Genomic DNA, 72,089 nt, shown 5'->3' on the forward strand with positions numbered 1-72,089 from the left:
ACCGCTTTTAAAGCCGGAGCAGCAAGAACAAGTTTTGGCTTTCCTTGCTGACTCAGCCTCTAGCTCTTTTGCCTCCTCTTCTGAAAGTGCTAAATGTAAAAGCAGCGTGTCGTTAGTGGATGTTCACGGTCAGGGACAAGTCGCTTCCTTGTCTTCTTCACCCAGAACAAGAGAGAAGGATGCGTCAGGCAACACAACGGGTTACTCCATGGAGCTCTTTACACATACCGTTCCTGGGTTAGACAGTGAAACAGTTAACAGGCCATGCCCATTAGAAGTTGAATCGGACATGGAGTGCACAGATGCACAGCCACAGCCAGATTACTATGCTGTTCCTTTGACTCAGACCAGAACATTGCCCTCGCAGTGTAGTGAGCCAGAATCAAACCCAGCGGAGACTATGGTGCCCCGTCACGAACGCTATACCACCAGCTTACACGGTGACACAGACGAAGTTGCACACGACATAGAAGAGGAGGTCATAGATGACCCAGTTGCTTACCCTGATTAGCAGCCAGGGGGAACAGGGTGCAGGCGGCAGTAGTTCTGAAGCGGAGGAGGAGGAGCCGCAGCAGGCATCAACATCACAACAGGTTCCATCTGCCGGGCCCGTATCTGGCCAAAAACGCTTGGCAAAACCAAAACCAGTTGGAGGACAGCGTGGCCATCCGGTTAAAGAAGCTCGGTCTGCAATGCCTGAAAAGGTATCCGATAGTAGAAAGAGTGCAGTCTGGCATTTTTTTAAACAACATCCAAATGATCAGCGCAAAGTCATCTGTCAAAAATGTTCAACTACCTTAAGCAGAGGTCAGAATCTTAAAAGTCTAAATACAAGTTGCATGCGTAGACATTTAACCACCATGCATTTGCAAGCCTGGACTAACTACCAAACGTCCCTAAAGGTTGCAGCACCCTCGGCCAATGAGTGTAGTCAGCAACGCTACATCCCTTCCCTCCCTGTAAGCCCACCATTTCCCGCACCATCTGCAGTATCTGTGCAGCTTTCGTCGCCAGGCCAAAGCAGTCAGGGAATCACCAGGTTAGTAGTAGGAAACACTGCATGTAGGGCACCGGCAAGAATACCATCTCCAACCCTCTCTCAGTCACCCATGTCCACCGGCACCCCCGCTAGTTCCACCGTATGCAGCTCTCCAGTCCAGCTCACCCTTCATGAGACTCTCGTTAGGAAAAGGAAGTACTCATCCTCGCATCCGCGTACACAGGGTTTGAACGCCCACATTGCTAGACTAAGCTCATTAGAGATGATGCCCTACCGGTTAGTTGAAAGCGAAGCTTTCAAAGCGCTGATGGACTATGCTGTACCACGCTACGAGCTACCCAGTCGACACTTCTTTTCGAGAAAAGCCATCCCAGCCCTCTACCACCATGTTAAAGAGCGCATCGTCCATGCACTCAGGCAATCTGTGACTACAAAGGTGTACCTGACAACAGATGCATGGACCAGTAGGCATGGCCAGGGACGTTACGTGTCCATCACGGCACACTGGGTGAATGTGGTGGATGCAGGGTCCACAGGGGACAGCAATATTGGGACAGTTCTGCCTAGCCCACGGTCTAGGAAACAGTTGGCTGTAGGTGTTCGCCCCCAGTCCTCCTCCTCCTCCTGCAGAAGCGAGAGCTCGTCCACAGACCGCAGTCGCACATCCACTCCATCTGCAGCTGCCACTGTTGCACACCAGGTGTGCCATTATGGGACAGCTAGTGGCAAGCGTCAGCAGGCTGTATTGGCAATGAAGTGTTTGGGCGACAACAGACACACCGCGGAAGTTCTGTCCGAGTTCTCGCAGAAAGAAACCCAGTCATGGCTGGGCACTGTACATCTTGAGGCAGGCAAGGTAGTGAGTGATAACGGAAGGAATTTCATGGCTGCCATAGCCCTTTCCCAACTGAAACACATTCCTTGCCTGGCTCACACCTTAAACCTGGTGGTGCAGTGCTTCCTGAAAAGTTATCCGGGGTTACCCGACCTGCTCCTCAAAGTGCGCAGACTTTGCTCTCATATCCGCCGTTCACCCGTACACTCCAGCCGTATGCAGAACTATCAGCGGTCTTTGAACCTTCCCCAGCATCGCTTAATCATAGATGTTGCAACAAGGTGGAACTCAACACTGCACATGCTTCAGAGACTGTGCGAACAGAGGCGTGCTGTTATGTATTTGTGGGAGGATACACATACACGGGCAGGCAGTTGGATGGCAGACATGGAGTTGTCTGCTGTGCAGTGGTCGAAGCTCCAAGACCTCTGTCAAGTCCTTCAGTGTTTTGAGGAATGCACACGGCTGGTTAGTGCAGACAACGCCATAATAAGCACGAGCATCCCCCTAATGCGTCTGCTGATGCAAAGTTTGACGCACATAAAGGAGCAGGCGTCTGCAGCCGAGGAAGAGGAAAGCCTTGATGACAGTCAGCCATTGTCTGGTCAGGGCAGTCTACAGGATGAGGTAGCGGGCGAAGAGGAGGAGGACGAGGAGGATGATGGGGATGAGTATTTTTTAAATGAGGAAGCTTCTCCGGGTCCAATGGAAATTGCTGGTGTGGCAAGGCCGGGTTCAGGTTTTTTGAGGGAGACAAGTGACGTAGATTTGCCTGTAACTGCCCCTCAAACCAGCACAACCGCAGATTTGACTACTGGAACTTTGGCCCACATGGCGGATTATGCCTTACGTATCCTCAAAAGGGACCCACGCATTCTTAAAATGATGACCGATGATGATTACTGGTTGGCCTGCCTCCTTGATCCTCGCTATAAAGGCAAATTGCAAAATATTATGCCACATGAGAACCTCGAACAAATATTAGCAACCAAACAAGCAACTCTTGTAGACCGTTTGATTCAGGCATTCCCAGCACACAGCGTCGGTGATGGTTCTCACACGAGCTGCAGGGGGCTACAGGGCAGAGGTGTTAGAGGTGCACAAATCAGAAGTGGCGTTGGACAGAGGGGTTTTCTGACCAGGTTGTGGAGTGATTTCGCAATGACCGCAGACAGGACAGGTACTGCAGCATCTATTCAAAGTGACAGGAGACAACATTTGTCCAGTATGGTTACTATTTTTCATCCCTTATCGATGTTCTCCCTCAAGCGTCATTCCCATTTGATTACTGGGCATCCAAATTAGACACCTGGCCTGAATTGGCAGAATATGCATTGCAGGAGCTTGCTTGCCCAGCAGCTAGTGTGCTATCAGAAAGAGTATTCAGTGCTGCTGGTTCAGTATTAACCAAAAAAAGGACTCGTCTGGCTACCCAAAATGTTGATGATCTAACCTTCATTAAAATGAACCACTCCTGGATTTCAAATTATTTTGCCCCACCTTTCCCGGCTGACACCTAGCTTTCCTATAAAAAGGTCTTGCTTGTGGACTGGTCTTACTGAGTGTTCCAATCTCTTAATTTACAGCAGCTGTTTGTCCAGCATACGACATGTTTACACCTCCCTAAATGGGAAAACTACCCCCACGGGGCCGTGATCTCGCCACTTGGCGCAAGCACCCGTTAGAGTGCCGTTTGTCTGAAGAGGTGGGTGTGCCCGCTTTTGGTCGACGGCACTGCCACTGGGTCCCTCATAGTACAATAAAGTGTCTCTGGCGGTGGTGGCGCACAACCAATGTCAGACACACCGTTGTAACATGAGGGGCCCTGGGCCTGTACCGCCGGCCACAAGAGAGTCCCCCCCCCCCAGCTCAAACTGTGCTCTACCACGTGCAAAATTATCTCTCACGGCTCCAACAATGTTTAGTCTATGCGCTGACATCCTTCAATGCCTGGCACTGACAATACCAATTTGTTGACATGTATGATGCTAGTTAAAATAGTCAGGGTCAGTGTCCTATATTGACACCAGTAAATACGTATTGCCAAATTACTATGTCTGAAACTCAGTAGAGGCGCCCACCCCTGTACCTAAGTATGCCACACTTTTTTTTTTTGTTTTGTTGTTTTGCGAGACATTAACATCTATTTATTTTTTGGGAGTACTAACTGTGTCAGACACTCCTTGCAATCGTCCTCCGCTGACTACACCAATGCTGCCTGTGTACCCCTGCGAGATAACTCTAAGTGCCTTGAGCCTATTTTTATTTATTTTAGGTCTAGTAAGCCTGTCTGCGGTCCCTCCTTGCAATCGTCCTCCGCTGACCACACCAATGCTGCCTGTGTACCCCTGCGAGATAACTCTAAGTGCCTTGAGCCTATTTTTATTTATTTTAGGCCTAGTAAGCCTGTCTGCGGTCCCTCCTTGCAATCCTCCTCCACTGACCACACCAATGCTGCCTGTGTACCCATGTAACCTATTTAAAACTGCCTTGAGCCTATTTTTATTTATTTTAGGCCTAGTAAGCCTGTCTGCGGTCCCTCCTTGCAATCGTACTCCGCTGACCACACCAATGCTGCCTGTGTACCCCTGCGAAATAACTCTAAGTGCCTTGAGCCTATTTTTATTTATTCTAGGCCTACTAAGTCTGTCTGCGGTCCTTCCTTGCAATCGTCCTCCGCTGACCACACCAATGCTGCCCGTGTACCCCTGGAACCTATTTTAAAGTGCATAGAGCCTATTTTTTTATTTTATTTAATATTAATAAAGCCATGATGGACTACGCTGTACCACGCTACGAGCTACCCAGTTGACACTTCTTTTGCGAGAAAAGCCATCCCAACCCTCCACCAGCATGTAAAAGACCGCATTGTCCATGCACTCTGGCAATCTGTGAGTACAAAGGTGCACCTGACAACAGACGCATGGACCTGTAGGCATGGCCACGGAAGGTTACGTGTCCATTACGGCGCAATGGGTTAATGTGGTGGATGCATGGTCCACAGGGGACAGCCTACTAACTCTGTCTGCAGTCCCTAATTCAAATTGTCCTCAATTCAGGTTTTCGGGCTTTTTAAAAAAAATAGGAAACTGCATTTGGGCTACTAGTTTGGTTGGGGCCTACTGTTGATGTCTGCCGCTCCTGGGTGTTCTCCTCCTCCTGGGTGTTCTCCTCCTCCTGGGTGTTCTCCTCCAGGTTTCCTTGTCTGAGCTTCAACCTTCAGGCTCTCATTAAGTATTTGTTTTTAAAAATTGGTGGTTGGGGCCTACTAACGGTGTGTGCCGCTCCCTGGTGTTGTCCTCCTCTGTATAAAGCTGAGCTTCAGTCTTTAGGCTTTCGGCCTATAGTAGCAGATATTAAACTGCATTTGGCCTTCAACTTTGGTTGGGCCCTACTAACGGTGTGTGCCGCTCCCTGGTGTTGTCCTCCACTGTATAAAGCTGAGCTTCAACCTTAAGGCTCTCATTAAGTAGTTGTTTTTAAAAATTGGTGGTTGGGGCCTACTAACGGTGTGTGCCGCTCCATGGTGTTGTCCTCCACTGTATAAAGCTGAGCTTCAATCTTAAGGCTCTCGTTAAGTAGTTGTTTTTAAAATGTGTGGTTGGGCCCTTAAAACGGTGTCTGACGCTACTGGGTTTTCTCCTGTTTTGTTGTCCCGACCTTCAATGTTCAGGCTTTCGGCTTACATTTTAAATAATTAAACTGCAGTTGGCCTACTACTTTGGTTGGGCCTAGTAACGGTGTGTGCCGCACCTTGGTGTTGTCCTGTGTTATTTTCCTGACCTTTAATCTTCAGGCTTTCGGCCTTCATTTGTAATATTAAACTGCATAGGGCCTACCAGTGTGGTTCGGCCCTACTAACGGTGTCTGCCGCACCTGGGTTTTCTACTCCACTGAACTAAGCAATGCCACCTGGTTAGTCCTGTTACCAATTTTGAACTTTAATTTGCCCACTTTATTATTTGGGCCTATATCAGTGTTTCGTCCTCATCCTGCCCATTGCCCAGCCGGTGCTAGATGAGTCATGTGGTACTTTGACCCAGACCACTACATTCCCCTTGCATGCTACACAGCCACAATCTGACCCTGCTGAAAGTCAGGTTCCCCTTCCCGCATACTATACCACCTTACACAGGGACAAAGAGGAAGGTGCAGATGAAAGTGCAGGTTTCTTCAACAGGTAGGGGGGCATACTCGTTGGCGACGTCACAGGCACAGGGCCCTTCAGAGTACGCAAAAGTGTTGCTGCCGGTGGGAGGCGCCCCCGCCGTGCAAACACACCGCCGTACTTTGAGGGGCCCTGTGCCAGTGCCAATGCGAACGAGTGGGCCTCCCTGCTTGCTCAGGATCACAGCACTTGCAAAGTTGAAATACTTACCTCTCACTCTCACTGCTCCACCGCCGTGACGTAGTCCATGTTTCCTGGGCCCACTAAAACCTGGAACCAGCCCTACCCCCCACAACTTTTGCCAAATGACCCCCAATTTCCAATGCCCAACTATTATTAGAAAGTTAATTAAGATTGACAAGCTTCAGAAACAAGAATGGATCTTTTTGGCATTAAAATGGGCACTGTAGGTGTTTTCCTGGCCTCCACTCACTGCCGACTATGCTTCCCCATTGACTTGCATTGGGTTTCATGTTTCGGTCGATACCCGACTTTTCGCGATAATCGGCCGACTTCACTCGACTCGACTTTGGACAAAGTCGGGTTTCGCAAAACCCGACTCGATCTTAAAAAAATGAAAGTTGCTCAACCCTACCCTTTACCTTTGCTTTCTGATTAGTTTGCTAGGATTAAGGGGGCTAGTTGGTTTACTAAGATTGACCTTCGGGGGGCATATAATCTTGTTCCTATTAATCAGGGTGATGAATGGAAAACTGCGTTGAATACGCCCGAAGGCCATTTTGAATACCTTGTGATGCCATTCGGGCTCACTAATGCTCCATCGGTTTTTCAATCCTTCATGCATGATATCTTCCGGACTGATATTGATAAATTCTTGATTGTATATTTGGACGATATTTAGATTTTTTCCGATGATTGGGAGTCTCATGTGGAACAGGTCAGGATGGTATTTCAGATCCTTCGTGACAATGCTTTGTTTGTGAAGGGGTCTAAGTGCCTCTTTGGGGTGCAGAAGGTTTCTTTTTTGGGCTTCATTTTTTCTCCCTCATCTATGGAGATGGATCCGGTTAAGGTTCAGGCCATTTATGATTGGATTCAACCCACATCCGTGAAGAGCCTTCAGAAATTTGGGGGTTTTGCAAATTTTTATCGCCGTTTCATTGCTAATTTCTCCAGCGTGGTTAAACCCTTGACCGATTTGACGAAGAAAGGCGCTGATGTGGCGAATTGGTCCTCTGCGGCTGTCTCTGCCTTTCAGGAGCTTAAACGCCGAATTACTTCTGCTCCGGTGTTGCGCCAACCGGATGTTTTCTCTTTGCCACGACAGCACCCACTGAGAGAGGGGATCCACCCCTTGGAACAGGAAACCCTACGGAGAGATAAAATGGGCGGTCCCCCTCGCTCCCACAGTTTGTTTTCCTGTTCCTATGGGAATCCACGGAGAAGAGGATGCGTAGCCTGGATGCCGCTTGCGCAGTTTACCTGTGAGGACGGCAAGGGCTCCAGAGCTGGAAGCAGCGTCGGGGGTCTTGTTGTCAGCTTCCCCCCTCTGCCGGCAGACGCCGTGAGGCCAGGACTGCAGGGGTTGCTGGCTCACGGGGATCCATCCGGAATCGTCTGCGGGAGCAAGCGCTAAGGTATGATGAGCGCTGCGCCGTCCTCGGTGAGCGCTCATGCGGCGTGGAGCTCCACTATATTCCCCCGGAAGTGCAGCCGTAAGCTTCCGGGGTGAGGGAGGAGGAAGACGGCGCCTGCGCTGAGACCGGTGGCAGCGCAGGAGCATAGAGTAGGGCCGTGACCCGGAGGTGATTAGCACTTCCGGGTTCAACCAGAAGAAAATGGCGGACCCCATGTGAAAAGGACGCCGGCGCTGACACTCCGGCGTCCAATATGGATTCTGCACAGGACCCTGCGATGTCTTCCGTTGAAGCCATCGCATCTACTCCTCGCAGCCATGCAAGCAGCAGCCGCTCTAAACAGAGCGGATCCTCTAGGAAAAGCAAGTCGGATCGAGCTATTCCTCAGCCTGGGCCTCAGTCTCCTCCTCGTCAGCCGGTACCTTGACAGACAGCTTCACTGGGTTGAGTGTGCATCTACCCTATTAAGCTGATTATTGTTCCCTCTCCTTCTATACACCTTAGGCAAAAAGAGCTGAAAAAACGAAACACAGACAGTGTGCGTTATGTCTCCAGCCCCTTCCGGATAGTCACAAAAAGAGGCTCTGTAAAACATGCATTGATTCCACCTTACGGGAAGAAGCGTCAGTTAAATCAGAACACATTAGAGTCATGATTAGGGAGGAATTACGAGCCTTGCATAGTTCTGACAAAGAGCCGCGTACTTAAGGAAAGAGTGGGTACGTTTCCCCTGTTTCTGATCAGTCTTCTGATATAGAAAATGCAGGCTCTGATAATTCCCACGAATACGTCTCCTCAGAGGAGGATCAAGATACATGCTTTCCCACCGATAGCATCGATAACCTTGTGAAATCCATTTGTAACACCATGGGCATCGAAGATTCTAAGGTCCCTAGAACGCAGCAGGACATAATGTTCGCTGGTCTTTCAGAAAGGAAAAGGCCCTCCTTTCCAGTAATAGCAGCGGTAAAGAATTTGGTCAAAAAGGAGTGGGAAAGCCAGGGGCAAAGGGGTTTACCACCATCCTCAAAAAGGCGTTATCCCTTCAATGATGAGGAGTTCTCAGCATGGTCAAAAGCCCCGAAGGTAGACGCAGCAGTGGCATCCACATCCAAAAGATCCTTGCTGCCTGTAGAGGATTCTGGCTCATTGCAAGACCCACTGGACCGTAAAGCCGACTCCCTTTTAAAAAGAGCCTGGGAGTCATGTACGGGAGCTTTTAGACCGGCTATATCGGCTACATGCACCGCTAGGTCCATGTTAGTCTGGCTAAATGACTTGGAGGTAGGACTAAAAGGCGGTCTCTCTAGAGACAAGTTAATGTCCTCTATACCTTTGATTAGGGGTGCTACAGCCTTCCTGGCGGATTCATCTGCTGACTCCATACGCTTGGCAGCCAAGTCAGCAGGTCTCACGAATGCAGCACGTAGAGCCCTGTGGCTTAAGGGCTGGAAGGGTGATCCCCAGACAAAATCCAAATTGTGTGGCCTCCCATGTCAGGGTGAGTACCTGTTTGGTACCAAACTGGACGAAATCCTAACTAAAGCGGGAGAAAGAAGGGCTTCCGTAATAATAATTACCTTCCGTCCTATAGGAGAGCGTTCCGGAAGCCCGTGTTTAATAAAAGGAAAGAGTTTAAGAACCAAGACCGCTGGGCCTCTAGAGACACAAAACAAAGGGGTGCATTCTTTGGGAAGCACCCTTTCAAAACTGAAGACAAACCCCGTTAGAGCAGATCTACCTGTGGGAGGTAGATTGTCCTCCTTCTCAAATCAATGGAGAGAAATAACATCAAACGTTTGGGCAAATAGTCTCATCACCTCTGGCTTAAAGTTAAAATTTTCCCGAGTCCCTCCGGACTCATTTCTATTGACTTCTTTAAAGTCTCAGTCACAACAGGAGGCATTAGAGCAAGAAGTAATGAATCTTCTATCCAAAGGAGTTTTGGTGGAAGTCCCATCTCTTCAGGAGGGGAAAGGGTTCTATTCCCCTTTATTTTTAATTCCAAAACCTGATGGATCATTCAGAACCATTATAAACCTTAAAAAGTTGAACACCTTCTTAGAAAATCAAACCTTTAAAATGGAATATATCCGATCCACCATAAAACTCCTGTTTCCCCATTGCTTTATGAAAGTTCTTGACTTAAAAGATGCGTATTACCATCTACCAATCTTTATAGAACATCAACAATATCTCCGCGTGGCGATTGTACTAAATGGGTGTATACGACACTTTCAGTATACAGCAATGCCCTTTGGACTATCAATAGCTCCAAGAGTGTTCACTAAACTAATGTCGGAGGTAATGTCATATCTAAGGTTAAAAGACACCCTCATAATCCCATACCTAGATGACCTTCTGGTAGTGGGAAAATCCCCTTCACAATGTCAGCAACGATTGTGTGATATGATTTCATCCCTACAGAGGTTAGGGTGGTTAATAAATTGGGAGAAATCTAGGCTATTCCCAACAACTCGGCAAACATTTTTAGGGATTATATTAGACTCTATAAACCAGAAATGTTTTCTCCCAGAAATTAAAAATATAACAGTCAGAAATAAGGTTCAGTCTTTATTAGATAAACCTCTAATTTCTTTACGGGAAGGCATGTCCCTGCTTGGCTCCTTCACGTCATGTATTCCAGCTGTTCCATGGGCCCAATTCCATTCGAGGTGTTTACAGTATGCAATTTTACATGAAGAGATAAAATTACAAGGTCGGTTAGACGGTAAAATTTCCCTCTCCAGTGACGTAATCCAATCTCTAACCTGGTGGCTAGAACCAAATAATCTGGTTAGCGGGGTCCCCTGGGTGGTTAAACCTGCAAACACAATATTTACGGATGCCAGTCCTAGTGGTTGGGGAGCACACTTAGGGGACCAGGTAGTCCAAGGGCTATGGTCGGTTACTGAGTCAGACGACTCATCTAATAAAAGAGAGCTAAAAGCTATCTATCATGCCCTATGTGAATTCCTTCCGCAGCTACACGGAACACATACCAGGGTACTCTCAGACAACATGACATCAGTGGCTTATATCAATCATCAAGGAGGAACAAGATCAGGCACTCTCATGTCTATAGCCGAAAACATCCTAACTATAGCCGAAAAACATCTTCTGTCCCTATCAGCGCTACATGTCAGAGGAGTGGACAACTCAAAAGCAGACTTCCTCAGTCGTCATACCCTCCACCAAGGGGAGTGGGTTTTAAATCATCAGATATTCAAAATGATAACCATGAAATGGGGTATACCCGATATAGATCTCTTCGCTACAAGAGACAACAGGCAGTTAAGAAGATTCGCTTCAATGTTCCGAACCGACAACCCCGATATTCTCAATGCCCTCCAGGTTCCATGGACATTTCAGAAAGCATATGCTTTTCCCCCGTTGATTCTTCTTCCAACAGTAATCAGGAAGATAAGGGAGGACAGAGCGAATATGATTTTGATTGCCCCGTTTTGGCCAAAGAGACCATGGTTCTCCCTGCTCAGAGCCATGTCCATCTCAGATCCATGGATTCTCCCAGAGGATCAGGATCTTCTCTTCCAGGGACCCTTCAACCACCCTCATGTGAAGGGACTACGGTTGACAGCCTGGAATTTGAGAGGCAGCTGTTGAAACTAAGAGGCTTCTCTGATAAAGTGATTGATACCTTATTGTTAAGTAGGAAAAAATCCACTACATCTATCTATGTAAGTGTGGAAAAAATTCCTAAGCCTCTATCCATCAGCCCTATCGGATGAAATTCCAGTCTCTATTATTCTCGAATTTCTCCAGAGAGGACGTGATTTAGGCCTTTCAGTTAGTACCTTAAAAGTACAAGTTTCTGCACTAGGGGCCTTGTATAGTCACAATGTTGCGGGAGATAGATGGATAGCCAGATTTATTTCAGCCTGCCAGAGATCAGAACCAGTTCAAACTCCCCACTTACCTCCTTGGGATGTTAATCTAGTCCTTGAAGCCTTGACAGGTCACCCCTTTGAGCCTCTACACTCAGCTCACATTAAACACGTTTCCCTCAAGACTGCTCTTCTTGTCGCTTTAGTGTCGGCAAGAAGGGTAAGTGACATACAGGCACTATCAATAGATCCTCCCTTTATGTCAATGTTTCCAGATAGAATTGTCCTGAAAACAGACCCTTCCTACCTACCTAAAATGTGTACTAAATTCCATAGATCTCAAGAAATTCTTCTTCCTTCCTTCTATAATAACCCTAAAGATCAGGAAGAGGAAAGGTACCATACTTTAGATGTGAGAAGGGCTGTAATAACTTATCTAGATAGGACTAGCGCCTGGAGGGAGAGCAGGTCTCTCTTTGTTTCCTTCCAGGGTCATAGGAAAGGAGCTGGTGTTACAAAGGGCACATTATCCGATGGATCCGGGAGGCAATTTATCTGGCCTATTCGTCTAAAGGGGAGAATCCACCTGAGACTGTTAAGGCACATTCCACCCGGACGATGGCATCATCTTGGGCGGAACAAGCAGAGGTTCCAATAGAACTCATATGTAAGGCCGCAACCTGGTCTTCTACTACCTTCTATAGTCACTATAGACTAGATCTATCTGCCTCCACTGACTTGTGTTTCGGTAGATCAGTTCTTAACACGATAATCCCCCCCAAATAACTATCTCTGAAAGTCTCTCAGTGGGTGCTGTCGTGGCGAAGAGAAAACACCAGATTACGTACCGGTAATGCTCTTTTATAGAGCCACGACAGCACCCCTTCACTTCCCTCCCATGTATATTAGTTTGCATATGAGCACTGTTAAGGGTGATTGGTTCTTGTAGTTATACGTAATTAAGTTAAGATAAATGATGATATAGAATTACCTACTAAAACTGGTGGGCGGTTCCTCGCAATCTCTGTAACCCAAACTGTGGGAGCGAGGGGGACCGCCCCTTTTATCTCTCCGTAGGGTTTCCTGTTCCTAGGGGCGGATCCCCTCTCTCAGTGGGTGCTGTCGTGGCTCTATAAAAAAGCATTACCGGTACGTAATCCGGTGTTTCCCTTCCGTTTCAGGTTGAGATTGACGCCTCTGAGATTGGAGCAGGGGCCGTTTTGTCTCAGAGGGATTCTGTGGGTTCCTTGATGAAACCATGTGCCTTCTTCTCCCGCAAGTTTTCGCCTGCTGAACGCAATAATGATGTCGGCAATCGGGAGTTGTTGGCTATGAAGTGGGCGTTTGAGGAGTGGCGACATTGGCTTGAGGGAGCTAAGCATCGTATTGTGGTCCTGACTGATCATAAGAATCTGATTTACCTCGAGTCTGCCAAACGGCTGAGTCCTAGACAGGCTCAATGGTGCTTGTTTTTTTCCCGTTTTGATTTCGTGGTTTCATATCTTCCGGGTTCTAAGAATATTAAGGCTGATGCCCTTTCTAGGAGTTTTTTGCCTGATTCTCCTGAGGTCCTTGAACCGGTCGGCATTCTGAAAGAAGGGGTTGTCCTTTCTGCCATTTCCCCTGATTTACAGCGGGTTCTTCAGGAATTTCAGGCTGACAGACCTGACTGCTGTCCTGTGGGGAAATTGTTTGTTCCTGACAGATGGACTAGTAGAGTGATTTCTGAGGTTCACTGTTCCGTGTTGGCTGGTCATCCTGGTATTTTTGGTACCAGAGATTTGGTTGGTAGGTCCTTTTGGTGGCCTTCCTTGTCGCGTGATGTGCGTTCTTTTGTGCAGTCCTGTGGGACTTGTGCGCGGGCCAAGCCTTGTTGTTTCCGTGCTAGTGGGTTACTTTTGCCATTGCCGGTCCCTGAGAGGCCCTGGACGCATATTTCTATGGATTTTATTTCTGATCTTCCGGTTTCCCAGAGGATGTCGGTTATCTGGGTTGTTTGTGACCGGTTTTCTAAGATGGTTCATTTGGTGCCTTTGCCTAAATTGCCTTCCTTTTCAGATTTGGTTCCGTTGTTTTTTCAGCATGTGGTTCGTTTGCATGGTATTCCGGAGAATATTGTGTCCGACAGAGGTTCCCAGTTTGTTTCTAGGTTTTGGCGGGCCTTTTGTGCTAGGCTGGGCATTGATTTGTCTTTTTCTTCTGCATTTCATCCTCAGACAAATGGCCAGACCGAGTGAACTAATCAGACCTTGGAGACCTATTTGAGATGCTTTGTGTCTGCTGATCAGGATGATTGGGTGGCCTTTTTGCCATTGGCCGAGTTTGCCCTTAATAATCGGGTTAGTTCAGCTACTTTGGTTTCGCCTTTCTTTTGTAATTTTGGTTTTCATCCTCGTTTTTCTTCTGGGCAGGTTGAGCCTTCTGACTGTCCTGGTGTGGATTCTGTGGTTGACAGGTTGCAGCAGATTTGGGCTCATGTGGTGGACAATTTGGTGTTGTCTCAGGAGGAGGCTCAACGTTTTGCTAACCGTCGTCGGTGTGTTGGTTCCCGGCTTCGGGTTGGGGATCTGGTTTGGTTGTCTTCCCGTCATGTTCCTATGAAGGTTTCTTCCCCTAAGTTTAAGCCTCGGTTTATTGGTCCTTATAGGATTTCTGGGATTATTAATCCGGTGTCTTTTCGATTGGCGCTTCCGGCCTCTTTTGCTATCCATAATGTCTTCCATAGATCTTTATTGCGGAAATATGTGGTGCCCGTTGTTCCCTCTGTTGATCCTCCGGCCCCTGTGTTGGTTGATGGGGAGTTGGAGTATGTGGTTGAGAAGATTTTGGATTCTCGTTTTTCGAGGCGGAGGCTTCAGTACCTTGTCAAATGGAAGGGTTATGGCCAGGAGGATAATTCTTGGGTTTTTGCTTCTGATGTCCATGCTGCTGATTTGGTCCGTGCCTTTCATCTGGCTCGTCCTGATCGGCCTGGGGGCGCTGGTGAGGGTTCGGTGATCCCTCCTCAAGGGGGGGGGTACTGTTGTGAATTCTGCTTTTGGGTTCCCTCCGGTGGTGGTAGGTGGTAATGCAGTTGTCCCTGAGTTGCAGTCCTGGTCAGGTGTTTCTGCTGATTGCAGTTCTGACTGGGGTATTTAGGTGTGCAGGATCCATTAGTCCTTGCCAGTTGTCAATTGTTGTTGGGAGGTGTTGGACCTCTGCCTGGTTCCTCCTGCCTTTCTGTCAAATCAGCAAAGATAAGTGTCTGGTTTTTTTTCTGTGGCACACATGCTGTGTGCTTCATGATTCAGTGCTATTCTTTTGTGTTTTCTTGTCCAGCTTAGATTGTGTCAGTATTTTCTCAGTCTTGTTGGATTCTCTGGGGTTGCAGATATTCATTCCACGTCTTTAGTTAGATTGTGGAATTTTTTGGTATTATCTGCTGTGGATATTTTTTGAAGGGTTTTAATACTGACTGCCTAGTATTCTGTCCTATCCTTTCCTATTTAGCTAGAGTGGCCTCTTTTGCTAAATCTTGTTTTCTGCCTGCGTGTGTCTTTTCTTCTCCTACTCACAGTCAATATTCGTGGGGGCTGCCTATCCTTTGGGGTTCTGCTCTGAGGCAAGGTAGTATTCCTATTTCCATCTATAGGGGTATTTAGTCCTCCGGCTGTGTCGAGGTGTCTAGGGTTTGTTAGGCACACCCCACAGCTACTTCTAGTTGCGGTGTTAGTTCAGGATCTGCGGTCAGTATAGTTTCCACCTACTCCAGAGAAAGTTTCATGCGGCTCCAAGGTCACCGGATCATAACAGACTGCCCCCTGCACTTGCAGCTCGTTAGCACACAGTTTTATCTATGGTTTTTTCGTAAACAGCAAAACAGATTTTTACAATCACAGTAAGGATTTATTGAGCTTTAAAGTGCCTTTACATACACCATTAGATTGGGGTTTAAATCCCTGATGATAGGTTCTCCTTAACTAGTTCTGCAGCTTCTTTATCCTAAGATTTGTAGAAATCTGATCACGCAATTATTAATAGTGATATCACCTACTTAAAGTCGATGAAAGAAACTATACAATACAAGTTTATTGTGGGAAAACTATGTGTATGTTGGGAATTCATCTTTTAAGAGGAGTTTATCAATACAAATTGCATTTTTTTTACAATTCTACTGTAATGGTGCTTTGTGTAAAGTCAGTGCCCAATAATCATTCACGTTTCAAGGCTCGTTAAAGGGTCAATAGTGACTTGTAGGATCGCTGATTCCAACAGGTGGCACTATAGAGTTCCTCGCAGAAGAGGCAATTTGCACAGTAAGCATAGCAAGACAGTTGTGGCTGCATGACTCATTTGTGAAGCCAGCCTGTTTATTTATTTTATTGCTGTTAGAGATTTGTACAAAAAATAGTATATACCTAACAATAATTTATTTTTACCACAACACCTTGAAGGAGTTTTTCAGGATAAAACATTTTAGCCAACATATTTTGAATCTTAAAATGAAGATATTTTGCCATATATTTATTTTACCTAAATACTACTGTTTTTTGGATCGTTTGGTGAGGGAGGGCCAGGGCTGTAGTCGTGGTGGCTGAGTTTCTATACTTTAACATGTAACAAGAAAAAGGAAGAAACGTAGCCAGCTCACCAGTAACCACCGCAGGTGCACGGAACTCCGTTGCGGGAAGACGAGTAGATCATCAGGAAAAAAAAAAATAAAAGGTTGAGTTCCAGCTCCTTAAAATTTTCAGTGTTTAATAATATCCAAATTGTTAACATTTGATCTTTATCAAAGCCATACCATACACATACACATTCAGTGTATGGTATGGCTTTGATCGTTTGATCGAAACGCGTTGCCGTTTAGCTTCTCATGCTCTAGGGCACCCACCGGAGGGAGCTTGTTACCTTGTTCATGTGAATTTTAACAATTTGGATATTATTAAAGACTGAAAATTTTAAGGAGCTGGAACTCAACCTTTTTTTTTCTTGATGATACTTTAACATGCCCTGGCCTCCCATCACATGAATATTGTGTCGCCACTGCAGCATACCTTCCGCTTCACCTTCTGCACCGTCAGGGTCCCATCGGGCTGGCTGAAGATCCACTGCTGCCGTTGTTACACACACAGAGTCTGTTTTAAACTTCTAATGCAAAACTTTACTCTCATGGTTTCACAGCACATCCTTTTTCATTACAGCATCAACAACAGATTTCACACTACACATTTCTTCCTCTTTCCCTGTACTCTTCTCCTTGTCACACACACATGCCCGGGACGTACCGTATCATACGGTTCCTCAGCGTCCTCCCTGTTCAGACTCTCTGCGCTTGGGAGTTCCCTCAGCCGTTTAGCCATGGATCTGAGGGCATAAGCTCATGCGATGATCTGCCACATGGTGAGCAACCTGCCCTTCGATACTGCTGCAACTTCTCCTGCAGCTCCAATTCCTACTACTGCTGTCATTGATGCTGTTCTCCTGCTGGTCTGGCCTGCTGGCACTGTATGGCTGGGCTTCCCCCTTAATAACGTTACGAGGTCACTGTGCTGTCCCGGGCATTAAGCCCATCTGGGCACTCAGGGCCTCCTGAGCTGTTCAGCTTCCTGGGTCCACTCCACTAAAAACAGCAAGCTCTCTATGTTATCCCACAGTTGGCCCCTCCTATATTAACTATTTCCTATATGTAACTCCTGTTTATACTATGTCCACTGTAATGCCATCTAGTGGCCAGAAATGCGCACTGCACTTTCCCAATACTAAAACAATTTTACAATGTGCAAAAGCAGCTAGAATAATATAAATTTATCACATATACTATAATATACACAGTACTAGATGACAAGACGCATACAGTATTAATACATCACATTTAACCGGAACGTAATTAAAGGGATGGGGGCACACATCAGTCCTGGTAACCCATTACAGTTTGGTGATGACCTGTCTTTTCGCTGCCTTAGAGTCCATTCTCTATATATTGCTCCATTTTTGCCCAGTTTAATAAATCCAATGCACCTCTAGGAAATTCATTATTGGCACCTAAACTTAGACTAAATATTATGACTGCCCTGGCCTCTGCATCTAATCAGAGGATGTGGAAGTTATTACTAAGCTGTATATGGTGGAGGAGAAATGAATGACTAATTCTTGGGTCAAGAGGTGGAGTGGACAGGAACGGGTTAACATGCTAGTGCTACACAGGAAGGGAAATGTAGGAATTAAAGATGGAATGCGGAATGGCATAACCAGTTTTACAAAAAAAGCACCAAAATAGAGTGAAAAAGTCACAAAGAATAACAAAAAAAAAGTTTAGTTCAGATCTTGCTAACTTCCCAGGTTCAGCCTCTCGGAGGCTACTGATTGCACTGCACAAAGTGCACTTTTCAAAATGTTTGTGACCCCCTGCAACCCTTGTTAAATACACCCAGAATATATGATTGGACACTAGGACTCTACCTAACAATGGAACATCTCAATGCCATGAACAAAACACTTTACAGAAGTGCTACTTTGGGAGATGAAAATTTACCATTTGTTCCAGAGTTCCTTCAGGTTTCCTTTATTTCTGGCTGCCTCCAGGACGTTCCAGAAAAGATAGCAAAGATATCTAAGGGACCTGTCACCAGGACTAGCAGTCTATATTATTGTTTATGGGACATAAATACGGAGCCCTAATTTTTGGCTTTCTGATGTAAAAATGTCATTAATTATATAAGTTCAATCCCAGAGCCTTGAGTTATATGATAACGGATCAGTGCAAAATGTACTTTAAGTGCCTACAAACATATTAATTTTTCATTTAATATAATAAATTCCGAGATGACAATGCCAAACATAACTTGCATGTATATTGCTAAACTATTTATTAATACATTGCTGCAGATACAGATGAGAATGGAGATGCAAGAGGCAAATAAAGCACAATAATCGATTTAATCTGTACTGTAATCATTTTCTGTGTACTACATGGAAGAAAAATGCTCACTGCATCCGCAAGCATGATTATATCATTTGTTAAGCGAATGGAAACATGTCGAATCAGTGTAATAAATGATGAAAATTTCAAATCTAAATCCATGGAGACTGGATGACAATGTTAGTTATCCCTGAGAGATACAGATTAATGTATGACAAAGAACCTGAGCAAAAAACTGACATAAATCTAGCAAATGCCAGTTTGTCTACTATAGTTGGGTTTCAGTATTCTGTGAGATAGATGCAGATAATAACTATTCACAAAACTCAAAGGTTAAAAGGCAAATCAGTATATTTTACACAACTCAGTGGTGTGCAATGTATAAACGTGTAGACATGAGATACAGCTCTTATATAGAATTATCTGTTTCCATGGTAGAATATAACAAATACACTTAGTGCAATCTGATCCTGATACTTTGCTCTATATGTTCCCTAATTCTTAGAAAAATTGCTGTTTTTCTGCATATGCACATCCTTAGAAAAGTAACAAAAATCAAACATATTATGCCTAACCCAAAAATGACGGTGACTTAATATGCAACTAGAAATATGGAATAATAATAGTGTACTCCCCTTGTCCTATCCTTCTTATGTCCCTCCATCCACGCAGCTCCCGCCCAGTCTTCCACACATCTAGCTCATTACGGTCTGGTCTTTCTGCTTCCCAATGTCCTTTCCCACATTCTGCACACACAAGACATCACATGAAGTCATTGGCTCCTTAGGAATCACTTGGCCTCATGTGGTATCATGGTCGAGTGAGCCTAGTAAGAATCGAAGGGGCTTAAGAGCACAGTGAAGTCAGAAGTCCAGACCAAAGGGAACTGGCTGCCTTAAGGCACAGAAATTTGTAGAGGGAGAGGTGAGGGTCAGGGTGAGGTGAGTATTTAAAAAAAAAAACTTTTATCATGCTCTTGGTAATTACAAATTTTGTCAGATTCACTCATCTCTACAAACACCCCATTCGTCAAAGAAAAACCTTAGTACAGCTACATACATCAATAGAAAGATTATAAAGTTGCAGATGTCAGAAAGTAGATGAGATCCTGTTTTCATGCACAGTCCAGAATAAAACATGTGTAATACTTTGGTCCACAATTCGGACAGTTGTCTGACCCAATGGATTGCGGGAATGAGAGAAGAGATAGTTGTAGAAGAGAGTCTAAAATGCTATTGATAGAGCGACCTGCATCTCTGTGTATTCAATGCTAATGCCCTCTATCTATTGTGTCAGGTAAAGGTTTAAATTGTGGACCGAAAAAGTTCTACGTTAGATTGCACATGAATTGATCACATTTATTTCATATAGTGGAGTGCCATGTTCCTTATCTTTGTTTTATATTCAGATTGCAACCTTACTCAAGCACCCAAATACCAAGAACCACAAGCACTTGCTATACCTACAGATGTTACAAAGTGGTACTCCAACAGTCATTTAATTTTCCATAAAGCATCATATTATTCAGAAAAAGTACTAAAACATAAAAACCTTATAAAGTTGGTATAATCGTGTTATTTATACTTGGTAGAGCCGGCATCCCTGCACGCTTCAATCATTCCCCAGCAGGGATGCAACTCACTCATCACTGCGGTCTCCGTCCCGCATTTCCTCCTAATTCTGCTGCTGCCCAGGATCTTGCAAGTCATGCACAGGCACTGTGCTAGGGTGAACGCACTCCATCCTTCTTAAATGGACAGCATGCGCCATTCTAAAGTGTCCCCAGTCAATGGCTGGGAGACACTTATTATTTAAGGCACCTCCACCTGATGGGAGGTGCCTGAGCATAGTGTTCACTCTGCCTTGTTTGCACGCTTGCTAGTTTTCAAGTTCCCCTTATCGTCCAGTACCTGCAATATCAATAGAATTTGGCACTCAAATGAAACAAGAAAAAAGACGGCAATACCCTTGCGATGCAGTTCGGCACCACACACGCCATTACAGCCAGGTTCTCCATGGGCATTCAGTTCTGACGAAAGTCCCTAGCAGGACCGAAAATGTTCAACCACTTTGAATGCAAAGTAAAATAAAAAGGAACTCAACTCACATAACAGAATTTTTTCCTCTTTTGCTTTTTTCTTGTTTCATTTGAGTGCCACGTTCTTTGCATGTTACGGGTTGGAAACCCTACTTGAGCACTTTACTTTGGTTGTCTAGAGTGCCGTATAGTAATCCATATCGTCCAGTACCTGCAAGTACCTGCCTGTCCCTGCTTGTTTCTGCCAGTACTTGCCTCTTCTTGCTTGTACCTGTCTTATTGTACTTGCTGTGTGTTCCTGTATTCCAGCCATGCCCACCAGTACCTGTCTGCTCTTGGCCTGTATACCAGCTGTACCTGCCTGCACCTACAATGCCAGTCTATATGTCAGTTGTGCCTGCCTAAACCTTCTTTGCCAGTCTGTATTCTAGCCGTACCTGCCTGCACTTGCCATGCCTGCCTGAATACCAGTCATACCTGCCTACACCTGCTGTGCCAGTCTGTATACCAGCCGTACCTGTCAGTACCTGCCCTGCCTGTCTCTACCAACCAAGTCTACCCATTCCTGGTTGTTCCAACAACCTGCTCCTTAGGGAGTCAGCTGCCGTGTGTCCAGGGTCTGTCCTGGAGTAGCCACGGGTGTCCATCTGGAACCAAGTATAACCCCACCATCATGGGATCTAGCAAAGAGTTAAGTGTTCGCCTAGTCACACCCCTCCAGGCTCTCCTCTGTCCACGGCTCAATCTCCCAGCCAGGGCCGGACTGGGACTAAAATTCAGCCCTGGCATTTGAAGTTACACAGGCCCACTTGTCACATGGTGACTGTATAATATCTTTGTACACTTGTAGGCAGGGCCGGTTTTAGGCAAAGTGGGGCCCTAGGCAAAGTTTAAAATCGGTCCCCAAATGCTAACATATTGCACATCACACAGAAGCCTTTCTGTTGTATTTACGTGCGCTGAGTTCAGGCCGCTAAACGAGTTTGATCGACAATACTGAAGTTGTTCAACGCTTGTTTCCCGGCCTCTTTCCACCAGCTGAGGAATAATGATGAGACAGAACGATCACTAATAGATCACCATACAGTATCATGTTTTCAGCAGCACATCTACAGTTTACACTGGCAATGTGCTGCTGACAACAAGGCTTTTTGTTCCAGCAAAAACAATCCGAATATGCAGCATTTTACTTGTTTAGTAAAATACACCCCATAGTCCTCCATATATTATAATGTGCTCCATAGTCCTCCATATAGTATAATACACTCCCTATAGTCCTCCATATATTAAAATACACTGCTCAGTCCTCCACATAGTATAATACACTCCTCATAGTCCTCCATATAGCATAATACAATCCTCATAGTCCTCCATATAGCATAATACAATCCTCATAGTGCTCCATATAGTATAATGCACCGCCACAGTCATCCATGTAGTACAATTCACTTCCCATAGTATAATGCACCCCATAGTTCTTCATATAGTATAACGTATTCCCCATAGTCCTCGATACAGTATAATGCAGCCCACATATAGTATAATGCAGCCACCCCAGAGTATAATGCAGCCACCCCAGAGTATAATGCAGCCACCCCAGAGTATAATGCAGCCACCCCAGAGTATAATGCAGCCACCCCACAGAGTATAATGCAGCCACCCCAGAGTATGTAACCCCCATAGAATATAATACAGCCCACCTCCCCATAATATATAATGTAGCCCCCCATAGAATATAATGCAGCCCCCCATAGTATATAACGCAGCCTCCCCCATAGAATATAATATACCCCCACAATAGTATATAACACAGCCACATAGTACATAACATGGCCTCCCCCATAGAATATAATATACTCCCCATAGTATATAGCAAAGCCCGCATATTATATAGCACAAACCGCATAGTATACAGCACAGCCTGCATACTATAGCACAGCTCGCGTAGTAGATAACACAGCCCACACAGCAGTATTCAGCACAGACCACACAGTAGTATACAGCACAGACCACACAGTAGTATACAGCACAGCCCACGTAGAAGTATACAGCACAGTCCACACAGTAGTATACAGCACAGCCCACAGAGTAATATATACAGCACAGCCCACAAAGTAATATATACAGCACAGCCCACAAAGTAATATATACAGCACAGCCCACAGAGAACTATATACAGCACAGCCCACAGAGAACTATATACAGCACAGCCCACAGAGAACTATATACAGCACAGCCCACAGAGAACTATATACAGCACAGCCCAGAGTACTATATACAGCACAGCCTAGAGTACTATATAAAGCACAGCCCAGAGAGTACTATATACAGCACAGCCCAGAGAGTACTATATACAGCACAGCCCAGAGAGTACTATATACAGCACAGCCCACAGAGTACTATATACAGCACAGCCCACAGAGTACTATACACAGCACAGCCCACAGAGTACTATATACAGCACAGCCCACAGAGTACTATATACAGCACAGCCCACAGAGTACTATATACAGCACAGCCCACAGAGTACTATATACAGCACAGCCCACAGAGTACTATATACAGCACAGCCCACAGAGTACTATATACAGCACAGCCCACAGAGAACTATATACAGCACACAGTAGTATACAGCACAGAGCACAGCCCACAGAGAACTATATACAGCCCACAGTAGTATACAGCACAGAGCACAGCCCACAGAGAACTATATACAGCACAGAGCACAGCCCACAGAGAACTATATACAGCCCACAGTAGCATACAGCACAGAGCACAGCCCACAGATAACTATATACAGCCCACAGTAGTATACAGCACAGAGCACAGCCCACAGAGAACTATATACAGCACAGAGCACAGCCCACAGAGAACTATATACAGCCCACAGTAGCATACAGCACAGAGCACAGCCCACAGATAACTATATACAGCCCACAGTAGTATACAGCACAGAGCACAGCCCACAGAGAACTATATACAGCACAGAGCACAGCCCACAGAGAACTATATACAGCCCACAGTAGCATACAGCACAGAGCACAGCCCACAGATAACTATATACAGCCCACAGTAGTATACAGCACAGAGCACAGCCCACAGAGAACTATATACAGCACAGAGCACAGCCCACAGATAACTATATACAGCCCACAGTAGTATACAGCACAGAGCACAGCCCACAGAGAGCTATATAAAGCCCACAGTAGTATACAGCACAGCCCACAAAGAACTATATACAGCCCACAGCAGTATACAGCACAGAGCACAGCCCACAGAGAACTATATACAGCCCACAGCAGTATACAGCACAGAGCACAGCCCACAGAGAGCTATATAAAGCCCACAGTAGTATACAGCACAGCCCACAAAGAACTATATACAGCCCACAGCAGTATACAGCACAGAGCACAGCCCACAGAGAACTATATACAGCCCACAGCAGTATACAGCACAGAGCACAGCCCACAGAGAACTATATATAGCACAGAGCACACAGTAGTATACAGCACAGAGCACAGCCCACAGAGAGCTATATACAGCCCACAGCAGTATACAGCACAGAGCACAGCCCACAGAGAACTATATACAGCCCACAGCAGTATACAGCACAGAGCACAGCCCACAGAGAACTATATATAGCACAGAGCACACAGTAGTATACAGCACAGAGCACAGCCCACAGAGAGCTATATACAGCCCACAGCAGTATACAGCACAGAGCACAGCCCACAGAGAACTATATACAGCCCACAGCAGTATACAGCACAGAGCACAGCCCACAGAGAACTATATATAGCACAGAGCACACAGTAGTATACAGCACAGAGCACAGCCCACAGAGAGCTATATACAGCCCACAGCAGTATACAGCACAGAGCACAGCCCACAGAGAACTATATACAGCCCACAGTAGTATACAGCACAGAGCACAGCCCACAGAGAGCTATATACAGCCCACAGTAGTATACAGCACAGAGCACAGCCCACAGAGAACTATATACAGCCCACAGCAGTATACAGCACAGAGCACAGCCCACAGAGAACTATATACAGCCCACAGCAGTATACAGCACAGAGCACAGCCCACAGAGAACTATATACAGCCCACAGTAGTATACAGCACAGAGCACAGCCCACAGAGAACTATATACAGCCCACAGCAGTATACAGCACAGAGCACAGCCCACAGAGAACTATATACAGCCCACAGCAGTATACAGCACAGAGCACAGCCCACAGAGAACTATATACAGCCCACAGTAGTATACAGCACAGAGCACAGCCCACAGAGAACTATATACAGCCCACAGCAGTATACAGCACAGAGCACAGCCCACAGAGAACTATATACAGCCCACAGCAGTATACAGCACAGAGCACAGCCCACAGAGTACTATATACAGCCCACAGCAGTATACAGCACAGAGCACAGCCCACAGAGAACTATATACAGCCCACAGTGGTATACAGCACAGAGCACAGCCCACAGAGAGCTATATACAGCCCACAGTAGTATACAGCACAGAGCACAGCCCACAGAGAACTATATACAGCCCACATCTCTTCTCTTCCTCCCCTCACCTCCTCCGAGAATGGCCCCACAGTCCAGAAAAAAAAAAACTCTCCTCACCTCCCCTCGTGCCCAGCGTTGCTTCCTGGTTCCTGCTCCTGTCTCAGCAGCTGCAGTCTGCCCGGGACACAGCAGGTGCGCGATGATATGACATCATCGCGCACCCGCAGTGTCAGAGGCAGAGCGGGGAATGATGGGAGAGGAGCGTCTGTAGACGCTCTCTCCTCCATCATTGCATTCAACTGTACCGGCGTCTATACGCCGGTATAGTTGAATGCGACGGCGGGGGCGGCGGATTGAGCGGCCCACCACTGGCACCGGCCCTTCTGGCATTTGCCAGAAGTGCCCTATGGCCAGTCCGGCCCTGCTCCCAGCTGCGTTCTTTAAAAAACTGTGGGCATGTGTACCTAGAAGAATTGATGCTGTTTTGAAAGTAAAATGTGGTGACACCAAACATTGATTACGGTAGATTTAGATTTTTCATTCAAAAGCTACTGAGCCCAGGAGCAAAAAATGGCATCCACGTCATAAGGGACCATAGAGATCGGAATGGGGTGTGGGGGAAAAGCCCCACGCATATCGCTGCCGCAGCAGCTTCGTCAGGGGAAGGGACACAGTAGCTTTTTCTGTGCTCTCCCTCCTTATAATTGCCTTATTATACAGGCTTTATGCATCTTGGTCATTATATCTTCTCACCGTCTTGATTATATATGACGGTACACTTGTTATTACCCCTAGACATCTTCTGGACTACTTATCAGGTTATATGATGACAATATACAGGGGCAACCAATTGTGGTCTGGGACAGGACTGTTTGCAAGTAGATCCTATGAGGGATAGGTATTGCTACTATTACATTTGTGCTGTGTTTATATGCCTGTTTTTAATTGTTTTTATATTGTTCTTGGTGTTTAATAAAGGTTTGTTATTACTTTTCTACTTCATGTGGTTGTGCAGGCCTTGTCTTTAGTCCAACCTTTTTATTCTTCTTTTGACATTATATATGTGGACTAAGCTTTGCACCCCCTCTATTACATACATGTAACCAGAGTGCACCCTGTCTTTATATATATGGTGTGGCCAAAAGTATTGACACCCCTGCAATTCTGTCAGATAATACTCAGTTTCTTCCTGAAAATTCTTTGTTATTATTATCTTCATTTAATTTGTCTTAAATGAAAAAACACAAAATGAATTGCCCTAAAGCCAAATTGGATATAATTCCACACCAAACATAAAAAAGGGGGTGGACAAAAGTATTGGCACTGTTCGAAAAATCATGTGATGCTTCTCTAATGTGTGTAATTAACAGCACCTGTAACTTACCTGTGGCACCTAACAGGTGTTGGCAATAACTAAATCACACTTGCAGCCAGTTGACATGGATTAAAGTTTGCTCAACCTCTGTCCTGTGTCCTTGTGTGTACCACATTGAGCATGGAGAAAAGAAAGAAGACCAAATAACTGTCTGAGGACTTGAGAAACCAAATTGTGAGGAAGCATGAGCAATCTCAAGGCTACAAGTCCATCTCCAAAGACCTGAATGTTCCTGTGTCTACCGTGCGCAGTGTCATCAAGAAGTTTAAAGCCCATGGCACTGTGGCTAACCTCCCTAGATGTGGATGGAAAAAAAAAATTGACAAGAGATTTCAACGCAAGATTGTGCGGATGTTGGATAAAGAACCTGGACTAACATCCAAACAAGTTCAAGCTGCCCTGCCGTCCGAGGGTACAACAGTGTCAACCCGTACTCTCCGTCGGCGTCTGAATGAAAAGGGACTGTATGGTAGGAGACCCAGGAAGACCCCACTTCTTACCCCGAGACATAAAAAAGCCAGGCTGGAGTTTGCCAAAACTTACCTGAAAAAGCCTAAAATGTTTTGGAAGAATGTTCTCTGGTCAGATGAGACAAAAGTAGAACTTTTTGGGCAAAGGCATCAACATAGAGTTTACAGGAGAAAAAAAGAGGCATTCAAAGAAAAGAACACGGTCCCTACAGTCAAACATGGCGGAGGTTCCCTGAATTTTTGGGGTTGCTTTTCTGCCTCTGGCACTGGACTGCTTGACCGTGTGCATGGCATTATGAAGTCTGAAGACTACCAACAAATTTTGCAGCATAATGTAGGGCCCAGTGTGAGAAAGCTGGGTCTCCCTCAAAGGTCATGGGTCTTCCAGCAGGACAATGACCCAAAACACACTTCAAAAAACACTAGAAAATGGTTTGAGAGAAAGCATTAGAGACTTCTAAGGTGGCCAGCAATGAGTCCAGACCTGAATCTCATAGAACACCTGTGGAGAGATCTAAAAATGGCAGTTTGGAGAAGGCACCCTTCAAATATCAGGGACCTGGAGCAGTTTGCCAAAGAAGAATGGTCTAAAATTCCAGCAGAGCATTGTAAGAAACTCATTGATGGTTACCGGCAGCGGTTGGTCGCAGTTATTTTGGCTAAAGGTTGTGCAACCAAGTATTAGGCTGAGGGTGCCAATACTTTTGTCTGGCCCATTTTTGGAGTTTTGTGTGAAATGATCAATGTTTTGCTTTTTGCTGCATTCTCTTGTGTTTTTTTCATTTAAGACAAATTAAATGAAGATAATAATACCAAAGACTTTGTGTTTGCAATCATTTTCAGGAAGAAACTGAGTATTATCTGACAGAATTGCAGGGGTGTCAATACTTTTGGCCACAACCGTAGGTGTCAATGACAGCTGCTGACACCAAGCTCTAATCCCATTACCCTGATGACAGCATAGTAAATATAAGAAAACTGACTGAACAGCAATATAGTCTGAACTGATGCATAACCAGAAAAGTCATATAGCTAATAGATCAATGGCTGCACTCAAAATTTGCTGTGCTAAGGCAAGGAAATGTGCAATACATGAAATGTGAATAGCATAATGGCTTGGGAAATTTATGAAAAAACACATGACATTCTTAGCACAAGATTTGGCCAAAAGTTGTGAGTAGGGTTGAGCGAAACGGGTCGATCATTTTCAAAAGTCGCCGACTTTTGGCTAAGTCGGCGTCTCATGAAACCCGATCCGACCCCTGTGCTTGTCGGCCATGCGGTACGCGACTTTCGCGCCAAAGTCGCGTTTCAATGACGCGAAAAGCGCCATTTCTCAGCCAATGAAGGTGAACGCAGAGTGTGGGCAGCGTGATGACATAGATCCTGGTCCCCACCATCTTAGAGAAGGGCATTGCAGTGATTGGCTTGCTGTCTGCGGCGTCACAGGGGCTATAAAGGGGCGTTCCCGCCGACCGCCATCTTACTGCTGCTGATCTGAGCTTAGGGACAGGTTGCTGCCGCTTCATCAGAAGCAGGGAGAGCGTTAGGCAGGGTCCACTAACCACCAAACCGCTTGTGCTGCAGCGATTTCCACTGTCCAACACCACCTTCGGTGTGCAGGGACTGTGGAAGCTATTTATTTATTTTTTTCCCCTCAGCGCTGTAGCTCATTGGGCTGCCCTAGAAGGCTCCGTGATAGCTGTATTGCTGTGTGTACGCCACTGTGGAAACCAACTGCTTTTTTCAAAGCACATATCCTCTTGTTCCTTCCTTTCTGCACAGCTATCTTTTTTGTTTGTCCACACTTTTTATTTAATTTGTGCATCAGTCCACTCCTATTGCTGCCTGCCATACCTGGCTTACATTACTGCAGGGAGATAGTAATTGTAGGACAGTTTTTTTTTTTTTTTTGTTTTTTTTTTGTGGGAGATTAAGATTGGCATTTCTGCTACAGTGCCATCCCTGTGTGTGCCATCTCTCACTGAGTGGGCCATAGAAAGCCTATTTATTTTTTCCGTGATTTGTGTTCTAAAATCTACCTCAACACAGAAACACTACATCAATCAGTGGGAGAAAAATATTGGCCTCAGTCAGGGCTTGTGTGCCACTGCTGTGTGTGCGCTATCTCTCATTCAGTGGGCTATAGCAAGCCTATATTTTTTTTTTTTTTTTTTTTTTAATATTATTTGGTTTCAAAAGTCTCCCTGAAAAAAAAAAAAAACCTAAAAAAACAGTGGGAGAGTAATATTGCCCTTTCAGCTTGTGTGCCAGTCTTGACTCCTGGGTGTGCCACCTCTCTCCCTCTCATTCAGTGGGCCATAGAAAGCCTATTTATTTTTTTTTTTTAAATATTATTGGGTTTCTAAAGTCTCCCTGAAAAAACAAAAAATACATAAAAAAACAGTGGGAGAGTAATATTGCCCTTTCAGCTTGTGTGCCAGTCTTGACTCCTGGGTGTGCCACCTCTCTCCCTCTCATTCAGTGGGCCATAGAAAGCCTTTTTTTTTTTTTGGTTTTTTTAATATTATTTGGTTTCTAAAGTCTCCCTGAAAAAAACAAAAAAAACATAAAAAACAGTGGGAGAGTAATATTGCCCTTTCAGCTTGTGCGCCAGTCTTGACTCCTGGTTGTGCCACCTCTCTCTCTCTAATTGTGGGCCATAGAAAGCCTTTTTTTTTTTTTTTTTTAATATTATTTGGTTTCTAAAGTCTCCCTGAGAAAAAAAAATAAATAAATTAGGTGGGAGATTAATATTGACATTAGTGCTTGAGTGACAGTCCTGCGTGTGTGTCATCTCTGTGATTTTGTGCCACAGAAAACAGAGTGTGTAACATTGTGCCTGATTTTCCTTGTGGTCTCACCAACCTGTTAAGGGATATTGAAATCATACTGAAGTTATAGCTCACCGTGTAAGTTGTTTGATAGCAACAAATAAAGTTACTTTGGTTAAGATTTTAAAACAATGAGGAAGTCTGGTGCAAGAGGTCGTCGTGGGCGTTCATTGTCAGCTGGTAATGATGGTAGTGGTAGTGGAGCATCAGGTGGTCGTGGGGATAAAAATATTCCACCTAAGTCTGGAGCTGTGGAGCCAGTTTCGTCGTCAGGCTACACAAGGCCTCGAACGCTCTCTTTTCTGGGAGTAGGAAAACCGCTTTTAAAGGCGGAGCAGCAACAGCAAGTTTTGGCTTACATTGCAGACTCAGCCTCTAGCTCTTTTGCCTCCTCTTCCGAAACTGGTAAATGTAAAAGCAGCGCGTCGCTTGTGGATGTTCACGGTCAGGGACAAGTCGCTTCCTTGTCCTCCTCAGCAAAAACTACAACAAGAGAGAAGGATGCAGCAGGCGACACAACGGGTCACTCCATGGAGCTCTTTACACATACCGTCCCTGGCTTAGAAAGTGAAACATTTAACAGGCCATGCCCATTACAAGTATATTCTGACATGGAGTGCACTGATGCACAGCCACAGCCAGAGTACTATGCTGCTCCTTTGACTCAGACCACCACATTGCCCTCTCAGGGTACAGATCCACAATCAGACCCTGATGAGACTATGTTGCCCCGCCACGAACGCTATACCACCGACCGACACAGTGACACAGACGAAGTTGCACACGAGCTCGAAGAGGAGGTAATAGATGACCCAGTTATTGACCCCGATTGGCAGCCATTGGGGGAACAGGGTGCAGGCGGCAGTAGTTCAGAAGCGGAGGTGGAGGAGGGGCCGCAGCAGGCATCAACATCGCAACAGGTTCCATCTGCCGGGCCCGTATCTGGACCAAAACGCGTGTCAAAGCCAAAACCTGTTGGAGCACAGCGTTGCCATCCGGTTAAAGCTCAGTCTGCAATCCCTGAAAAGGGATCAGAGTCTAGGAAGAGTGCAGTCTGGCATTTTTTTAAACAACATCCAACTGATCAGCGCAAAGTCATCTGTCAAAAATGTTCAACTAGCTTAAGCAGAGGTCAGAATCTGAAAAGTCTAAATACTAGTTGCATGCATAGACACTTAACCACCATGCATTCTCAAGCCTGGACTAACTACCAAACGTCCCTCAAGGTTGTAGCACCCTCGGCCAATGAAGCTAGTCAGCAACGCAACATCCCTTCCGTCACTGTAAGGCCACCATTTTCCGCACCACCGGCAGTATCTGTGCAGGTTTCTTTGCCAGCCAAAAGCAGTCAGGGTCAGGGAATCACCAGTTTTGTAGGAGGAAATATTGCATGTAGGGCACCGGCGGAAACAATACCGTCTCCAACCGTCTCTCAGTCTGCCATGTCCACCGGCACACCCGAAAGTTCCACGATCTACAGCTCTCCAGTCCAGCTCACCCTACATGAGACTCTGGTTAGAAAAAGGAAGTACTTATCCTCGCATCCGCGTACACAGGGTTTTAACGCCCACATAGCTAGACTAATCTCGTTAGAGATGATGCCCTACCGGTTAGTTGAAAGCGAAGCTTTCAAAGCCCTGATGGAGTACGCTGAACCACGATACGAGCTACCCAGTCGACACTTTTTTTCCAGAAAAGCCATCCCAGCCCTGCACCAGCATGTTAAACAGCGCATCGTCCATGCACTCAGGCAATCTGTGAGTACAAAGGTGCACCTGACTACAGATGCATGGACCAGTAGGCATGGCCAGGGACGTTATGTGTCCATCACGGCACACTGGGTGAATGTGGTGGATGCAGGGTCCACAGGCGACATCAATTTAGGGACAGTTGTGCCTAGCCCACGGTCTAGGAAACAGTTGGCTGTAGGCGTTCGCACCCCCTCCTCCTCCTCCTCGTCCTCCTGCAGAAGCTACAGCTCTTCCACAGAACGCAGTCGGCCAACCACTCCATCGGCAGATGACACTGTTGCACACCAGTTGTCCCATTATGGGCCAGCTACTGCCAAGCGTCAGCAGGCTGTATTGGCTATGAAGTGTTTGGGCGACAACAGACACACCGCGGAAGTTCTGTCCGAGTTCTTGCAACAAGAAACGCAGTCGTGGCTGGGCACAGTAGATCTTGAGGCAGGCAAGGTAGTGAGTGATAACGGAAGGAATTTCATGGCTGCCATCTCCCTTTCCCAACTGAAACACATTCCTTGCCTGGCTCACACCTTAAACCTGGTGGTGCAGTGCTTATTGAAAACTTATCCTGGGTTCTCCGACCTGCTCCTCAAAGTGCGTGCACTTTGCTCACATATCCGACGTTCGCCTGTACACGCCAGCCGTATGCAAACCTATCAGCGGTCTTTGAACCTTCCCCAGCATCGCCTAATCATAGACGTTGCAACAAGGTGGAACTCAACACTGCACATGCTTCAGAGACTGTGCGAACAGAGGCGTGCTGTTATTTATTTGTGGGAGGATACACGGGCAGGCAGTAGGATGGCAGACATGGAGTTGTCAGGTGTGCAGTGGTCGAAGATACAAGACATGTGTCAAGTCCTTCAGTGTTTTGAGGAATGCACACGGCTGGTTAGTGCAGACAACGCCGTAATAAGCATGAGCATCCCCCTAATGCGTCTGCTGATGCAAAGTTTGACGCACATAAAGGAGCAGGCGTCTGCACCAGAGGAAGAGGGAAGCCTTGATGACGGTCAGCCATTGTCTGGTCAGGGCAGTGTACAGGACGAGGTAGCGGGCGAAGAGGAGGTGGAGGACGAGGAGGATGATGGGGATGAGTATATTTTTAATGCGGAAACTTTCACGGGGGCACAGGAAATTGGTTGCGTGTCACGGCCGGGTTCTGGTTTTTTGAGGGACACAAGTGACGTAGATTTGCCTGCAACTGCCCCTCAACCAATCACAACCGGAGATTTGACAACTGGAACTTTGGCCCACATGGCGGATTATGCCTTACGTATCCTAAAAAGGGACACACGCATTACGAAAATGATGAACGATGACGATTACTGGTTGGCCTGCCTCCTTGATCCACGCTATAAAGGCAAATTGCAAAATATTATGCCACATGAGAACTTGGAACTAATATTAGCAACCAAACAATCAACTCTTGTTGACCGTTTGCTTCAGGCATTCCCAGCACACAGCGCACGTGATCGTTCTCACACGAGCTCCAGGGGGCAGCAGACTAGGAGTGTTAGGGGTGCACACATCAGAAGTGGCGTTGGACAGAGGGGTTTTCTGACCAGGTTGTGGAGTGATTTTGCTATGACCGCAGACAGGACAGGTACTGCTGCATCAATTGAAAGTGACAGGAGACAACATTTGTCCAGTATGGTTACTAACTATTTTTCATCCCTTATCGATGTTCTCCCTCAACCGTCATTCCCATTTGATTACTGGGCCTCCAAATTAGACACCTGGCCAGAATTGGCAGAATATGCATTGCAGGAGCTTGCTTGCCCGGCAGCAAGTGTCCTATCAGAAAGAGTATTCAGTGCTGCAGGGTCAATATTAACCGAAAAAAGGACTCGTCTGGCTACCCAAAATGTTGACGATCTAACATTCATTAAAATGAACCACAACTGGATTTCAAAATCTTTTGCCCCACCTTGCCCGGCCGACACCTAGCTTTCCTATGAAAAGCTCTTGCCTGTGAATTACTTTTCTAATGTCTAATTTGCTGCTGCAGATTGTACAGCATACGACATGTTTACACCTCCCTAAATGGCCAAACTCCCCACACGGGGCCGTGGTATCGCGACTTGGCGCAAGCACCCGTGAGACTGCTGTTTGTCTGAAGAGGTGGGTGTGCTCGCTTTTGGTTGACGGCATTGCTACTGGGTCCCTCATAGTACAATGTAGTGTCTCTGGCGGTGGTGGTGCGCACCCAACGTCAGACACACCGTTGTAACATGAGTGGCCCTGGGGCGGTCCCGCCGGCCTCAAGAGAGTTCCCCCCTACCCCAGCTCAAACTGGGCTCTACTACGTGCAAAATTATGTCGCACAGCTCCACCAATCTTTAGTCTATTCGCTGACATCATTCAATGTCTGGCACTGACAATACAAATTTGTAGACATCTATGATGCAACTTAAAGTAGTCTGTGTCTGTGTCCTATATTGGCACCATTAAATAGTTACTGCCAAATTACTATGTCAGAAACACAGCAGATGAGCCCACCCCTGTACCTAAGTATGCCATCTTTTTTTTTGTTTTGGTTGTTTTGCGAGACATTAACATCTATTTATATTTTGGGAGTACTGGGACAGACACTCCTTGCACTACTCCTCCACTCAGCACCAAGCTGCCTGCCCGTGTATCCATGTAACCGCTGTAAAACTGCCATGAGCCTATTGTTTGTTATTTTAGGCCTTTGATAGCCTGTCTGCGGTCCCTACTCCTCCACTGACCACCAAGCTGCCTGCCCGTGTATCCATGTAACCGCTGTAAAACTGCCATGAGCCTATTGTTTGTTATTTTAGGCCTTTGAAGCCTTTCTGCGCTCCCTCCTTCCACTAGTCCTCCACTGACCAGACCACTGCTGCCCGTGTACCCCTGGAACCAATTTTAAAGTGCCTACAGCCAGCCCATTTTATTGTGTTAGGCCTTCGAAGCCTGTCTGCGGTCCATACTTCCACTAGTCCTCCACTGACCAGACCACTGCTGCCCGTGTACCCCTGGAACCAATTTTAAAGTGCCTACAGCCAGCCCATTTTATTGTGTTAGGCCTTCGAAGCCTGTCTGCGGTCCCTCCTTCCACTAGGCCTCCACTGACCAGACCACTGCTGCCCGTGTACCCCTGGAACCAATTTTAAAGTGCCTACAGCCAGCCCATTTTATTGTGTTAGGCCTTCGAAGCCTGTCTGCGGTCCATACTTTAAATACTCCTCCACTCACCACCAAGCTGCCTGCCCGTGTATCCATGTAACCGCTGTAAAACTGCCATGAGCCTATTGTTTGTTATGTTAGGCCTTTGATAGCCTGTCTGCGGTCCCTACTTTAAATACTCCTCCACTCACCACCACCAAGCTGCCTGCCCGTGTATCCATGTAACCGCTGTGAAACTGCCATGAGCCTATTGTTTTTTTATGTTAGGCCTTTGATAGCCTGTCTGCGGTCCCTACTTTAAATACTCCTCCACTCACCACCACCAAGCTGCCTGCCCGTGTATCCATGTAACCGCTGTAAAACTGCCATGAGCCTATTGTTTGTTATTTTAGGCCTTTGAAGCCTTTCTGCGCTCCCTCCTTCCACTAGTCCTCCACTGACCAGACCACTGCTGCCCGTGTACCCCTGGAACCAATTTTAAAGTGCCTACAGCCAGCCCATTTTATTGTGTTAGGCCTTCGAAGCCTGTCTGCGGTCCATACTTCCACTAGGCCTCCACTGACCAGACCACTGCTGCCCGTGTACCCCTGGAACCAATTTTAAAGTGCCTACAGCCAGCCCATTTTATTGTGTTAGGCCTTCGAAGCCTGTCTGCGGTCCATACTTCCACTAGGCCTCCACTGACCAGACCACTGCTGCCCGTGTACCCCTGGAACCAATTTTAAAGTGCCTACAGCCAGCCCATTTTATTGTGTTAGGCCTTCGAAGCCTGTCTGCGGTCCCTCCTTCCACTAGGCCTCCACTGACCAGACCACTGCTGCCCGTGTACCCCTGGAACCAATTTTAAAGTGCCTACAGCCAGCCCATTTTATTGTGTTAGGCCTTCGAAGCCTGTCTGCGGTCCATACTTTAAATACTCCTCCACTCACCACCAAGCTGCCTGCCCGTGTATCCATGTAACCGCTGTAAAACTGCCATGAGCCTATTGTTTGTTATGTTAGGCCTTTGATAGCCTGTCTGCGGTCCCTACTTTAAATACTCCTCCACTCACCACCACCAAGCTGCCTGCCCGTGTATCCATGTAACCGCTGTGAAACTGCCATGAGCCTATTGTTTTTTTATGTTAGGCCTTTGATAGCCTGTCTGCGGTCCCTACTTTAAATACTCCTCCACTCACCACCACCAAGCTGCCTGCCCGTGTATCCATGTAACCGCTGTAAAACTGCCATGAGCCTATTGTTTGTTATTTTAGGCCTTTGAAGCCTTTCTGCGCTCCCTCCTTCCACTAGTCCTCCACTGACCAGACCACTGCTGCCCGTGTACCCCTGGAACCAATTTTAAAGTGCCTACAGCCAGCCCATTTTATTGTGTTAGGCCTTCGAAGCCTGTCTGCGGTCCATACTTCCACTAGGCCTCCACTGACCAGACCACTGCTGCCCGTGTACCCCTGGAACCAATTTTAAAGTGCCTACAGCCAGCCCATTTTATTGTGTTAGGCCTTCGAAGCCTGTCTGCGGTCCATACTTTAAATACTCCTCCACTCACCACCAAGCTGCCTGCCCGTGTATCCATGTAACCGCTGTAAAACTGCCATGAGCCTATTGTTTGTTATGTTAGGCCTTTGATAGCCTGTCTGCGGTCCCTACTTTAAATACTCCTCCACTCACCACCACCAAGCTGCCTGCCCGTGTATCCATGTAACCGCTGTAAAACTGCCATGAGCCTATTGTTTGTTATGTTAGGCCTTTGATAGCCTGTCTGCGGTCCTTACTTTAAATACTCCTCCACTCACCACCTAGCTGCCTGTGTATCCATGTAACCGATGTAAAACTGCCATGACTGCCTACTGTTTGTTATTTTAGGCCTTTGATAGCCTGTCTGCGGCCCCTACTTGCAATACTCCTCCACTGACCACAATGCTGCCTGGAGTGCCTGCCTGTGTATCCATGTAACCGATGTAAAACTGCCATGACTGCCTACTGTTTGTTATTTTAGGCCTTTGATAGCCTGTCTGCGGCCCCTACTTGCAATACTCCTCCACTGAGCACAATGCTGCCTGGAGTGCCTGCCTGTGTATCCATGTAACCGATGTAAAACTGCCATGACTGCCTACTGTTTGTTATTTTAGGCCTTTGATAGCCTGTCTGCAGCCCCTACTTGCAATACTCCTCCACTGACCACACCAATGCTGCCCGTGTACCCCTGGAACCTATTTAAAAGTTCATAGAGCCTAGTTATATATTTTATTTACTATTAATAAGGCCATGATGGACTACGCTGTACCACGCTACAAGCTAACCAGTCGACACTTCTTTTGCGAGAAAAGCCATCCCAACCCTCCACCAGCATGTAGAAGACCGCATTGTCCATGCACTCTGGCAATCTGTGAGTACAAAGGTGCACCTGACAACAGACGCATGGACCTGTAGGCATGGCCACGGAAGATTACGTGTCCATTACGGCGCAATGGGTTAATGTGGTGGATGCATGGTCCACAGGGGACAGCCTACTAAGTCTGTCTGCAGTCCCTAATTCAAATTGTCCTCCACTGTCTAAATCGGAACTTCCACCTTCTGGCTTTCGGCCTATAGTATCAGAAATTAAACTGCATTTGGCCTTCAACTTTGGTTAGGGCCTACTAACGGCTTCTGCCCCTCCCTGGTGTTGTCCTCAACTAAATAAAGCTGAGCTTCAACCTTCCGGCTCTCATTATGTGGTTTTAAAAAAAAAAATGGTGGTTAGGGCCTACTAACGGCTTCTGCCCCTCCCTGGTGTTGTCCTCAACTAAATAAAGCTGAGCTTCAACCTTCCGGCTCTCATTAAGTGGTTTTTAAAAAAAAATGGTGGTTAGGGCCTACTAACGGCTTCTGCCCCTCCCTGGTGTTGTCCTCAACTAAATAAAGCTGAGCTTCAACCTTCCGGCTCTCATTAAGTGGTTTTAAAAAAAAAAAAAATGGTGGTTAGGGCCTACTAACGGCTTCTGCCCCTCCCTGGTGTTGTCCTCAACTAAATAAAGCTGAGCTTCAACCTTCCGGCTCTCATTATGTGGTTTAAAAAAAAAAAATGGTGGTTAGGGCCTACTAACGGCTTCTGCCCCTCCCTGGTGTTGTCCTCAACTAAATAAAGCTGAGCTTCAACCTTCCGGCTCTCATTAAGTGGTTTTAAAAAAAAAATGGTGGTTAGGGCCTACTAACGGCTTCTGCCCCTCCCTGGTGTTGTCCTCAACTAAATAAAGCTGAGCTTCAACCTTCCGGCTCTCATTAAGTGGTTTTAAAAAAAAAAAAAATGGTGGTTAGGGCCTACTAACGGCTTCTGCCCCTCCCTGGTGTTGTCCTCAACTAAATAAAGCTGAGCTTCAACCTTCCGGCTCTCATTAAGTGGTTTTAAAAAAAAAAAAATGGTGGTTAGGGCCTACTAACGGCTTCTGCCCCTCCCTGGTGTTGTCCTCAACTAAATAAAGCTGAGCTTCAACCTTCCGGCTCTCATTATGTGGTTTAAAAAAAAAAAATGGTGGTTAGGGCCTACTAACGGCTTCTGCCCCTCCCTGGTGTTGTCCTCAACTAAATAAAGCTGAGCTTCAACCTTCCGGCTCTCATTAAGTGGTTTTAAAAAAAAAATGGTGGTTAGGGCCTACTAACGGCTTCTGCCCCTCCCTGGTGTTGTCCTCAACTAAATAAAGCTGAGCTTTAACCTTCCGGCTCTCATTAAGTGGTTTTAAAAAAAAAAAAAATGGTGGTTAGGGCCTACTAACGGCTTCTGCCCCTCCCTGGTGTTGTCCTCAACTAAATAAAGCTGAGCTTCAACCTTCCGGCTCTCATTAAGTGGTTTTAAAAAAAAAATGGTGGTTAGGGCCTACTAACGGCTTCTGCCCCTCCCTGGTGTTGTCCTCAACTAAATAAAGCTGAGCTTCAACCTTCCGGCTCTCATTAAGTGGTTTTAAAAAAAAAAAAAATGGTGGTTAGGGCCTACTAACGGCTTCTGCCCCTCCCTGGTGTTGTCCTCAACTAAATAAAGCTGAGCTTCAACCTTCCGGCTCTCATTAAGTGGTTTTAAAAAAAAAATGGTGGTTAGGGCCTACTAACGGCTTCTGCCCCTCCCTGGTGTTGTCCTCAACTAAATAAAGCTGAGCTTCAACCTTCCGGCTCTCATTAAGTGGTTTTAAAAAAAAAAAAAATGGTGGTTAGGGCCTACTAACGGCTTCTGCCCCTCCCTGGTGTTGCCCTCAACTAAATAAAGCTGAGCTTCAACCTTCTGCTCCAAATTACCATTTTAAAAAATGCAATAGGCTTTTCCGGCCTACTAAAGGTGTCTGCCCCTCCCTGGTGTTGTCCTCAACTGAACAAAGCTGAGCTTCCACATTCTGGCTTTCGCCCTATACTATCAGATATTAAACTGCATTTGGCCTACTAGTGTGGTTAGGCCCTTGAAACAGTGTCTGCTGCTCTTGGGTTTGCTACTCCACTGAACAAAGCAATGCCGCCTGTTTAGTCCTGTTACCAATTTTGAACTGCATGTAGCCTACTTTATTCTTTGGCCCTATATCTGTTTCCTCCTCATCCTGCCCATTGCCCAGCCACTGCTAAATGAGTCTGCTGGTACATTGACCTAGACCACTACATTCCCCTTGTACTCTACACAGCCAGAATCTGTCCCTGCTGAAAGTAAGGTTCCCCTTCCCGCATGTTATACCACCTTACACAGGGACAAAGAGGAAGGTGCAGATGAAAGTGCAGGTTCCTTCATCAGGTGGGGGGGCATACTCGTTGGCGACGTCACTGGCACAGGGCCCCTCAGAGTACGCAAAAGTGTCGCTGCTGGTGGGAGGCGCCCCCGCCATGCAAACACACCGCCGTACTTTGAGGGGCCCTGTGCCAGTGGCAATGCGAACGAGTGGGCCCCCCCTGCTTGCTCAGGATCACAGCACTTGCAACTTTTAAATACTTACCTTTCCCTGCAACACCGCCGTGACGTAGTCCGCATTTCCTGGGCCCACGAAAAACTTGAGCCAGCCCTACTCCCCCCACAACTTTCCCCCAATTCCCTATGCCCAACTATTATTATACAGTTAATTAAGATTGGCAAGCTTCAGAAACAAGAATGGATGTTTTTGGCATTAAAATGGGCACTGTAGGTGTTTTCCTGGCCTCCACTCACTGCCGACTATGCTTCCCCATTGACTTGCATTGGGTTTCGTGTTTCGGTCGATCCCCGATTTTTAGCGATAATCGGCCGACTGCACTCGACTCGACTCTGGACAAAATCGGGTTTCCCAAAACCCTACTCGATCTTAAAAAAATGAAAGTCGCTCAACCCTAGTTGTGAGCCCATCCACCAAACGTCAAGGTAATCTCAAAACGGATGGGTACCTGTTATGATCCAGTGGCCTTGGAGCCGCATGAGACCTTCTCTGGAGAAGGTGGTACCTGTACAGACCGCAACCCTAAACTAACACCGCAACTAGAAGTAGCCGTGGGGTGTCCCTAACACATCCTAGACACCTCGACACAGCCGGAGGACTAAATAACCCTATAGATGGAAAATGGAATTCTATCTTGCCTCAGAGCAGAAACCCCAAAGGATAGGCAGCCCCCCACAAATATTGACGGTGAATATAAGAGTAAAGACACACACAGGCTGAAAACAGGATTTAGCAAAAGAGGCACTTCTAGCTAAAAAGTAAAGGATAGGACAGAGTACTAAGCGGTCAGTATTAAAACTCTGAAAATATCCACAGCAGAAAATACAAAAATTCCACATCTAACTAAAGACATAGAATGTATATCTGCATCTCCAGAGAGTCCAGCATGACTGAAAAAATCCAAACAAGTCTAAGCTGGACAAGACAAAACAATGAATTGTTCTGAACTGAAAAGCACACTGCATGTGTGCTGCAGGAAAATAAACCAGACACTTATCTTGGCTGAATTGGCAGCAGAGCAGAAGGAACCAGACAGGGATGTAAACCCTCCAAGAATAATGGACAACTGGCACTGACTAATGAATCCAGCAAACCTAAATACCTAATAGAGCTGCAATCAGCAGAAACACCTGCCCTGGATTACAACCCAGAGACAACTGCACTATCACCAACAACCACCGGAGGGAGCCCAAGAGCAGAATTCACAACAGTACCCCCCCTTGAAGAGGGGTCACCGAACCCTCACCAGAGCCCCCAGGCCGATCAGGACGAGCCAGATGAAAGGCACGGACCAAGTCAGCAGCATGGACATCAGAGGCAAAAACCCAAGAATTATCCTCTTGGCCATAACCCTTCCATTTGACAATATACTGAAGCTTCCGCCTTGAAAAATGAGAATCCAAAATCTTCTCAACCACATACTCCAACTCCCCATCAACCAACACAGGGGCCGGAGGATCAACAGAGGGAACAACGGGCACCACATATTTCCGCAATAAAGATCTATGGAAAACATTATGGATGGCAAAAGAGGCCGGAAGGGCCAAACGAAAAGACACCGGATTGATAATCTCAGAAATCCTATAAGGACCAATAAACCGAGGCTTAAACTTAGGGGAAGAAACCTTCATAGGAACATGACGGGAAGACAACCAGACCAAATCCCCAACCCGAAGCCGGGAACCAACACGCCGATGACGGTTAGCAAAACGCTGAGCCTCCTCCTGAGACAACACCAAATTGTCTACCACATGAGCCCATATCTGCTGCAACCTGTCCACCACAGAATCCACACCGGGACAGTCAGAAGGCTCAACCTGCCCTGAAGAAAAACGAGGATGAAAACCAAAATTACAAAAGAAGGGTGAAACCAAGGTAGCCGAACTAGCCCGATTATTAAGGGCGAACTCGGCCAATGGCAAGAAAGCCACCCAATCATCCTGATCAGCAGACACAAAGCATCTCAAATAAGTTTCCAAAGTCTGATTAGTTCGCTCGGTCTGGCCATTTGTCTGAGGATGAAATGCGGAGGAAAAAGACATATCAATGCCCAGCCTAGCACAAAAGGCTCGCCAAAATCTAGAAACAAACTGTGAGCCTCTGTCGGACACAATATTCTCCGGAATACCATGCAAACGAACCACATGCTGAAAAAACAACGGAACCAAATCAGAAGAGGAAGGCAATTTAGGCAAAGGCACCAAATGGACCATCTTAGAGAACTGGTCACAAACCACCCAGATAACCGACATCCTCTGGGAAACCGGAAGATCTGAAATAAAATCCATAGAAATATGCGTCCAGGGCCTCTCAGGGACCGGCAAAGGCAAAAGCAACCCACTAGCACGGGAACAACAAGGCTTAGCCCGCGCACAAGTCCCACAGGACTGCACAAAAGAACGCACATCCCGCGACAAAGAAGGCCACCAAAAGGACCTACCAACCAAATCTCTGGTACCAAAAATACCAGGATGGCCAGCCAACACAGAACAATGAACCTCAGAAATCACTCTACTAGTCCATCTATCAGGAACAAACAGTTTCCCCACTGGACAGCGGTCAGGTTTGTCAGCCTGAAATTCCTGAAGAACCCGTCGTAAATCAGGGGAAATGGCAGAAAGGACCACCCCTTCTTTCAGAAGGCCGACCGGTTCAAGGACCTCAGGAGAATCAGGCAAAAAACTCCTAGAGAGGGCATCAGCCTTAATATTCTTAGAACCCGGAAGACACGAGACCACGAAATCAAAACGGGAAAAGAAAAGGGACCATCGAGCCTGTCTAGGATTCAGCCGCTTGGCAGACTCGAGGTAAATCAGATTTTTATGATCAGTCAAGACCACAATTCGGTGCTTAGATCCCTCAAGCCAATGTCGCCACTCCTCAAACGCCCACTTCATAGCCAACAACTCCCGATTGCCGACATCATAATTGCGTTCAGCAGGCGAAAACTTACGGGAAAAGAAGGCACACGGTTTCATCAAGGAACCATCAGAATTCCTCTGACACAAAACGGCCCCTGCCCCAATCTCAGAAGCGTCAACCTCAACCTGAAATGGAAGAGAAACATCCGGTTGACGCAACACCGGGGCAGAAGTAAATAGGCGTTTAAGATCCTGAAAGGCAGAGACAGCCGCAGAGGACCAATTCGTCACATCAGCGCCCTTCTTCGTCAAATCGGTCAAGGGTTTAACCACACTGGAGAAGTTAGCAATGAAACGGCGATAAAAATTAGCAAAGCCCAAAAATTTCTGAAGGCTCTTCACGAATGTGGGCTGAATCCAATCATGAATGGCCTGAACCTTAACCGGATCCATCTCAATAGATGATGGAGAAAAAATGAAGCCCAAAAAAGAAACCTTCTGCACTCCAAAGAGACACTTAGACCCCTTCACAAACAAAGCATTATCATGAAGGATCTGAAATACCATCCTGACCTGCTCCACATGAGACTCCCAATCATTGGAAAAAATCAAAATGTCATCCAAATATACAATCATGAATTTATCAAGATAAGTCCGGAAGATGTCGTGCATGAAGGATTGAAAAACAGATGGAGCATTAGAGAGCCCGAATGGCATCACAAGGTATTCAAAATGGCCTTCGGGCGTATTAAACGCAGTTTTCCATTCATCCCCCTGCTTAATACGAACAAGATTATATGCCCCCCGAAGGTCAATCTTAGTAAACCAACTAGCCCCCTTAATCCTAGCAAACAAATCAGAAAGCAAAGGTAAAGGGTATTGAAACTTGACCGTGATCTTATTCAAGAGGCGATAATCAATACAGGGTCTTAAGGAGCCATCCTTCTTAGCAACAAATAAGAATCCCGCTCCCAACGGTGAAGAAGATGTGTTATGGATTCCAATGGCAAGGAAACATCAGAAGCATAGAATAAACGGACAAGCTCTCGGGTGATGGAAACTAGAGCTGACCGCGATGCTAAACCTACACACCACACTAGAAGTAGCCAGGGGGCATTCCTGCGTTGTCTCTAGATGCCGCGCGCCAGCCGGAGAACTAACTACTTCTGGTAGAAGAAAACACAGTCCTGGCTTGCCTCCAGAGAATGTCCCCACAGGAGATAGCAGCCCCCCACATATAATAACGGTGAGAGCAGATGAAAAGACACACGTAGTATGAAAGCAGATTTAGCACAGAGAGGCCCGCTAACTAAATAGCAGAAAGATACAACAGAGGACTTCGCGGTCAGCTGCAAAACCCTTCAAAACACCATCCTGAAATTACCTTAACTCATGTGACAACTCATGCCACTGGAGTGGTAATTTCAGCCCAACAAGAGCTTCCAGCTGCAGAGATTCACATAAGTGCAAACTGGACAAAACATACAAAAATAGACTTAAGGACTAAAGTGTCCAACTTAGCTGAGCAGAAAACTGGGAGCAGGAACATGCAACAGAATCACTCTGGATACATTGATGGCCAGCATTAGAATGACTGAGGAGCAAGGTTAAATAGGATACTCCCACATCCTGATAGGAACAGGTGAACTGAGAAGGCAAAGCTTGCAGGACACCAGTACCACAAGAGACCACCGGGGGAGCCCACGAACCGAATCACAACAGTACCCCCCCCTTAAGGAGGGGGCACCGAACCCTCACAAGAACCACCAGGGCGATCTGGATGAGCCCTATGAAAGGCACGGACCAAATCAGAAGCATGAACATCAGAAGCTGTAACCCAAGAATTATCCTCTTGACCATAGCCCTTCCATTTCACCAGATATTTAAGTCTCCGTCTGGAAACACGGGAGTCCAAGATTTTCTCCACCACGTACTCCAATTCACCCTCAACCAGCACAGGAGCAGGAGGCTCAACAGAAGGCACAAGTGGTACCTCATACCTCCGCAATAATGACCGATGGAAGACATTATGGATAGCAAAGGATGCTGGGAGGTCCAAACGAAAAGACACAGGGTTAAGAATTTCCAAAATCTTATAAGGACCGATGAACCGAGGCTTAAACTTAGGAGAAGAGACCCTCATAGGGACAAAACGGGAGGACAACCACACCAAGTCCCCAACACGAAGATGAGGACCAACACGACGATGGCGATTAGCAAAACGTTGAGTCCTCTCCTGGGACAACTCCAAATTGTCCACCACCTGCCCCCAAATACAATGCAACCTATCCACCATGGTATCCACTCCAGGACAATCCGAAGACTCCACCAGACCAGATGAAAAACGAGGATGGAACCCTGAATTGCAAAAGAAAGGTGAGACCAAAGTGGCAGAACTGGCCCCATTATTAAGGGCAAACTCAGCCAACGGCAAAAAGGAGACCCAGTCATCCTGATCAGCAGACACAAAACACCTCAAATAAGTCTCCAAGGTCTGATTAGTACGTTCCGTCTGGCCATTTGTCTGGGGATGAAATGCAGACGAAAAAGACAAATCAATGCCCATCCTGGCACAAAACGCCCGCCAAAATCTGGACACAAACTGGGATCCCCTGTCGGAAACGATATTCTCCGGAATACCATGCAGCCGAACCACATTCTGAAAAAACAGGGGCACCAACTCAGATGAGGAAGGCAGCTTGGGCAAGGGCACCAAATGAACCATCTTAGAAAAGCGGTCACACACCACCCAAATGACGGACATCTTCTGAGAAACAGGGAGATCAGAAATAAAATCCATAGAGATGTGTGTCCAAGGCCTCTTAGGAACAGGCAAGGGCAACAACAACCCACTAGCCCGAGAACAACAAGGCTTGGCCCGAGCACAAACATCGCAAGACTGCACAAAAGTACGCACGTCCCGAGACAGGGAAGGCCACCAGAAGGACCTAGCCACCAAATCTCTGGTACCAAAAATTCCCGGATGACCTGCCAACGCAGAAGAATGAACCTCCGAGATGACTCTATTGGTCCACTCATCCGGCACAAACAATCTACCAGGCGGACAACGATCAGGCCGATCCGCCTGAAACTCTTGTAAAGCACGTCGCAGGTCTGGGAAGACGGCAGACAATATCACCCCATCCTTAAGTATACCCGTAGGTTTAGAATCACCAGGGGAATCAGGTTCAAAACTCCTAGAAAGGGCATCCGCCTTCACATTCTTAGTACCTGGCAGATACGAAACCACAAAATTAAACCGGGAGAAAAACAACGACCAGCGCGCCTGTCTAGGATTCAGACGTCTGGCCGACTCAAGATAAATCAAATTTTTGTGATCAGTCAAGACCACCACCTGATGTTTAGCACCCTCAAGCCAATGACGCCACTCCTCGAATGCCCACTTCATCGCCAAAAGCTCCCGATTACCGACGTCATAATTTCGCTCGGCGGGCGAAAATTTTCGAGAAAAGAACGCACAAGGTCTCATCACTGAACAATCTGAACTTTTCTGCGACAAAACCGCCCCCGCTCCGATCTCGGAAGCATCAACTTCCACCTGAAAAGGAAGAGAAACATCAGGCTGGCACAACACCGGAGCAGAAGAAAAACGGCGCTTAAGCTCCCGAAAGGCCTCCACAGCAGCAGGAGACCAATCTGCAACATCAGCACCCTTTTTAGTCAAATCAGTCAAAGGCCTGACAACGCTAGAAAAACCAGTTATGAATCGACGATAAAAGTTAGCAAAGCCCAAAAATTTCTGAAGGCCCTTAAGAGAAGTCGGTTGCGTCCAGTCACAAATAGCCCGAACCTTCACAGGATCCATCTCAATAGAAAAGGGGGAAAAAATGTACCCCAAAAAAGAAATCTTCTGAACCCCAAAAACACACTTTGAACCTTTAACAAACAGAGAATTGGTCCGCAAAACCTGAAAAACCCTCCTAACTTGTTGAACATGAGATTCCCAGTCATCCGAAAAAATCAAGATATCGTCCAAATACACAATCATAAATTTATCCAGATATTCACGGAAAATATTGTGCATAAAAGACTGAAAGACCGAAGGGGCATTTGACAGACCAAAAGGCATCACCAAATACTCAAAATGGCCCTCGGGCGTATTAAATGCGGTTTTCCACTCATCCCCCTGCTTAAGCCTATAGATTAAACATTTGGTCTGGCCATACTGTTATGGTTTCCAATGGCAAGGAAACATCAGAAGCATAGAATAAACGGACAAGCTCTCGGGTGATGGAAACTAGAGCTGACCGCGATGCTAAACCTACACACCACACTAGAAGTAGCCAGGGGGCATTCCTGCGTTGTCTCTAGATGCCGCGCGCCAGCCGGAGAACTAACTACCCCTGGTAGAAGAAAACACAGTCCTGGCTTGCCTCCAGAGAATGTCCCCACAGGAGATAGCAGCCCCCCACATATAATAACGGTGAGAGCAGATGAAAAGACACACGTAGTATGAAAGCAGATTTAGCACAGAGAGGCCCGCTAACTAAATAGCAGAAAGATACAACAGAGGACTTCGCGGTCAGCTGCAAAACCCTTCAAAACACCATCCTGAAATTACCTTAACTCATGTGACAACTCATGCCACTGGAGTGGTAATTTCAGCCCAACAAGAGCTTCCAGCTGCAGAGATTCACATAAGTGCAAACTGGACAAAACATACAAAAATAGACTTAAGGACTAAAGTGTCCAACTTAGCTGAGCAGAAAACTGGGAGCAGGAACATGCAACAGAATCACTCTGGATACATTGATGGCCAGCATTAGAATGACTGAGGAGCAAGGTTAAATAGGATACTCCCACATCCTGATAGGAACAGGTGAACTGAGAAGGCAAAGCTTGCAGGACACCAGTACCACAAGAGACCACCGGGGGAGCCCACGAACCGAATCACAACAAAGATGGCCGAATATGCCCTTTCTCCAAAGACTCCTTAACATAACTCCGCATGGCGGTATGTTCAGTCACAGACAGGTTGAAAAGTCGGCCCTTAGGAAACTTACAGCCTGGAATCAAGTCAATAGCACAATCACAGTCCCTATGCGGTGGAAGGGAACTGGACTTGGGCTCATCGAAAACATCCTGAAAATCAGACAAAAACTCAGGAATTTCAGAAGAGGAGGAAGAGGAGATTGACATCAAAGGAATGTCATTATGAACCTCCTGACAACCCCAACTAGTCACAGTTATAGACTTCCAATCCAACACAGGATTATGTACCTGCAACCATGGAAAACCCAGCACAATAGCATCATGCAAATTATGCAACACCAGAAAACGACAATCTTCCTGATGGGCTGGCGCCATACACGTGGTCACCTGTTATGACCCCAATGGCAGAGGGTCTCAGGAATAAATACCAAGTCTGCAAACACAAAAAAACAGCTCATAGGGCAGTGGTAACTGGGCTGACCATATATCTAATCCTAGCACCACAAATAGAAGTAGCCGGGGAACGTGCCTACGTTGGTTCTAGATGTCTCGCGCCAGCCGGAGAACTAACTAACCCTAGAAGGGAAAAGAAAGACCTTTCTTGCCTCCAGAGAAAAGACCCCAAAAGTTGGATACAAGCCCCCAACAAATAATAACGGTGAGGCAAGAGGAAAAGACAAACATAAGAATGAACTAGGTATTTAGCAAAGAGAGGCCCACTAGCTAATAGCAGAATATAGTAAGATGACTTATATGGTCAGCAAAAACCCTATTAAAATATCCACGCTGGATATTCAAGAACCCCCAAACCATCTAACGGCCGGGGGGAGAACACCAGCCCCCTAGAGCTTCCAGCAAGGTCAGAAATCACATTTAGTACAAGCTGGACAAAAATAGTAGCAAAGCAAGTAACTCAAAAAACAAAGAAGCAAGACTTAGCTTAATTTTGCAAGAGCCAGGACCAGCAGACAGGAGCAACAGAAGGATCTGATTACAATGATGCCAGGTACTGGACTAAGGATCCAGGAAGTTAATATAGCGACACCCCTGGACTAACGACCCAGGTGAGTGCCAAACAGAAAAAAGACAATCCCAGAGTCATACCACTAGTGACCACAAGAGGGAGCCAAAAAGTCTAACACACAACAGTACCCCCCCCTTAAGGAGGGGTCACCGAACCCTCACCAAGACCACCAGGGCAATCAGGATGAGCAGCGTGAAAGGCACGAACTAAATCGGCCGCATGCACATCAGAGGCAACCACCCAGGAATTATCCTCCTGACCATAGCCCTTCCACTTGACCAGATACTGAAGCCTCCGCCTGGAGAGACGAGAATCCAAGATCTTCTCCACCACGTACTCCAACTCGCCCTCAACCAACACCGGAGCAGGAGGCTCAACAGAAGGAACCACAGGTACAACGTACCGCCGCAACAAAGACCTATGGAACACGTTGTGAATGGCAAACGACACAGGAAGATCCAAGCGAAAGGACACGGGATTAAGGATTTCCAATATCTTGTAAGGACCGATGAAGCGAGGCTTAAATTTAGGAGAGGAGACCTTCATAGGAACAAATCGAGAAGACAGCCATACCAAATTCCCAACACGAAGTCGGGGATCCACACCGCGGCGGCGGTTGGCAAAATGCTGAGCCTTCTCTTGTGACAACTTTAAGTTGTCCACCACATGATTCCAGATCTGCTGCAACCTATCCACCACAGAATCTACCCCAGGACAGTCAGAAGGCTCCACATGTCCCGAGGAAAAAGGAGGATGGAAACCAGAGTTGCAGAAAAATGGCGAAACCAATGTAGCGGAACTAGCCCGATTATTAAGGGCAAACTCAGCCAACGGCAAGAAGGTCACCCAATCATCCTGATCCGCAGAAACAAAACACCTCAAATAAGCCTCCAGAGTCTGATTAGTTCGCTCCGTTTGTCCATTAGTCTGAGGATGAAAGGCAGACGAAAACGACAACTCAATGCCCATCCTAGCACAAAAGGATCGCCAGAACCTGGAAACAAACTGGGATCCTCTGTCAGACACAATATTCTCAGGAATGCCGTGTAAACAAACCACATTCTGAAAGAACACAGGAACCAGATCGGAAGAGGAAGGCAGCTTAGGCAAAGGTACCAAATGGACCATCTTAGAAAAGCAATCACATACCACCCAGATGACAGACATGCCCTGAGACACCGGGAGATCTGAAATGAAATCCATGGAAATGTGTGTCCAAGGCCTCTTCGGGACAGGCAAGGGCAAGAGCAACCCGCTGGCACGCGAACAGCAAGGCTTAGCTCGAGCACAAGTCCCACAGGACTGCACAAACGACCGCACATCCCATGACAAGGAAGGCCACCAAAAGGACCTAGCCACCAGATCTCTGGTGCCAAAAATTCCCGGATGCCCTGCCAACACCGAGGAATGAACCTCGGAAATGACTCTGCTGGTCCACTTATCAGGAACAAACAGTCTGTCAGGTGGACAAGAGTCAGGTCTACCAGCCTGAAATCTCTGCAACACACGTCGCAAATCCGGAGAAATGGCTGACAAGATAACTCCCTCTTTAAGAATACCAACTGGTTCTGCGACTCCCGGAGAGTCAGGCACAAAGCTCCTTGAAAGAGCATCAGCCTTCACATTCTTTGAACCTGGTAAATACGAGACCACAAAGTCAAAACGGGAGAAAAACAATGACCAGCGGGCCTGTCTAGGATTCAGGCGTTTAGCAGACTCGAGATACATCAAATTTTTGTGATCAGTCAAGACCACCACACGATGCTTAGCACCCTCGAGCCAATGACGCCACTCCTCAAATGCCCACTTCATGGCCAACAACTCCCGATTGCCAACATCATAATTCCGCTCAGCAGGCGAAAACTTCCTCGAGAAAAAGGCACAAGGTCTCATCACAGAGCAACCAGGGCCTCTCTGCGACAAAACGGCCCCTGCCCCAATCTCAGAAGCATCCACTTCAACCTGAAAGGGAAGTGAGACATCAGGCTGGCACAAAACAGGCGCCAAAGTAAACCGGCGCTTCAACTCCTGGAAAGCCTCCACGGCTGCAGGAGCCCAGTGAGCAACATCAGAACCTTTCTTGGTCATATCCGTCAAAGGTTTTGCAATGCTAGAAAAATTAGCAATAAAACGACGGTAGAAGTTAGCAAAACCCAAGAACTTCTGAAGACTCTTAACTGATGTGGGTTGAGTCCAATCATGAATAGCACGGACCTTGACTGGGTCCATCTCCACCGCAGAAGGGGAAAAAATAAACCCCAAAAAGGGAACCTTCTGTACTCCAAAGAGACACTTTGAGCCCTTAACAAATAAAGCATTCTCACGCAAAACCTGAAACACCATCCTGACCTGCTCTACATGCGAGTCCCAGTCATCAGAAAAAAACAGAATATCATCCAGATAAACGATCATAAATTTATCCAGATACTTCCGGAAAATATCATGCATAAAGGACTGAAACACTGAAGGAGCATTAGAGAGCCCGAAAGGCATCACCAAGTACTCAAAATGACCTTCGGGCGTATTAAATGCAGTTTTCCATTCATCTCCTTGCTTAATGCGCACAAGGTTGTACGCACCACGAAGATCTATCTTGGTGAACCACTTGGCACCTTTAATTCGGGCAAACAAGTCTGACAACAGAGGCAAAGGATACTGAAATTTAACAGTGATTTTATTCAAAAGCCGATAGTCAATACAAGGTCTCAAAGATCCGTCCTTCTTGGCCACAAAAAAGAATCCCGCACCAAGAGGGGAAGAGGAAGGACGGATATGCCCCTTCTCCAGAGATTCCTTGATATACGAACGCATTGCGGTATGCTCAGGTACAGACAGATTAAATAGTCTTCCCTTAGGAAATTTGCTACCTGGAATCAAATCTATGGCACAGTCACAGTCCCTATGAGGAGGCAGAACACTGGACCTGGACTCGCTGAACACATCCTGATAAGCAGACAAATACTCAGGAACTTCCGAAGGAGTAGAGGAAGCAATAGACACCGGCGGGGAATCACCATGAATACCCTGACAGCCCCAACTTGACACAGACATTGCCTTCCAATCCAAGACTGGATTATGAGTCTGTAACCATGGCAACCCCAAAACGACCAAATCATGCATTTTATGCAGAACAAGAAAACGAATCACCTCCCGATGTTCAGGAGTCATGCACATGGTTACCTGTGTCCAAAACTGCGGTTTATTTTCCGCCAATGGCGTAGCATCAATACCCCTCAGAGGGATAGGATTAACCAACGGCTCAAGAACAAAACCACAGCGCTTGGCAAATGACAGATCCATAAGACTCAGGGCAGCACCTGAATCCACAAACGCCATAACAGGGTAAGAGGGCAATGAGCAAATTAAAGTCACAGACAAAATAAATTTAGGTTGCAAATTACCAATGGCGACAGGACTAACAACCCTTGTTAGGCGTTTAGAGCATGCTGATATAACATGTGTAGAATCACCACAGTAAAAACACAACCCATTCTGACGTCTATGATTTTTCCGCTCATTTCTGGTCTGAATTCTATCACATTGCATCAAATCAGGTGTTTGTTTAGACAACACCAGCAGAGGATTAGCGGTTTTGCGCTCCCACAAACGCCGGTCAATTTGAATCGCCAGCGCCATGGAATCATTCAGACTTGTAGGAATGGAGAAACCCACCATCACATTCTTAATGGCTTCAGAAAGGCCATTTCTGAAGTTTGCGGCCAGAGCACACTCATTCCACTGAGTAAGCACGGACCATTTCCGAAATTTTTGGCAATACACTTCAGCTTCATCCTTGCCCTGAGAAATAGCCAGCAAGGCTTTTTCTGCCTGAACCTCAAGATTGGGTTCCTCGTAAAGCAATCCAAGCGCCAGAAAAAACGCATCAATATTTGCCAATGCCGGATCTCCTGGCGCTAGCGAGAAGGCCCAATCCTGAGGGTCGCCCCGTAAAAAAGAGATAACAATTTTAACTTGCTGAACTGAGTCTCCAGATGAACGGGGTCTCAGAGATAGAAACAATTTACAATTATCCCTGAAATTCCTAAACTTAAATCGGTCTCCAGAAAACAGTTCAGGAATAGGTATTTTAGGTTCAGACATAGGACTACTGGTAACAAAATCTTGTATGCTTTGCACACGAGCAGCAAGCTGGTCCACACTTGTAATCAAGGTCTGGACATTCATGTCTGCAGCAAGCTCAAGCCACTCAGAGGTAAAGGGGAGGAAGAGAGGAAAAAAAAAAAAAATTCAGAATTTCCTTTCTTATATCTCACTTCTGCAATGCATTAAACATTCAATGTTGGCCTGGCATACTGTTATGGCAGAGGGTCTCAGGAATAAATACCAAGTCTGCAAACACAAAAAAACAGCTCATAGGGCAGTGGTAACTGGGCTGACCATATATCTAATCCTAGCACCACAAATAGAAGTAGCCGGGGAACGTGCCTACGTTGGTTCTAGATGTCTCGCGCCAGCCGGAGAACTAACTAACCCTAGAAGGGAAAAGAAAGACCTTTCTTGCCTCCAGAGAAAAGACCCCAAAAGTTGGATACAAGCCCCCAACAAATAATAACGGTGAGGCAAGAAGAAAAGACAAACATAAGAATGAGCTAGGTATTTAGCAAAGAGAGGCCCACTAGCTAATAGCAGAATATAGTAAGATGACTTATATGGTCAGCAAAAACCCTATTAAAATATCCACGCTGGATATTCAAGAACCCCCAAACCGTCTAACGGCCGGGGGCAGAACACCAGCCCCCTAGAGCTTCCAGCAAGGTCAGAAATCACATTTAGTACAAGCTGGACAAAAATAGTAGCAAAGCAAGTAACTTAAAAAACAAAGAAGCAAGACTTAGCTTAATTTTGCAAGAGCCAGGACCAGCAGACAGGAGCAACAGAAGGATCTGATTACAACGATGCCAGGCACTGGACTAAGGATCCAGGAAGTTAATATAGCGACACCCCTGGACTAACGACCCAGGTGAGTGCCAAACAGAAAAAAGACAATCCCAGAGTCATACCACTAGTGACCACAAGAGGGAGCCAAAAAGTCTAATTCACAACAGTCACCTGTGTCCAAAACTGGGGTTTATTTTTAGCCAAAGGTGTAGCATCAATGCCCCTTAAAGGAATAGGATTCTGTAAAGACTGCAAGGGGAAACCACAACTGTTGTGAATTCCATTCTTGGGCTCTATCCTGTGGTTGCGAATGGTATTTTTGGGAGTTCTGCTCTTGGGCTCCCTCTGGTGGTTTCAAGTGGAACTTAGCAGCTGCGTTCACTAATCGGTTCCCTGGCCTTTGTTATTTAACTGGGCTTTTGGCTGTAGTGGATGCCAGCTGTCAATGTTTTTCCTGTGGATTCAGTCCTTTCCTGGAAGTTCTCTGTTGGCCAGTCCATTTTCAGCTTAAGATAAGTCTGCTAGTTTTGGGGTGTTTCCCTGCTTATGACCTTCTGTTCAGTTTAATTTTGTCTCTTTTGTCCAGCTTGTCATTATGAAATATTCCGGCTAGTTGGAAGCTCTGGGGTCGCCGATTTGCCCCTCCACACCGTGAGTCGGTGTGGTGGTTATTTTTTGTAAACTCTGCATGGACATTTAGTTTTTATACTGACCGCACAGTAGCCTTTCCTATCTCTGTCTATTTAGATAGTATTGGCCTCCTTTGCTAAAAAATCTAGTTTCATTTCTAAGTTTGTTATTTCCCTCTCCACTCACCGTCAATATTTGTGGGGGGCTGTCTTCCTTTGGGGGTTTCTCTGAGGCGAGATAGTTTTCTGTTTCCATCTTCAGGGGTAGCTAGTTCTTAGGCTGTGCAGAGGCGTCTAGGCAGAGTTAGGAACGCTCCATGGCTATTTCTAGTGTTGGTGTTAGGAGTAGGGATTGCGGTCAGTAGAGTTACCACCTCCTCAGAGCTAGTACATTATTTGTTTTACCCACCAGGTCATTTCAGTGCTGCTCCGTATTCACTAGGTCATATCAGTGATTACTGTCTGTGGAGCTGCTACCTCCTCTAAGTTTGTCCATGATTGGTTTTACCCACCAGGTCATCTCAGTACCGCTCCGTAACCACCAGGTCATAACACACAACGCCTGGCAAATTCAAAGTCCATTAAGTTCAAAGCGGCGCCTGAATCCACAAACGCCATGACAGAAAATGATGACAACGAGCAGATCAGGGACACAGATAACAGAAATTTAGGTTGTACAGTACTGATGGTAACTGAACTGACGATTCTCTTTGTATGCTTAGAACAGACTGAAATAACATGAGAAGCATCGCCACAATAAAAACACAACCTATTCTGACGTCTGAGTCCTTGTTTTTCTGTTCTAGACAGAATCCTATCACACTGCATAGGCTCAGGCATCTGCTCTGAGGACAACGCCACAGCGTGCACAGCTCTGCGCTCACGCAAGCGCCGATCAATCTGAATGGCCAGAGACATAGAATCATTTAGACCGACAGGCGTGGGAAACCCCACCATAACATCTTTAACGGATTCAGAAAGACCCTTTCTGATAATTGCCGCTAAAGCATCATCATTCCATTTAGTCAGCACAGACCATTTTCTAAATTTCTGACAATACCATTCTGCCGCCTCTTGACCCTGAGGCAGGGCCAACAAGGTCTTCTCCGCTTGATCCACAGAATTTGGTTCATCATATAATAATCCTAGAGCCTGAAAAAAGGCGTCTACATTAAGCAAGGCCGGATTCCCAGATTCCAGGGAAAATGCCCAATCCTGAGGATCGCCACGCAGCAGGGAGATGACAATTTTAACCTGCTGAATGGGATCACCAGAGGAGCGAGGTTTCAGAGCAAAAAACAGTTTACAGTTGTTTTTAAAACTCAAAAATTTGGACCTGTCCCCCAAAAACAAATCAGGAGTAGGAATCCTAGGCTCTAAAACCGGAGTCTGAACAATATAATCTGCAATACCCTGTATTCTAGCAGCAAGCTGGTCTACACGAGAAGCTAATCCCTGAACATCCATACTAGCACAAGACTCCACAGCCACCCAGAGGAAAAGAGGGATGGAGAGACAAAGCAGACTACAGAAAAAAAAATGGCTTAACACCCTTCTTCCTTTCTTCTGAGATGCATTTAACTCATTGTTGGCCAGTTGTACTGTTATGATCCGGTGGCCTTGGAGCCGCATGAGACCTTCTCTGGAGAAGGTGGTACCTGTACAGACCGCAACCCTAAACTGACACCGCAACTAGAAGTAGCCGTGGGGTGTACCTAACACATCCTAGACACCTCGACACAGCCGGAGGACTAAATAACCCTATAGATGGAAAATGGAATTCTATCTTGCCTCAGAGCAGAAACCCCAAAGGATAGGCAGCCCCCCACAAATATTGACGGTTAATATAAGAGTAAAGACACACACAGGCTGAAAACAGGATTTAGCAAAAGAGGCACTTCTAGCTAAATAGTAAAGGATAGGACAAAGTACTAAGCGGTCAGTATTAAAACTCTGAAAATATCCACAGCAGAAAATACAAAAATTCCACATCTAACTAAAGACATAGAATGTATATCTGCATCTCCAGAGAGTCCAGCATGACTGAAAAAATCCAAACAAGTCTAAGCTGGACAAGACAATACAATGAATTGTTCTGAACTGAAAAGCACACTGCATGTGTGCTGCAGGAAAATAAACCAGACACTTATCTTGGCTGAATTGGCAGCAGAGCAGAAGGAACCAGACAGGGATGTAAACCCTCCAAGAACAATGGACAACTGGCACTGACTAATGAATCCAGCAAACCTAAATACCTAATAGAGCTGCAATCAGCAGAAACACCTGCCCTGGATTACAACCCAGAGACAACTGCACTATCACCAACAACCACCGGAGGGAGCCCAAGAGCAGAATTCACAACAGGTACCTGAGCTGACTGCCTAGTGTGAACACTTACCTATGGCTAATAACATGGTAAAGCCTGCTTTTATAGGAAGCTCAGAACCAACTGTGTCTGGATGTAATTAAAATCACAGCATGGTGAAGGGCGGGGCGTTCAAGTCAGAAAAATTAGTACATAGTAAATATAAGAAAACTGACTGAACAGCAATATAGTCTGAACTGGTGCATAACCAGAAAAGTCATATAGCAAATAGATCAATGGCTGCACTCAAAATTTACTGTGCTAAGGCAAGGAAATGTGCAATACATGAAATGTGAATAGCATAATGGCTTGGGAAATTTATGAAAAAACACATGAGATTCTTAGCACAAGATTTGGCCAAAAGTTGTGAGCCCATCCACCAAACGTCAAGGTAATCTCAAAACGGATGGGTACCTGAGCTGACTGCCTAGTGTGAACACACCTATGGTTAATAACATGGTAAAGCCTGCTTTTATAGGAAGCTCAGAACCAACTGTGTCTGGACGTAATTAAAATCACAGCATGGTGAAGGGTGGGGCATTCAAGTCAGAACCGCCCTTCACCATGCTGTGATTTTGTTTATTGAAACAGACTGGACTAGAGTTGAGCGACTATCACTTTTTTAGGATCGAGTCGGGTTTCGCGAAATCCAACTTTGTCAAAAGTCGGGTCGAGTGAAATCGGCCGATTATCGCGAAAAGTCGGGGATCGACCGAAACACGAAGCCCAATGTAAGTCAATGGGGAATCAAAGTCGTCAGTGAGTGGAGGACAGGGAAACACCAACAGTGCCCATTTTAATGTCAAAAACATCAATTCTTGTCACTTAAGCTTGTGAATCTTAATTTACCTTATAATAATAGTTAGGCATTGAAAATTGGGGGTCATTTGGCTAAAGTTGTGGGGGGGGGGGTAGGGCTGGCTCAAGTTTTTTGTGGGCCCAGGAAACATGGACTACGTCACGGCGGTGGAGCCGGAAGAGGTAAGTATTAAAACTTTGCAAGTGCTGTGATTCCGAGCAAGCAGGGGGGCCCACTTGTTCGCATTGGCACTGGCACAGGGCCCCTCAAAGTACGGCGGTGTGTTTGACGGCGGGGGCGCCTCCCACCAGCAGAGACACTTTTGCGTACTATGAGGGGCCCTGTGCCAGTGACGTCACCAACGAATATGCTCCCCCACCTGATGAAGGAACCTGCACTTTCATCTGCACCTTCCTCTTTGTCCCCGTGTAAGGTGGTATAGTATGCGGGAAGGGGAACCTGATTTTCAGCAGGGTCAGATTCTGGCTGTGTAGAGTGCAAGGGGAATATAGTGGTCTGGGTCAATGTACCAGCAGACTCATCTAGCAGTGGCTGGGCAATAGGCAGGATGAGGAGGAAACACAGATATAGTCCCAAAGAATAAAGTAGGCTAAATGCAGTTCAAAATTGGTAACAGGAGTAAACAGGCGACACTGCTTTGTTCATTGGAGGAGAACAACAAGCAGCAGCAGACACTGTTAGAAGGCCCAACCAAACAAGTAGGCCAAATGCAGGTTAATATCTGATATAGGCCGAAAGCCTGAAAATTGAAGCTCAGCTATATTCAGTGGAGGAGACAAGCAAGGAGCGGCAGACACCGTTACTAGGGCCCAACCAAACTAGTAGGCCAAATGCAGTTTAATATCTGATGTAGGCCGAAAGCCTGAAAATTGAAGCTCAGCTTTGTTCAGTGGAGGAGAAAAGCAAGGAGCGGCAGACACCATTACTAGGGCCCAACCAAACAAGTAGGCCAAATGCAGTTTAAAATTTCCTATAGGCCGAAAGCCTGAAGATTGAAGCTCAGCTTCGTTCAGTGGAGGAGACAAGCAAGGAGCGGCAGACACCGTTACTAGGGCCCAACCAAACTAGTAGGCCAAATGCAGTTTAAAATTTCCTATAGGCCGAAAGCCTGAAGATTGAAGCTCAGCTTTGTTCAGTGGAGGAGACAAGCAAGGAGCGGCAGACATCGTTACTAGGGCCCAACCAAACTAGTAGGCCAAATGAAGTTTCATGTGTTATGTAGGCCGAAAGCCTGAAGATTGAAGCTCAGCTTTGTTCAGTGGAGGAGAAAAGCAAGGAGCAGCAGACACCGTTACTAGGGCCCAACCAAACAAGTAGGCCAAATGCAGTTTAAAATTTCCTATAGGCCGAAAGCCTGAAGATTGAAGCTCAGCTTTGTTCAGTGGAGGAGAACACCAAGCAGCGGCAGACACCGTTAGTAGGCCCAACCAAACAAGTAGGCCAAATGCAGTTTAATATCTGACATCGGATGAAAACTGAGGCTCAGCTTTGTTGAGTGGAGGACAACTGTAATGGGAGGCAGACACAGTTAGTAGGCATAAATAAGAAAGTAGGCAAAATGCAGTTCAAAATTGGTTAGTGGAGTATACAGGCGGCATAGCTTTGTTCAGCGGAGGACAACTGTAATAAGTGGCTCAGACAGACAGAGTAGGTCAACAATTAAAAAAGGTGGCTAATTGCAGTTCAAAATTTGTAATAGGAGTACACAGTCGGCATAGCGTGGTTCAGCGGAGGAGGACAAGTGTAATTAGTGGCTCTGACACACTGAGTAGGCATAAAATAAAAAAGAACGATATATGCAGTTCAGGCGGCCAAGCTTGTTTCGGGGGGGGGGGGGGGGGACAGTTGTAATGTGTGGCGCCGACAGACAGACAGACAGACAGAGGCTAGTGTTGAGCATTCCGATACCGCAAGTATCGGGTATCGGCCGATATTTGCTGTATCAGAATTCCGATACCGAGATCCGATACTTTTGTGGTATCGGGAATCGGAATCGGAAGTTCCCAGTGTATGGTTCCCAGGGTCTGAAGGAGAGGAAACTCTCCTTCAGGCCCTGGGATCCATATCCATGTAAAAAATAAAGAATTAAAATAAAAAATAGGGATATACTCACCCTCGGACGCGCCCTGGTAGTAACCGGCAGCCTTCTTTGCTTAAAATGAGCGCGTTCAGCGACCAATCAGAAGCCGTGACGTCATGGAAGGTACTGAACGCGCTCATTTTAAGCAAAGAAGGCTGCCGGTTCACAGCGGTAAGGTCCAGGCTGCGTCGGAGAGGTGAGTATATCAATATTTTTTATTTTAATTCTTTATTTTACACATTAATATGGATCCCAGGGCCTGAAAGAGAGTTTCCTCTCCTTCAGACCCTGGGAACCATCAGGATACCTTCCGATACTTGGTGTCCCATTGACTTGTATTGGTATCGGGTATCGGTATCGGCGATATCCGATACTTTTCGGGTATCGGCCGATACTATCCGATACCGATACTTTCAAGTATCGGACGGTATCGCTCAACACTAACAGAGGCCTAACCTAAAAAATGGTGTCTAAATGCAGTTCAAAGCTGCTAGCAGGACTAAGCAGGCGGCCTAGCTTGTTTCAGCGTGGGAGGACAACTGTTATGAGAGGCTGACACAGTTACTAGGCACAAATAAGTTAGTAGGCTACATGCAGTTCACAATTGGTAACAGGAGTACAGAGGTGGCATAGCTTTGTTCAGCGGAGGTCAACTGTTAGAAGTGGCTGACACAGTTAGTAGGCCAAAATACTAAAGTGGGCTAAATGTCAGCCAAGGAATTGGTCATAAATAAACTGGCAGCTGGGCAAGCGAGCTCCTGTAATGTATATTCTACCAATTCGGGCCAGGTGTCTAGTTTAGATGCCCAGTAATAAAAGGGGAATGACCTGTGAGGGAGAACATCGATAATGGCGGAAAAATAGTTGGTAACCATACTGGACAAATGCTGTCTCCTGTCACTTTGAATCGATGCAGCAGTACCTGTCGTGTCTGCGGTCATTGCGAAATCACTCCACAACCTGGTGAGAAATCCCCTCTGTCCAATGCCACTTTGGCTTTGTGCACCTCTGCCATGTTGCCCCCTGCAGCTCGTGTGAGAAGCATCAGCGCGGCTGTGTGCTGGGAATGCCTGAACCAAACGGTCTACAAGAGTTGCTTGTTTGGTAGCCAATATTTGCTCAAGGTTATCATGTGGCATGATATTTTGTAATTTTCCTTTATATCGTGGATCCAGGAGGCAGGCCAACCAGTAATCGTCATCGGTCATCATTTTGATAATGCGGGGCTCCCTTTTTAGGATATGCAAGGCATACTCAGCCATGTGGGCCAATGTTCCAGGTGTCAATTCACTGCTTGTGCTGGGTTGAGGAGCACTTTCTTGCAAATCAACATCACTTGTGTCCCGCAAAACCCCTGTACCTGACCTTGCAATGCCACCAGTTTCTATTGCCCCCTGAGAAGCATCCTCCTCCCATAAATATTCATCCCCATCCTCCTCCTCCTCCTCCTCTTCATCCGCCACCTCGTCCCGCAGACTTCCCTGACCAGACAATGGCTGACTGTCATCAAGGCTTCCCTCCTCCTCGCCCGCAGATGCCTGCTCCTTGATGTGCATCAAACTTTGCATCAGCAGACGCATTAGTGGGATGCTCATGCTTATGATGGCGTCATCCACACTGACCAGCCGTGTGCATTCCTCAAAACACTGAAGGACTTGACAGAGGTCTTGGAGCTTCGACCACTGCACACCTGACGACTCCATGTCTGTTATCCAACTGCCTGCCCGTGTATGTGTATCCTCCCACAAATAAATTACAGCACGCCTCTGTTCGCACAGCCTCTGAAGCATGTGCAGTGTAGAGTTCCACCTTGTTGCAACGTCTATTATTAGGCGGTGCTGGGGAAGATTCAGCGATCGCTGATGATTAAGCATATGGCTGGAGTGTACGGGTGACCGGCGGATGTGCGAGCAAAGTCTGCGCACCTTCAGTAGCAGGGCTGGTAAATCAGGGTAATTCTTGAGGAAGCACTGCACCACAAGGTTCAAGGTGTGAGCCAGGCAAGGTATGTGTTTCATTTCGGAAAGGGCTATGGCAGCTATAAAATTCCTTCCGTTATCACTGACTACTAGGGTTGAGCGAAACGGGTCGATCATTTTCAAAAGTCGCCGACTTTTGGCTAAGTCGGCGTCTCATGAAACCCGATCCGACCCCTGTGCTTGTCGGCCATGCGGTACGCGACTTTCGCGCCAAAGTCGCGTTTCAATGACGCGAAAAGCGCCATTTCTCAGCCAATGAAGGTGAACGCAGAGTGTGGGCAGCGTGATGACATAGATCCTGGTCCCCACCATCTTAGAGAAGGGCATTGCAGTGATTGGCTTGCTGTCTGCGGCGTCACAGGGGCTATAAAGGGGCGTTCCCGCCGACCGCCATCTTACTGCTGCTGATCTGAGCTTAGGGACAGGTTGCTGCCGCTTCGTCAGAAGCAGGGAGAGCGTTAGGCAGGGTCCACTAACCACCAAACCGCTTGTGCTGCAGCGATTTCCACTGTCCAACACCACCTTCGGTGTGCAGGGACTGTGGAAGCTATTTTTTTTTTTTTTTCCCCTCAGCGCTGTAGCTCATTGGGCTGCCCTAGAAGGCTCCGTGATAGCTGTATTGCTGTGTGTACGCCACTGTGGAAACCAACTGCTTTTTTCAAAGCACATATCCTCTTGTTCCTTCCTTTCTGCACAGCTATCTTTTTTGTTTGTCCACACTTTTTATTTAATTTGTGCATCAGTCCACTCCTATTGCTGCCTGCCATACCTGGCTTAGATTACTGCAGGGAGATAGTAATTGTAGGACAGTCCCTGTTTTTTTTTTGTTTTTTTTGTGGGAGATTAAGATTGGCATTTCTGCTACAGTGCCATCCCTGTGTGTGCCATCTCTCACTGAGTGGGCCATAGAAAGCCTATTTATTTTTTCCGTGATTTGTGTTCTAAATTCTACCTCAACACAAAAACACTACATCAATCAGTGGGAGAAAAATATTGGCCTCAGTCAGGGCTTGTGTGCCACTGCTGTGTGTGCTATCTCTCATTCAGTGGGCTATAGAAAGCCTATTTATTTATTTTTTTTTTTAATATTATTTGGTTTCTAAAGTCTCCCTGAAAAAAAAAAAATACCTAAAAAAACAGTGGGAGAGTAATATTGCCCTTTCAGCTTGTGTGCCAGTCTTGACTCCTGGGTGTGCCACCTCTCTCTAATTGTGGGCCATAGAAAGCCTATTTATTTTTTCCGTGATTTGTGTTCTAAATTCTACCTCAACACAAAAACACTACATCAATCAGTGGGAGAAAAATATTGGCCTCAGTCAGGGCTTGTGTGCCACTGCTGTGTGTGCTATCTCTCATTCAGTGGGCTATAGAAAGCCTATTTATTTATTTATTTTTTTTCTTATTATTTGGTTTCTAAAGTCTCCCTGAAAAAAAAAAAAAAACATAAAAAAACAGTGGGAGAGTAATATTGCCCTTTCAGCTTGTGTGCCAGTCTTGACTCCTGGGTGTGCCACCTCTCTCCCTCTCATTCAGTGGGCCATAGAAAGCCTATTTATTTTTTTTTTAAAATATTATTGGGTTTCTAAAGTCTTCCTTAAAAAAAAAAAAACATAAAAAAACAGTGGGAGAGTAATATTGCCCTTTCAGCTTGTGTGCCAGTCTTGACTCCTGGGTGTGCCACCTCTCTCCCTCTCATTCAGTGGGCCATAGAAAGCCTATTTATTTTTTTTTTTAAATATTATTGGGTTTCTAAAGTCTCCCTTAAAAAACAAAAAATACATAAAAAAACAGTGGGAGAGTAATATTGCCCTTTCAGCTTGTGTGCCAGTCTTGACTCCTGGGTGTGCCACCTCTCTCTCTCATTCAGTGGGCCATAGAAAGGCTATTTTTTTTTTTGGTTTTTTTAATATTATTTGGTTTCTAAAGTCTCCCTGAAAAAAAAAAACAAAACATAAAAAAACAGTGGGAGAGTAATATTGCCCTTTCAGCTTGTGTGCCAGTCTTGACTCCTGGGTGTGCCACCTCTCTCCCTCTCATTCAGTGGGCCATAGAAAGCCTATTTATTTTTTTTTTTAAATATTATTGGGTTTCTAAAGTCTCCCTTAAAAAACAAAAAATACATAAAAAAACAGTGGGAGAGTAATATTGCCCTTTCAGCTTGTGTGCCAGTCTTGACTCCTGGGTGTGCCACCTCTCTCTCTCATTCAGTGGGCCATAGAAAGGCTATTTTTTTTTTTTGGTTTTTTTAATATTATTTGGTTTCTAAAGTCTCCCTGAAAAAAAAAAAAAAACATAAAAAAACAGTGGGAGAGTAATATTGCCCTTTCAGCTTGTGTGCCAGTCTTGACTCCTGGGTGTGCCACCTCTCTCCCTCTCATTCAGTGGGCCATAGAAAGCCTATTTATTTTTTTTTTTAAATATTATTGGGTTTCTAAAGTCTCCCTTAAAAAACAAAAAATACATAAAAAAACAGTGGGAGAGTAATATTGCCCTTTCAGCTTGTGTGCCAGTCTTGACTCCTGGGTGTGCCACCTCTCTCTCTCATTCAGTGGGCCATAGAAAGGCTATTTTTTTTTTTTGGTTTTTTTAATATTATTTGGTTTCTAAAGTCTCCCTGAAATAAAAAAAAAACTTAAAAAAACAGTGGGAGAGTAATATTGCCCTTTCAGCTTGTGCGCCAGTCTTGACTCCTGGGTGTGCCACCTCTCTCTCTCTAATTGTGGGCCATAGAAAGCCTTTTTTTTTTTTTTTTTTTTAATATTATTTGGTTTCTAAAGTCTCCCTGAGAAAAAAAAATAAATAAATTAGGTGGGAGATTAATATTGACATTAGTGCTTGAGTGACAGTCCTGCGTGTGTGTCATCTCTGTGATTTTGTGCCACAGAAAACAGAGTGTGTAACATTGTGCCTGATTTTCCTTGTGGTCTCACCAACCTGTTAAGGGATATTGAAATCATACTGAAGTTATAGCTCACCGTGTAAGTTGTTTGACAGCAACAAATAAAGTTACTTTGGTTAAGATTTTAAAACAATGAGGAAGTCTGGTGCAAGAGGTCGTCGTAGGCGTTCATTGTCAGCTGGTAATGATGGTAGTGGTAGTGGAGCATCAGGTGGTCGTGGGGATAAAAATATTCCACCTAAGTCTGGAGCTGTGGAGCCAGTTTCGTCGTCAGGCTACACAAGGCCTCGAACGCTCTCTTTTCTGGGAGTAGGAAAACCGCTTTTAAAGGCGGAGCAGCAACAGCAAGTTTTGGCTTACATTGCAGACTCAGCCTCTAGCTCTTTTGCCTCCTCTTCCGAAACTGGTAAATGTAAAAGCAGCGCGTCGCTTGTGGATGTTCACGGTCAGGGACAAGTCGCTTCCTTGTCCTCCTCAGCAAAAACTACAACAAGAGAGAAGGATGCAGCAGGCGACACAACGGGTCACTCCATGGAGCTCTTTACACATACCGTCCCTGGCTTAGAAAGTGAAACATTTAACAGGCCATGCCCATTACAAGTATATTCTGACATGGAGTGCACTGATGCACAGCCACAGCCAGAGTACTATGCTGCTCCTTTGACTCAGACCACCACATTGCCCTCTCAGGGTACAGATCCACAATCAGACCCTGATGAGACTATGTTGCCCCGCCACGAACGCTATACCACCGACCGACACAGTGACACAGACGAAGTTGCACACGAGCTCGAAGAGGAGGTAATAGATGACCCAGTTATTGACCCCGATTGGCAGCCATTGGGGGAACAGGGTGCAGGCGGCAGTAGTTCAGAAGCGGAGGTGGAGGAGGGGCCGCAGCAGGCATCAACATCGCAACAGGTTCCATCTGCCGGGCCCGTATCTGGCCCAAAACGCGTGTCAAAGCCAAAACCTGTTGGAGCACAGCGTTGCCATCCGGTTAAAGCTCAGTCTGCAATCCCTGAAAAGGGATCCGAGTCTAGGAAGAGTGCAGTCTGGCATTTTTTTAAACAACATCCAACTGATCAGCGCAAAGTCATCTGTCAAAAATGTTCAACTAGCTTAAGCAGAGGTCAGAATCTGAAAAGTCTAAATACTAGTTGCATGCATAGACACTTAACCACCATGCATTTTCAAGCCTGGACTAACTACCAAACGTCCCTCAAGGTTGTAGCACCCTCGGCCAATGAAGCTAGTCAGCAACGCAACATCCCTTCCGTCACTGTAAGGCCACCATTTTCCGCACCACCGGCAGTATCTGTGCAGGTTTCTTTGCCAGCCAAAAGCAGTCAGGGTCAGGGAATCACCAGTTTTGTAGCAGGAAATATTGCATCTAGGGCACCGGCGGAAACAATACCGTCTCCAACCGTCTCTCAGTCTGCCATGTACACCGGCACACCCGAAAGTTCCACGATCTCCAGCTCTCCAGTCCAGCTCACCCTACATGAGACTCTGGTTAGAAAAAGGAAGTACTTATCCTCGCATCCGCGTACACAGTGTTTTAACGCCCACATAGCTAGACTAATCTCGTTAGAGATGATGCCCTACCGGTTAGTTGAAAGCGAAGCTTTCAAAGCCCTGATGGAGTACGCTGAACCACGATACGAGCTACCCAGTCGACACTTTTTTTCCAGAAAAGCCATCCCAGCCCTGCACCAGCATGTTAAACAGCGCATCGTCCATGCACTCAGGCAATCTGTGAGTACAAAGGTGCACCTGACTACAGATGCATGGACCAGTAGGCATGGCCAGGGACGTTATGTGTCCATCACGGCACACTGGGTGAATGTGGTGGATGCAGGGTCCACAGGCGACATCAATTTAGGGACAGTTGTGCCTAGCCCACGGTCTAGGAAACAGTTGGCTGTAGGCGTTCGCACCCCCTCCTCCTCCTCCTCCTCGTCCTCCTGCAGAAGCTACAGCTCTTCCACAGAACGCAGTCTGCCAACCACTCCATCGGCAGATGACACTGTTGCACACCAGTTGTCCCATTATGGGCCAGCTACTGCCAAGCGTCAGCAGGCTGTATTGGCTATGAAGTGCTTGGGCGACAACAGACACACCGCGGAAGTTCTGTCCGAGTTCTTGCAACAAGAAACGCAGTCGTGGCTGGGCACAGTAGATCTTGAGGCAGGCAAGGTAGTGAGTGATAACGGAAGGAATTTCATGGCTGCCATCTCCCTTTCCCAACTGAAACACATTCCTTGCCTGGCTCACACCTTAAACCTGGTGGTGCAGTGCTTATTGAAAACTTATCCTGGGTTCTCCGACCTGCTCCTCAAAGTGCGTGCACTTTGCTCACATATCCGACGTTCGCCTGTACACGCCAGCCGTATGCAGACCTATCAGCGGTCTTTGAACCTTCCCCAGCATCGCCTAATCATAGACGTTGCAACAAGGTGGAACTCAACACTGCACATGCTTCAGAGACTGTGCGAACAGAGGCGTGCTGTTATTTATTTGTGGGAGGATACACGGGCAGGCAGTAGGATGGCAGACATGGAGTTGTCAGGTGTGCAGTGGTCTAAGATACAAGACATGTGTCAAGTCCTTCAGTGTTTTGAGGAATGCACACGGCTGGTTAGTGCAGACAACGCCGTAATAAGCATGAGCATCCCCCTAATGCGTCTGCTGATGCAAAGTTTGACGCACATAAAGGAGCAGGCGTCTGCACCAGAGGAAGAGGAAAGCCTTGATGACAGTCAGCCATTGTCTGGTCAGGGCAGTGTACAGGACGAGGTAGCGGGCGAAGAGGAGGTGGAGGACGAGGAGGATGATGGGGATGAGTATATTTTTAATGCCGAACCTTTCCCGGGGGCACAGGAAATTGGTTGCGTGTCACGGCCGGGTTCTGGTTTTTTGAGGGACACAAGTGACGTAGATTTGCCTGCAACTGCCCCTCAACCAATCACAACCGGAGATTTGACAACTGGAACTTTGGCCCACATGGCGGATTATGCCTTACGTATCCTAAAAAGGGACACACGCATTACGAAAATGATGAACGATGACGATTACTGGTTGGCCTGCCTCCTTGATCCACGCTATAAAGGCAAATTGCAAAATATTATGCCACATGAGAACTTGGAACTAATATTAGCAACCAAACAATCAACTCTTGTTGACCGTTTGCTTCAGGCATTCCCAGCACACAGCGCACGTGATCGTTCTCACACGAGCTCCAGGGGGCAGCAGACTAGGAGTGTTAGGGGTGCACACATCAGAAGTGGCGTTGGACAGAGGGGTTTTCTGACCAGGTTGTGGAGTGATTTTGCTATGACCGCAGACAGGACAGGTACTGCTGCATCAATTGAAAGTGACAGGAGACAACATTTGTCCAGTATGGTTACTAACTATTTTTCATCCCTTATCGATGTTCTCCCTCAACCGTCATTCCCATTTGATTACTGGGCCTCCAAATTAGACACCTGGCCAGAATTGGCAGAATATGCATTGCAGGAGCTTGCTTGCCCGGCAGCAAGTGTCCTATCAGAAAGAGTATTCAGTGCTGCAGGTTCAATATTAACCGAAAAAAGGACTCGTCTGGCTACCCAAAATGTTGACGATCTAACATTCATTAACCCCTTCACCCCAAAGCCTGTTTTCACCTAAGTGACACGGCCAATTTTTACAATTCTGACCACTGTCACTTTATGAGGTCATAACTCTGAAACGCTTCAACGGATCCTGGTGATTCTGAGATTGTTTTCTCGTGACATATTGTACTTTATGATAGTGGTAAAACTTCTTCGATATGACTTGCATTTATTTGTGAAAAAAACAGAAATTTGTCGAAAATTATGAAAATTTAGCAATTTTCAAATTTTTCGTTTTTATGCCCTTAAATTAGAGAGTTATATCACATAATATAGTTAATAAACAACATTTCCCACATGTCTGCTTTACATCAGCACAATTTTGGAAACATAATTTTTTTTTGTTAGGGAGTTATAAGGGTTAAAAGTTGACCAGCGATTTCTCATTTTTGCAACAAAATTTGCAAAACTATTTTTTTTACGGACCACCTCACACTTGAAGTGACTTTGAGGGGTCTATATGACAGAAAATGTCCAAAAGTGACACCATTCTAAAAACTGCACCCCTCAAGGTACTCTAAACCACATTCAAAAAGTTTATTAACCCTTCAGGTGCTTCACAGGAATTTTTGGAATGTTTAAAAAAAATTGAACATTTAACTTTTTTTTCACAAAATTTTTACTTCAGATCCAATTTGTTTTATTTTACCAAGGGTAACAGGAGAAATTGGACCAAAAAAGTTGTTGTACAATTTGTCCTGAGTACGCCGATACCCCACATGTTGGGGTAAACCATTGATTGGGCACATGGCAGAGCTCGGAAGGGAAGGAGCGCCATTTGACTTTTCAATGCAAAATTGGCTGGAATTGAGATCGGAACCCATGTCCTGTTTGGAGAGCCCCTGACGTGCCTAAACAGTGGAAACCCCCACAAGTGACACCATTTTGGAAAGTAGACCCTCTAAGGAACTAATCTAGATGTGTGGTGAGCACTTTGAACCTCCAAGTGCTTCACAGAAGTTTATAATGTGGAGCCGTAAAAAAAATTTATATTAATTTTCACAAAAAATGATCTTTTTGCCCCAAATTTTTTATTTTCCCAAGGGTAGCAGGATAAATTGGACCCCAAAAGTTGTTGTGCAATTTGTCCTGAGTACGCTGATACTTCATATATGGGGATAAACCACTGTTTGGGCGCATGGCAGAGCTCGGAAGGGAAGGAGCGCCATTTGACTTTTCAATGCAAAATTGGCTGGAATTGAGATCGGAACCCATGTCGTGTTTGGAGAGCCCCTGACGTGCCTAAACAGTGGAAACCCCCACAAGTGACACCATTTTGGAAAGTAGACCCTCTAAGGAACTAATCTAGATGTGTGGTGAGCACTTTGAACCTCCAAGTGCTTCACAGAAGTTTATAATGTGGAGCCGTAAAAAAAATTAATATTAATTTTCACAAAAAATGATCTTTTTGCCCCAAATTTTTTATTTTCCCAAGGGTAGCAGGATAAATTGGACCCCAAACGTTGTTGTGCAATTTGTCCTGAGTACGCTGATACTTCATATATGGGGATAAACCACTGTTTGGGCGCATGGCAGAGCTCGGAAGGGAAGGAGCGCCATTTGACTTTTCAATGCAAAATTGGCTGGAATTGAGATCGGAACCCATGTCGTGTTTGGAGAGCCCCTGACGTGCCTAAACAGTGGAAACCCCCACAAGTGACACCATTTTGGAAAGTAGACCCTCTAAGGAACTAATCTAGATGTGTGGTGAGCACTTTGAACCTCCAAGTGCTTCACAGAAGTTTATAATGTGGAGCCGTAAAAAAAATTTATATTAATTTTCACAAAAAATGATCTTTTTGCCCCAAATTTTTTATTTTCCCAAGGGTAGCAGGATAAATTGGACCCCAAAAGTTGTTGTGCAATTTGTCCTGAGTACGCTGATACTTCATATATGGGGATAAACCACTGTTTGGGCGCATGGCAGAGCTCGGAAGGGAAGGAGCGCCATTTGACTTTTCAATGCAAAATTGGCTGGAATTGAGATCGGAACCCATGTCGTGTTTGGAGAGCCCCTGACGTGCCTAAACAGTGGAAACCCCCACAAGTAACACCATTTTAGAAAGAAGACCCCCTAAGGAACTTATTTAGATGTGTGGTGAGCACTTTTAACCCCCAGTTGTTTCACTAAAGTTTAGAATGTAGCGCTGTGAAAATCAAAAAATCATTTTTTCTTTCCACAAAATGATGTTTTAGCCCGCAATTTTTTTCCCCCCAAGGGTAACAGGAGAAATTGGACCACAAAAGTTATTGTCCAATTTGTCCTGAGTACGCTGATACCCCATACATTGGGGGGAACCACTGTTTGGGCGCACGGCAGAGCTCGGAAGGGAAGGAGCGCCGTTTGAAATGCAGACTTAGATGGATTGGTCTGCAGGTGTCATGTTGCATTTGCAGAGCCCCTGATGTACCTAAACAGTAGAAACCCCCCACAAGTGACCCCATATTGGAAACTAGACCCCCCACGGAACTTATCTAGATGTGTTGTGAGAACTTTGAACCAACAAGTGTTTCACTACAGTTTATCACGCAGAGCCGTGAAAATAAAAAATATTTTTTTTCCAAAAAAATTATATTTTAGCCCCCACATTTTTATTTTCCCAAGGGTAACAGGAGAAATTGGACAACAAAAGTTGTTGTGCAATTTGTCCTGAGTACGCTGATACCCCATATATGGGGGGGAACCACTGTTTGGGCGCACGGCAGAGCTCGGAAGGGAAGGAGCGCCGTTTGAAATGCAAACTTAGATGGATTGGTCTGCAGGTGTCATGTTGCATTTGCAGAGCCCCTGATGTACCTAAACAGTAGAAACCCCCCACAAGTGACCCCATATTGGAAACTAGACCCCCCACGGAACTTATCTAGATGTGTTGTGAGAACTTTGAACCAACAAGTGTTTCACTACAGTTTATCACGCAGAGCCATGAAAATAAAAAATATTTTTTTTTCCCACGAAAATTATATTTTAGCCACCACATTTTTATTTTCCCAAGGGTAACAGGAGAAATTGGACAACAAAAGTTGTTGTCCAATTTGTCCTGAGTATGCTGATACTTCATATATGGGGATAAACCACTGTTTGGGCGCACGGCAGAGCTCGGAAGGGAAGGAGCGCCGTTTGAAATGCAGACTTAGATGGATTGGTCTGCAGGTGTCATGTTGCATTTGCAGAGCCCCTGATGTACCTAAACAGTAGAAACCCCCCACAAGTGACCCCATATTGGAAACTAGACCCCCCACGGAACTTATCTAGATGTGTTGTGAGAACTTTGAACCCCCAAGTGCTTCAGTACAGTTTATAACGCAGAGCCGCGAAAATAAAAAATATATTTTTTTCCACGAAAATTATATTTTAGCCCCCATGTTTTTATTTTCCCAAGGGTAAGGCTGGTTTCACACTTGCGTTTTTTAAAAAAACGCATGTGTGAAAAAACGCATGTAATCGCGGTAAAACGCATGCGTTTTTTTAGACGCATGCGTTTTTATAGAAAAACACAAGAAAACAAGAAAAACCCAAAAAAGCCTAACCCTACCCCTAACCCTACCCCTACCCCTAACCTGAAATACGTGGCACTGAAATACGTGGCACTGAAATACGTTTATATACGTATATACGTATATACGTATATAAGTGCCACGATATTTCAGTGGCCACGTATATAAGTGCCACGTATATAAGTGCCACGTATATAAGTGCCACGTATATAAGTGCCACGTATATAAGTGCCACGTATTTCATGTACATGCCACGATATTTAAGTGCCACGTATTTAAGTGCCACGTATTTAAGTGCCACGTATTTAAGTGCCACGTATTTAAGTGCCACGTATTTAAGTGCCACGTATTTCACGTAAATGCCACGATATTTCAGTGCCACGTATTTCACTGAAATACCGTGGCACTTAAATACGTGGCACTGAAATATCGTGGCACTGAAATATCGTGGCACTGAAATAACGTGGCACTGAAATACGTGGCACTGAAATACGTGGCACTGAAATACGTGGCACTATGACTGTCAGAAAATGTTCATTAAACGGTTAGGGATGAGTTTAGGGGTAGGGTTAGGGTTAGGGTTTGGATCCCTTTATCACCTTGATGGTGGTGGGTGACTTTTCAGTGTGTGTTCTGTTTTTTTTCTATAAAAACGCATGCGTTTTTAACGCAAACAAACGCGTTGAGATCGGACGCCATGTCGCGTTTGGAGAGCCCCTGATGTGCCTAAACAGTGAAAACTCCCCAATTCTAACTGAAACCCTAACCCCAACCCTAACCCTAGTCCTAACCCTAGCGCTACTTTCACACTAGCGTTTTTTTGCATACGTCGCAATGCGTCGTTTTGGCGAAAAAACGCATCCTGCAAAGTCATCTGCAGGATGCGTTTTTTCCCCATAGACTAACATTAGCGACGTATTGACACACGTCGCAAGCGTCGTGCGACGGTTGCGTCATGTTGTGGTGGACCGCCGGCAGCAAAAAACGTTTCATGTAACTTTTTTGTGCTGACGGTCCACCATTTCCGACCGCGCAT

The sequence above is a fragment of the Ranitomeya variabilis genome, chromosome 2 (genome assembly GCF_051348905.1).
Source record: "Ranitomeya variabilis isolate aRanVar5 chromosome 2, aRanVar5.hap1, whole genome shotgun sequence".
In the NCBI taxonomy this organism is placed as follows: domain Eukaryota; kingdom Metazoa; phylum Chordata; class Amphibia; order Anura; family Dendrobatidae; genus Ranitomeya; species Ranitomeya variabilis.